The 71,923-nt window shown below is 43.5% G+C and overlaps 5 protein-coding genes and 1 pseudogene across 5 annotated transcripts; 1 reads left to right on the top strand and 5 right to left on the bottom strand.

The window, feature by feature from the left end:
* The first annotated feature begins 32,777 nt into the window (after positions 1-32,777).
* LOC136547508 (tubulin beta-3 chain-like) lies at positions 32,778-38,045 on the top strand. The gene is made up of 3 exons (XM_066539485.1): positions 32,778-33,328; positions 36,760-37,029; positions 37,119-38,045. Exons 1-3 carry the CDS (start codon positions 32,935-32,937, stop codon positions 37,790-37,792), a joined length of 1,338 nt encoding a protein of 445 aa, XP_066395582.1. The 5' UTR covers positions 32,778-32,934; the 3' UTR covers positions 37,793-38,045.
* Positions 38,046-38,181: 136 nt separating this feature from the next.
* On the bottom strand, positions 38,182-39,671 carry LOC136547592 (uncharacterized). Its single transcript, XM_066539575.1, has 2 exons — positions 38,441-39,671; positions 38,182-38,343 (listed from the first exon to the last, which is right to left on the bottom strand). The coding sequence occupies exon 1, from the start codon at positions 39,420-39,422 to the stop codon at positions 38,445-38,447; it is 978 nt and encodes a 325-aa protein (XP_066395672.1). The 5' UTR covers positions 39,423-39,671; the 3' UTR covers positions 38,182-38,343; positions 38,441-38,444.
* A 318-nt stretch (positions 39,672-39,989) lies between these two features.
* Positions 39,990-41,383, bottom strand: LOC136452379 (uncharacterized). The gene is made up of 3 exons (XM_066452996.1): positions 41,101-41,383; positions 40,497-40,893; positions 39,990-40,368 (listed from the first exon to the last, which is right to left on the bottom strand). The coding sequence occupies exons 1-3, from the start codon at positions 41,381-41,383 to the stop codon at positions 39,990-39,992; spliced, it is 1,059 nt and encodes a 352-aa protein (XP_066309093.1).
* LOC136547720 (uncharacterized) lies at positions 41,081-48,477 on the bottom strand (annotated as a pseudogene).
* Positions 48,478-51,160: 2,683 nt separating this feature from the next.
* LOC136452369 (probable methyltransferase At1g29790) lies at positions 51,161-53,085 on the bottom strand. Its single transcript, XM_066452988.1, has 2 exons — positions 53,024-53,085; positions 51,161-52,490 (listed from the first exon to the last, which is right to left on the bottom strand). The coding sequence occupies exons 1-2, from the start codon at positions 53,083-53,085 to the stop codon at positions 51,161-51,163; spliced, it is 1,392 nt and encodes a 463-aa protein (XP_066309085.1).
* Positions 53,086-55,749: 2,664 nt separating this feature from the next.
* LOC136452359 (zinc finger BED domain-containing protein RICESLEEPER 2-like) lies at positions 55,750-57,881 on the bottom strand. The gene is made up of 2 exons (XM_066452978.1): positions 57,670-57,881; positions 55,750-57,400 (listed from the first exon to the last, which is right to left on the bottom strand). Exons 1-2 carry the CDS (start codon positions 57,879-57,881, stop codon positions 55,750-55,752), a joined length of 1,863 nt encoding a protein of 620 aa, XP_066309075.1.
* Between the last annotated feature and the right edge of the window lie 14,042 nt (positions 57,882-71,923).

Genomic DNA, 71,923 nt, shown 5'->3' with positions numbered 1-71,923 from the left:
TGCATGACTATCGCATGTTCGGTTAAAACTCTAATTCTAGTTGATCTATCTGAGCTCATGATTTGGATATTAAAGTGCTATGAGTCCGATGAGCGATCAAATTGGTGATGTCATGTTACGAGAATGAATTGTTATGCCTCTGTTTTTATTGTGAATTTGAGAATTTTCTCCAGTAATTTTAGTTTGGCATGATTATGATTCATCTGCAATTTTGTGGCATCAACTAATAATCGCTTATTGTTGCAACTTCGCAGATGATGCGCACCCGTGGAAGAGCTGGTAGCAGCCATGATGGCAATAATGATAACTTACCACCACCGCCGTCCGCTCAGGAGTTCTTTACCCAGTTCTTGGGGAGCCAAAGGACAATGGAAGAAGCTCTGCGCCTCATCGCGCAAAACACCGCTTGTGGCCACCCACATCAACCAGGGGCCGAGCCAAATCAGCATAGTACATTCAAGGAATTTCTGGATACGAAGCCTTCTATCTTCAAGGTGGCCGAGGAACCACTATAGGTTGACGAGTGGCTCAATACCATTGAGCAGAAATTTCATCTGCTAAGGGTCACCGAGCATCTGAAAGCTGAGTATGCTTCTCATCAGCTGCAAGGACCAGCAGGGATCTAGTGGGCACATTTCTTGTCATCTCTACCTGCTAATGCCCGAGTGACATGGGAGCAGTTCAAGCTGGCTTTTAGGGGACATCATATTTCCCTGGGCCTAATGCGCATGAAAGCGGCTGAATTTATGAGGCGCACTCAAGGAACGAAGACCCTCATAGAATATATGCATGCATTCAACAACCTATCTAGATATGCTTTAGGCTTTGTGGATACTGAGGAGAAAAAGATAGAGAGCTTCAAGCGGGGTCTGGGTACCAAACTAATGAAAACCATGGCCAATTCTAGGTGTGCCACATACAACGAATTTATTAGTGATGCCTTGACTCAAGAAAACCACAATAACATGCATGCGGTTGCTAAGGGTCACAAGAGGGCATATGAGGCAGGTGCCTCCAGATCTTCACAAGCAAGAGCACCTATCATAGCTAGGCCACAATTTCGTCCACCCGCACCCAAGTTTAGGCCTCCACCACCTAAAGCTCAGAATAGCAGACCTCAGAAACCATTCCATAAGGCATTCACTATTGCCTTACCAAAAGAGACTGGCAGTTAGGGGAGCTCCATAGGACCTAGGAATAATTAGCCATGTTTTAACTGTAATCAAATGGGTCATTGGGCCAAGGAATGCCCCCACCCCAAGAAGAATGGCAACCCAAATCAGAACAATCAGAGGCAAGCGAATGCAAGGGCATGTCCAGGATACGTGCATTATATCGCTGTTGAGGAAGTGCCCGCTGGAGAAGTTGTCACGGCTGGTATGTTTCTCGTCAACAAGCATCCCGCTGTTGTTTTATTTGATTTAGGAGCTTCTCATTCATTTATGAGTCAAGCATTTGCTTCTAGATATGATCAAGAAATAATTGAAGTAAGCAAAGGGGCTTATAATATAAGTTCAGCAGAGGGTACTATTACTACCAAAAAGATAGTCAAAAATGTGCTCATCTCTATATAAGGGAGGGAGTATACAATGGATTTGATAATATTGCCTAGGTTATCGATAAGTGTAATCTTAGGCATGAATTGGATGAAGGATCATGGTGTTCTTATTGACACTAGCACCCATACCATTATGTTGAGAGAACCCACGGGAGGGAATGCTTTTCTAGTACCACTCTCCCACAATTTTGAACTCCAACATTTAGCTTGTGCTATCCAAACCACCACACTTTGTGATATCCTAGTGGTTTGTGAGTTTCCGGATGTATTTCTAGAGGAATTACTAGGTCTACCACCTGATAGAGAGGTGGAATTTAAGATTGAGTTAGTACTAGGTACGACACCCATATCAAGAAGGCCCTATAGAATGCCACCCAATGAGTTAGCAGAACTTAAGGTTCAATTACAAGATCTATTGGACAAGGGTCTTATCCAACCTAGCTCATCTCCGTGGGGATGCCCATCATTGTTTATGAAAAAGAAGGACAAGTCACTGAGAATGTGTGTAGATTACAGACCACTCAATGCCGTGACCATCAAGAACAAATATCCATTGCCTCGCATCGACATCTTGTTCGATCAGCTAGAGAAGGCAAAGGTATTCTCCAAAATTGACTTGAGATTAGGCTACCATCAGATAAAGATATGACCAGAGGACATACCTAAAACTGCTTTCTCTACTAGGTATGGCTTATATGAGTATTTGGTTATGTCTTTTGGACTAACAAATGCTCCAACCTACTTCATGTACCTGATGAACTCGGTATTCATGCCCGAGCTCGACAAGTTCTTGGTCGTGTTTATCGACGATATATTGATTTATTCAGAAAATGAGTCAGATCATGAAGAGCATCTAAGGATTGTTTTATCCAGACTGAGGGAGCATAAGCTATATGCGAAATTTAGCAAGTGTCAATTTTGGTTGAGCAAAGTACCTTTCTTAGGTAACATCTTATCAAGGGATGGAATCTCTGTAGACCCATCAAAAGTACAAGATGTCATGGATTGGAAAGCCCTAACTTCGGTTCATGAAGTTCAGAGTTTTCTAGAGTTAGCACGGTATTATCGTCGTTTTATTCCAGATTTCTCAAAGGTAGCTAAGCCTACGACCAGACTACTTCAAAAAGATGAGAAGTACAAATGGACACCAGAATGTGAAGCAGCTTTTCTCACCCTCAGAACTTTGTTGACTACAGCACCTGTGCTAGCACAACCAGACATTGAAAAGCCTTTTGATGTATTTTGTGATGCATCAGGAATAGGTTTGGGATGTGTGCTTATGCAAGAAGGAAGAGTTATTGCATATGCTTCTCGGCAATTGAGAAAGCATAAAGTCAACTACCCTACACATGATTTGGAACTTGCAGCAGTTGTTCATGCATTAAAGATATGGAGACATTATTTGTTGGGCAATGTATGTCATATATATACTGACCACAAAAGTCTCAAGTATATCTTTACCCAACCAGAGCTAAACATGAGACAACGAAGATGGTTAGAATTGATTAAGGACAACAATTTAGAAGTGCATTACCATCCGGGTAAAGCTAATGTAGTAGCAGATGCACTCAGTCGAAAGTCTCATTGCAACACTATAGAAGCATTATTGGAAGATGGATTCAACTTGTTACACCCTGCGGTACTACACAATATCACGATCAGTTGTTCACTTGAGAGCAAAATCGTACAGCTGCAGCAGACAAATGTAGGAATAAGTCACATCAAGAGAAAAATGCAAGAGCAAGAGACCAAGCATTTCAGATTGGACGAAAGAGGTGTGTTATGGTTTGAGGACCGACTTGTGGTACCAAAAGACCGTGAGCTGAGAAATCAAATTTTAGATGAAGCTCACTCGTCCAAATTGTCTATCCATCTGGGTAGTAGTAAGATGTATCAAGATTTGAAAACCCGTTTTTGGTGGACTAAGATGAAGAAAGAGATCGCAGCCTATGTCGCTAGGTGCGATAACTGCAGTAGAGTAAAAGCTGTTCATATAAAATCTGTCGGATTACTTCAGCCATTACCTATCCTAGGTTGAAAATGGGAGGAAATCAACATGGACTTTATCACAGGCCTTCCAATGACACCACAAGGTCACGATTCAATATGGGTTATTGTTGATCGTCGCACCAAGTCAGCACACTTTATACCCGTGAACACACGGTATATAGTTGGGAAATACGCTGAGATATATGTTTCCCAGATCGTGAGACTACATGGAGTACCCAGGACTATAATCTCAGATCGAGGACCACAGTTCATAGCTTGTTTCTAGGAGCACTTACATTAGGCTTTGGGAACTAAATTGATTAGGAGTTCGGCATACCATCTGCAAACTTCAGGACAGACAGAGCGAGTAAACCAAATCCTAGAAGATTTGCTTAGAGCTTGTGTTATATCTTCAAAGGGTTCATGGGAGAAATGGTTACCTTTAGCAGAGTTCTCCTATAACAACAGTTATCAAGCGAGTATCAAGATGGCTCCCTTTGAAGCCTTGTATGGCAGAAAATGTAGAACTCCATTGAATTGGATTGAGCCTGGTGAAAGGAGATACTTTGGTATTGACTTTGTCAATGAAGCTAAAGAGCAAGTATGTGTCATCCAACAGCATATGAAGGCAGCTCAATCGAGGCAAAAGAGTTATGCTGATAAAAGAAGGAGACCACTGAGTTTTGAAGTGGGTGACTATGTATACTTGAAAGTATCACCCATGAAAGGGGTGAAGAGATTTGGGATGAAAAAGAAGCTTTCACCTAGATATGTGGGGCCATACAAGATTTTGGAATGAAAAGGGAATGTTGCTTATAAGTTACAACTTCCACCTGAGATGAGTACAATATTCGATGTCTTCCATGTTTCTCAGTTGAAGAGATGTCTTCGAGTACCTGAAGAAGCTATTGCACCCACCAACGTGCAGCTTCAATCGGATTTGACCTATGAAGAAAAGCCAATTCGAGTATTAGAGGAGTTGGAAAGAGTAACACGGAGTAAGATTATTAAGTTCTATAAGGTGGTATGGAACAATCATAGTGAACAAGATGCTACATGGGAACGAGAGGATTATTTACAAGAAGTTTATCCTGTCTTTTTCCAAGAATGGTAGGTCTTGTAAATCTCGGGACGAGATTTTTATAAGGGGGAGGGGCTGTAACTCCCTAGGTGTTCGCCTTGCATAACTTGACTTGCATAGCATGAGCATGATCATCAAGCATTCATAAACAAGCATTTATAATTGAAACATTGGATTGAAACATATGCAACATTTGCTTGTTATTGCATGTTTCCTAGTACATATGCAAATGATCATGAGTGTATGTATGTATTTAGTTGATATGGATCACAACAACATGTAGCAAAGCATGGGTTAGCAAATAAGGCATTGTTCATGAAGGTCACCTTTCATGAACCAACACTTAAGATTCCCTGTGATTAAACTAAATAGCACTATGAGTGACTAATACATGAAATGATTATATGAACTTGCAATTAGCCTAAACATGTTTAGAGTATCATTATGAATAACTTTGATATGCATGGTTAGGGGTAAATAGGTCATTAAGCCATAGTTTGAAGTTTATCATCATTTGAATGTGACATGTTTGACCAAGTTTGAACTAGGTGTTAGAGACCTTACATGGAGGAGGTCATTAAAGCAAAGTTGTAGTGTTTGGCAAGGGGAACAACTTTTATTTTTGGGTCATTGACTGATTTAGCTTCCAACATGCTTGAATTTAGATCACAAAAATCAGTAGAATAACAAATTCAACACTTAGCAATTTTGCTAAGTCCTATGGAACTGATAGCTTGACGAGCCGACATTTGGGATGATATAACTCAGGTTCAGTTGGGATTGGCACGAGCTCCTTGAACAAGAATTGGAGCTGGTACATGGGTCTACAAAAGTTGTTTAGGTCGGTCGCACGATGGAGCTACGGTTTAGCTGAAAAATCATCGTCAACTCACGCTGTCAGGCGTGGCCATTGCTTAACTGACGAAATTAATCATTGTCTTCGGTGGTCGACAGGAACAGAGTCCGCGCGCCGCGTGGTGGCTGGCAACGGCCGCGCGTCGCCGGCGCCTCGCCGCGTGTGGCCAAGGCGGGCCAAAGAGCGCCTTAACATCACCCGCACCCGCCCGCACTCAGCCACGCTCTCCAGTTGCCTCGCCTCGGTCTCCTTCTTCACCCGCCGTAGCAGCCGTAGCACCGAGCTTTTCCCCGCCTCCGCCGTTGCCATAGCCAGCGCAAGCTCACGCCGAGCCACGCATTCGTCACCACAGCAGCACCACCAGCTCCCCAGCAACCCGCTACGTCCATCTGTGTTCGCTGACTGTGTTCAGTAAGCCACAGCGCCGTGCAAGTGCTCGCCGGAGCCCCGCCGCCAACTCCGTCGTCATGGCCACGCCGCCACAGTCCACCTATCACTACGCTAGTTGGTGCGCTAGGTTCCCCATAGCTCGTAGATACTTGTTCGCGCATTTGGTTGAGCCACCGAGGTCGTCACCGGCGTACCGCCGTCATCCCGCCTCGCCGTGCCGCCATGAACACCACCACCGTGTGTAGTTTCGTCGATAGTCTCGGCCAAGTAGATCAATAGGTCCAGGAAGTCGTAGGGATCACTGGTAAAGATGTCACTGCTGGCAACCTCGCCGTCGACGAGCTCCGGCCGCACCAGCATCGTGCAGCGCCGTGCCCTGTTTTCATTTCACTGACGTGTGGGGTCGTCTGACTCGCGGGTCCCACCGGTCAGCGACTGTAGAGAGAAGGCTAGCTTATTTAAATCCAGATTTCATGTTGTTTTTGTAAATTTTGTATCTAGAGTTTGGGAGATCCAAATTTGTTGGTTCAAATTTTGTTAGGATCTGGGCGAAGTGTAGTATTTAGGAAAAATATGATATTAGCAAGTTTAGTAAAGTTTCTAGGAGTTTTAAAATGAAACTTGAGATGTGTTTTTAAATTCATGTAAACTTGTTTATTTTATATCTAGAGTTCCTGTGATCCAAAAATTCTGAATTTTTTGTGGTAAGCTATTCTTGACATGCATGAGCCCTGGCAAAAATTTGAGGATCAGTGCATGCATAGATTTGTAGTTATAGATTTTTCTTTTATAAATAGGTAATCCTTGTATGAATTTTCATAAATTATTTAGGAATCCAATATTCATGAAATTTGTTGGAGGTTATACTAGTACCAAAAGGATGCTAAGAAAAATAGGAAATCTATTGCTTGACACTTTTCACTAGGGTTTTCTATTTTTGCTATTTTAAGCCTTTCTGCCTTGTCGTTTTTGTATAGAATGTTTTACTGTATAAAATGGCATAAAACTTTTACAGTAGTCTTTTGGTAGCATTAGTAAGGCACTGTAAAGTTTTAAGAATTTATGATGCACATTGGTTATATATTTATTATTTAACCTATGTATCTAAATAAAATAATAAATGCATTTAAAGAAATAGTTTAGGCTTCACCATTATAATTTCTTGAGTGTATTTGGTATGCTTAAACTGTTGGTAGACTTTGTGTTGTCAAACTTTGAATGATTACATGAAGTAGAAGTATTGTTACTTTGTAATGCGAATTGGAAGGATTCCGGACAGATTCTGGAGTTTGATAAGTTGCATGATAAAAATGATGATTACTATAAAAATAGTTAATAACAAAGTTGTAGATAACTTCATCATATGTCTTGTGTTAAAATTTTAGGACCATAGGTCAAACGGTTTAGGAGTTACGGCTGTTTAAAGTTATCTTGTCCGAATTTGCTTGCTCTCTGGAAATTCTGGACAGCACTGATATGATTGTCTGTTTTGGCTAAGATAAGTTGTGAATTAGCTTTTGTGAATTAAATAAGAGTTGTAGGTAATTTTATAAGCTTCCCAGAAAGTCTAGGATCACTCCATTTGGATAATTAGAACTCCAGTTATGAGTAAAACAAGTAGCTGCTGTTTGTGAAATAGTTGATGAATTGTTGAAGTAATTAATTGCATAATCAAGAAGAGATATGCACCTACTCAGTACAACATGATGCACTTGTTAACATATATACATTCACAATATCTTATGCCATATTCATGCATCTAGGATCGGAGGAAGAAATAACGTTGTTGGAATTCGACGAGATAGAGGAAGGGGACCGGTAGGAGAATCCTCAAGTCGCAGCCCCCGAAGGCGTGGAGCAGAATCCTAAAGAGCTTCCAGAGTGTCCTGACCACCGCCCCACTTCCTTTCTGCGAGGCAAGCCCTGGAGCATTTTAAGTCTCCCAGTATTTTAAAAATGATTACTTAAGTACTTATGATTGAATGCGAAGCCAAGTAGCTTAACTCAGGCCGGGCCCGTTCTATTGTGTGCTCCTTGCGGGGGGCGATCAGACTGAGCCCAAGGGCAGGCTAGGCCTGAACATCCTGGCATCTGGTGTCCCAGATTGTGCGGCGCGGTACGGACCTGCGAAATGTGGAGCTGAGTTGTACCAAAGGTGACCTAAGACTGCCTTCGCGCGGTATGCCTGGGTTTATGTTAGGAATAAATTCCCAGCTGATTGAAATCGATTTGAATCGCCGTCTCTCCCGGATAGTGAGAAACTTGGCTAGTCCCAACATCATAGTAACTGTGTTATGGAACATGATGGTTCGAATGAATATGGAATTACAATACCTGCTATGGTTACTATTGTATGCTTTTAAATTGATATACCACATGTTTGGCACATGATAGTTGCTAATCTAGAGATGGATAGTTATAATTAACTTGATAAAGGAATCAAAATTGTACAACAAAGTCAATTGCTTTTATGCAAAATGTTGTCAAGCTATCTCCACTTATACAGCCTTGCATAATCCTTAGAGTCATTTTATTTCTGGTTTATGATGGGTAAGTCTAGCTGAGTACCTTCTCGTACTCAGGGTTTTATTTCCCATTGTTGCAGATGGCACTGTGTATCATGGTTATTGCAAGAGTTGCTTCTATCCTGCCATGGATGAGGAATAAGCCTTGGGCAGGCTTCTTTATTAATTCCTATCTTTGCTTTTGTGGACCGTGATCCTACTTGGCACTGTATCAACTATGTTGAAAACTTTATTTTTGAACTTAATTGCTTTCGCTTTATCTATCAAACTCAGTTTGTAATAACATTTATTCGTACTCTGATGATGAAAATGTATCTGTAAACTTTATTTAATATGTGGCATGTATGTTGAATCATGTACGATCTTGGTTGTTGTAATCGTTTATTGAGACCCGTCGTGGTACTCGACGGACTACCGGGTTTATATGGGTTCAAGTATGATAGTGCGACCATTTGCGGGCTGCCATTGTACTTGTACTCTTATAAATTGGTCAGTTCTGCGACACCTGCCACCTCCTGCCATGTCAGTGGGGCCCGCATAGAGGAAAAGGAAGACCCAGCATCCTTGAAAGACCTCCTTTGCCTCTGGTTTTCTTCTTTTTTCTCTCATCTGTAATCTCTGCTCTCCCTTGGCCTATAAAAGAGAAAGCAGGGCACTCCACTAAGAGGACCGATTCAACACATCACGCATCACATCACACATAGCCGAGCAGCAACCAAGCTCTCAACACCCATTCGACCTTTCCATCATAGACTTGGGACCTGTCCCTCTCTCGCTCGTTTGTAACCCCTACTATTAACTTTTCAGTGCTAATATCACGAGCAGCAGCCACGAACTGGACGTAGGGATATTCTGCCTGAACCAGTATAAATCTTGTGTCTTTTTAGCATACCATCCGGGCCAGACGTGCAATAACACAAATTTACTCGTTGATGTTTACTCGAAACACCAAAACTTCTCAATTGTCCAAGGTGATGCCATAGGCACTCGAAACCTGCAGGTACGAGCATATGACTTGGAATATCCTTTATGCTCATTTCGTATCCTAAGATGTTACCTATCAAATGATCTACCCTAGTTTTGGCTCAGTCCTTTTCTTGTTCATATCCTTTACTCGAGACGATCAAAGACCTAAGTGTAGGGAGCTTGTTGATGGTTACTAACTCTATTCCATACCATCAACTATGATTAATATGGGAATATATACGATATCCACCATAGTCGTAAGGTTTGTTTCTATCAAATTCCATAAATTTTGACGACTATGTGAGTTTAGAGACAAATGTACAAAAGTTAGGCTAAAATGGGCAGATTGTGGGTTCGGGCGACTAGGCCCAAGGTCAGCGTGGCCCATCCAAGCTTTCCTCTTATAGATAACACACTTAGGGGTGCAGCTCACATGTTGATCCAACATCGGTTTACTTCAGGGGACATGATGGCGCCAAATAGGGGTGCGTTCAGAACCACGCACATCATACTGTACTATAGTGAGTAGTGACGGTGCAGTACCCCAACTCACTATACTCACCAGTCACCACAGTGTAGTACAGTGTGGTGACGAAGAGCAGAGCATCCTAGTCCAAAAGAGCCAGGGCACCGCATCGACATCCACCCTGTTCATTCTAGCTTATTCGGTTCTACTTTTTAGCTATGTAACAGTATTTTTCTCTCACAGCATTTCAGCATAAGCGAGATCTCGGAAGGGAGATGTGATGGGCCGGGCCGGGGGCCATTAAAGGAGTGTTTGGTTTTTTAGTCCAGATTTTAGTCCCTGTCCCATCGAATGTTTGGACACATGCATGGAGTATTAAATATAGATTAAAAAAATAACTAATTAAATAGATTGCGACTAATTTGCGAGACAAATTTTTTAAGCCTATTTAGTCCATGATTTGATAACTCTGTGCTATGCATGGAGTATTAAATATAGATTAAAAAAATAACTAATTAAATAGATTGCGACTAATTTGCGAGACAAATTTTTTAAGCCTATTTAGTCCATGATTTGATAACTCTGTGCTACAGTAAATATGTGGCTTAATTAGGCTTAATAGATTCATCTCGTAAATTAGTCTACTCCTGTGTAATTAGTTTTTTAATTAGCTTATATTTAGTCCTCCTATTTAACATCCAAACGTTCGATGTGACAACAACTAAACTTTAGTCCTTGAAACCAAACACCCACTGAATATTTTGGTGCGGTACTTTTATTGCAGCGGACACCGTCCTTGAATGATTACCGTTTGAGGCGCTCGCCCCGGCCGGCCCACCCCATCACCTGACGTGATCCATCAGAAAAATATTGACCTGGCCCAACTTAACGAGTGCATTGAGACATTGAGATCATCGAGTTACTCGATCTAATGATCTTAAAATTTTTGAGAAATAATTGTGCGAACTGGTGGCTTGGCTTTACTTCGTTTTGTAAGGACGCATAACTGCGGTATAGTACAGGACTACAGGGACTAGTATGTAGCATTGAATTCGAAAATGATAGGACAGTTATATGTGCACACGTACATACACAGTACGTGTACAAAACTGGGGCGAGCTGTACGGATGTAGTAACTGAAAATTAAATATGTGCGTCACTTCTCTGTGTAAAGCTTGCGGCTGTTCGTTTGAGAACCACGTCGAGAAGAAAGCCTAGAGATGGAGTTAATTAAACGAGAACTTGCCTTTCCTGAAACGACCAAGAGCATCTCCGCTAGATTGATAATGTTTAGTCCCTTTTCTCTGTAACCAGCTATAAAGGTAATTTGGTAAAAAAAAAACTAGCTCCCACTCAGATCCCCTTTCTCAATCTCTATTCTTAAATTGTTTTCTCGGTCCCTCAAAATATCCCATCCATCCCTCAAAGAAAGGAGAAGAAGCATGATGTTTTCTCAATCCCCTTTCTTTGCTCTTTTCTCACTGACATCCAGGGCCCATGGCAAGCACGCTTTGCAGCGCCGGGAAGCCTCCACATTCGTGCTGCGCACCAGCTAGGCCTCTGCCACTGACACCGCGTCGTGGTGCGCGTCAGTCGAGACGACGCCAGCCGGGCCTCCGCCCCCGCATCCCGGCGTTCGAGAGGTTGCTGCTTCCAGACCTCTGAGTCACGTGGGAGAAGACAGGAGAGAGAGAGCAGAATGGAAGAAGATGACACGTGGATCCCACGTAAACATAAGGGATCGTTTTTTTTCAATCTTATCCCGTATACAGTCTATTTCGGTTTTATCAATCTCCTATGACAGGGGAAAAGCGCTACGGTACAGATGCTCCAACATAACATTGCTGTAACTCAAAAGCAGTGCTCATCAGTACTATATCTACATACTCCATGAACAGGATATATACGATCGATCGATCACGTAAGGGATGAACAACAGGGAGTGAGAAGACTAGTCAGCGAATCATGGCTCGATACGTTCACAGCAGGGCTGTGCAGCAATTAACACTTGGTCTGCTTGATACGCCCGCCCTCTGGTTCGTACGTACAGTACCTAGTACTACAAGTGCAACGAGCTGCAAAATTAAATCCGCCCGATCCATGGTTTGGTTTTTGAGCGGGTAAGTTTGACTGATGCTGATTTACTATGAGAGAAGAATACTGTTTGTTGATTGAAAAGTCCTGACCAACAACGAACGAACAGGCTGATCAATTAATGACTGTTGGCCTCGTTCGCTGGTCTAAATCTTGGCTAAAAAATACTGTTCTGACTAAATTGTTGTAAAAAAAAAATACTGTTTCACCTAAAAAAACAAGCCAAACAAGTTAAATATAGGGTAAGCCGACCCGTTGTCTCTGCAATCTGCATGGTGCAATGCATGCACTACCATATCGATATCGATGTAACGAAGTACGTGCAGTACAGTACTCCGTAGCTAGGCCTAGGCACACACACGATCCATCCAATAATAATAATTAACACGTGACTGGGTTGTAATCCCGGTTGACAAACCTCCTTTAATCCTGGTTGCCTAATTAGAATTAAGAATTTAGGACTAAAGGTCCTCTCTTTAGTCTTGGTTGTAGGAAATAAGACTAAAAGTGAACCTATAGTCCCAGTTGCTATTACCAACTGAGACTAAATGGCCCCCTAGACATTGCACCAGGGCTGACACATTTAGTCCTGGTTAATGTTTCCAACCGGTACTAAAGGTACCTTTATTTTTTCTATTTCATTTTTTTATTTTATGGTTTCTTTTCAATTCAATTCTTTTTTTATTTCGATTAGCTTTTCGTATATGAATTCTATGCTGCTAATATACGTCCATATATACGTACGTAAAAGGTTTCGTTCAAGTATTATACATAAATAACATACTAAAATGTATGAAACTATATATATATATATATATATACAAATATGCATGCATAAAACATGTACATATATAATAAAGTCATAAATGCACTCATGTCCTTGGGATTTTGTGGGGGTATGGCCCCCAAGACATGGGCCGCACCGTCAGAGGTAGTCCGGTCCACAAGATCAAGGCGTGCACGGCGCTGCACGGCGTGCACCGCAAGACATTGTATAGTACCAAATATGATACTTTACTTATAACTCTACCCCTCCAAAGTATATAAGGAGAGGTAGGGGTCCTCTTCTCGATATCATGTATTCAATACAATACACCAAAGACACATGACGTAGGGTATTACGTCGATCAGATGGCCCGAACCTGTCTAAATCGTTGTCTCTACGCCTTGTGTCACCATTCGGTTCCTGATCACGCGCACCCCCACCGATAAATCTACCATCACGGGATACCCCTCGGTGGACTGCCGACGATATTCTATCGACAGTTGGCGCGACAGATAGGGGTGTGCGCTTGATCCATAGCGAGTCAGATGGACCTCAAATCAACAGCGCATTCTCGTCATCAATCTCATGGAGATTCATGCCGGTCCACGACGATGATAGTACGGCCATCTATCCTAAACCCGGTCATAAACTTCTCTACACACCTATGACCGGTGAAATGAAATGTCCTAGGTTATACCTTTGCCTTGCGCATTCCATTCCATCTCCTCCAATGTCGATGCAACACATGCACCAACACGATGAACAATGATATGATCCACTTCATATCATCACATGATTATATTGGTTCATCAATCTTGACTTTACTTGCCCTTCATCGTTGCCATCGTCCATCGGTGCCAAGTCTTGCTCAAGCTTCACCGCCACGCGGTCCATCACTCCAAAGCCTTTGACTTGCCCTTCACGCTTGCAACCGGTCCATCAAGCCAAGTCTTGTCTTGATCTTCTCCACCTTGATCACATGACTCAATGCCATGTCTCATGTGCAATGAGCTCCTTCATCTTCACATGTGTGAGCTTTGCAACATCTCCAAGCTATTTTCACCTTCATGGCATATGTTGCTCACACACATGTACCTGTGGACTAATCACCTATGTATCTCACATAAACACAATTAGTCCACCTAGGTTGTCACTCAATTACCAAAACCAAACAAGGACCTTTCAAGTGACTGAATCCCAAAGAATCTCCTTTTCTCGCTCAGAGACAAAATTGATCAGAGGATTATCCTTCCTCTTTTTCCATTCACGGATGCTGATCTAGACCCTATCCCTAACAAGAACCCCACAGTGGTTTATGAACTTCTTTACATTATTTTTTGGCAGGTGCGGTTCGCCGATATTAGGATCTACTTCTGTGATTATGTAGTGACCCTCCAACAGTTTTGTCGGGCCTCGTACACTTTTCGTCAACGTCGTCGATCCAGAGGGCTACATACGATGAAACACAAAGATTTAGTAATACATATATATACGAATTAATGGAATTATGTTTAATTTCATATATATAAGAGATGCAAGATTATTTACAAATATACATCACCAGCATTTTCTTGCACAAGAGGTTCTTGCTCATCTTCAAAATTCAGTAAGTATTGAGAGTTGTTATCGAACTCCGGGTCGACCTCGTCCTAGTTGTTGGGGCCATATTGAGTGCCGGCATTGATAATGTTCATCATGGCCTCATTCTAGTCATAGTCGCCTTGCAGCTCGGCCATCTTAATTACCACAACTATATATAAATGACAACCATACACTAGTCATGCATATGCTAATTAATGGATAGAGCTAGGGGCTTAAACTTAAATAATTATAGAATTTAGGGTTATTATTTACGCCGAGCTCTGGTTAGGGTTTGCATGCGCGGAACTCGATTAGGATATATATAAGAGTTTAGAGTGGAGCTCGGCCGGGTTAGGGTTAGGAGCGAGTTCAGGATATTAGGTTATATATATCCTGATCTATATTGGTGTATATAAATATATCAAAATTCATGTCACACTAATTATGAAGAATCAAATATATAGAACTATAGATTTTAGGGTTATTATTTACGCCTTCGTTAGGGTTTAGAGCGGAGCTCGACCGGGTTAGGGTTTGGAGCGGAGCTCAAGATATTAGGATATATATCAACATTAATGTCAATATATCAAAATTTAGATATATATACCAAAAAATTCATAGCACTAATAAAAACAATCTTTTCAATTGTGACAAAGATTCTAATATATTTCTACAACTATATATTGTAGTACACTACTACATTTTTTCTACAATTCATCCACTCAACATTTTTTCTATATATATATATATTATATTTAAGTAAACTACTACATTTTTCTATTTTATCTATAAATAAAATCTATCTAATTTGTCTATATTTTTTCTATGCGCACACACACTCATACACACACACTGTTGCTGACATATAACACGGCGAGCACAAGCACGACGCTGAGGACGAGCATGAGCATGAGCACGGTGAGGAGATCGAGGATGACAAGCGTGGAGGACAATGAGCGCGTGGAGCCAGCCAGGACGAGGCGCGTGTGTGCATAGAGCCAACCACTAGGGACGTAGGAGGAGCTCGATGATGAGGATGAGCGCGCGGTGATGGGGACGACGATGAGGGCCCTGACAAAGGGGACGACGATGAGCGCTCTGGCGAAGGGGACGAGTGCATGACAAGGCGTGCGTGCGCGTGGAGTAGGGGACAAAGCTGGCGATGATGAGGATGAGGATCGATGATGGCGATGAGGATGTGGTAGATCCAAATCAGATCTGGGTGAGGACAAGGACGATGGCGATGGATCTGGGTCTAGGCGCCGTGCATGGATAGGAGAAGTGCAAGCCAAGCCGCCAGCGGAGACGGTGAGAGATGGGAGAGGAGCCTGGAGGCGGCTGGTGTAACACCCCTGGTGTTAGGCTTGCATGATTGCACTTGCATTCCATGAACATGAGCATCATTCATCCATTCATGAGCTTATTTTGCATGAAACATGTGAAACATGACCAGGAAACAAATGTAACATTTCAATTGTTTTTTATCGTTTCAGTGCATTCTATGCTTGATTCTTGTGTGACCAATGTGTGGTATGGCTAAATATATTTTCAAACATCTTAGCTATGCTTAGAAAGTCATTAGGAACAATGTTCATGTTGGTCATTTTGCCTAATTAAGGTTCCAAATCATGGTTTGACTTGTTTTGACCCTAGAACTTTTTGGTTTGACTGGTTAAAAAATATAACTTAGAGTCTATGCATGTCTGAGCAACCTATAGCAAAGTTGTAACAAATTTTATAAGGATCAAAAGTTGTTTTATGACCAACTCATAAAAATGTGCACAACATGCTCTAATTGGTCCCACAAGTCAGACTTGTGGTGCTGACTCAACACTTAGAATATTTCTAAGTCAAAAGTCAGATTCCAGTTTCATGTACTCAACTTTGGCTCGATATAACTTGTGATCCAGTGAGATTTAGGTCTTGGTCCTGTAACATGATTTGTAGCTGGTACTTAGAGCTATAACTTTCATTTCTACTATTTTCGCTAAGGACCAACGGATTAGGAGTTAGAGCCTCACCAAATGGCGCTGTCAGTCAGTTCATTGTTCGCTGAACCGTAGCTACAGTACCCGACCGTTTCAGAACCTCACCGCCACGTGGAGGGACACTCGTCGCCGGCCTTCTGCTCGAGCTGGCCACGCGCCGTGGGCTTCCTGACGCTGCTGGCTGAGTCTTGAGCACCTCGTGCGCCTGCCAGACCAACTCGCCCGCCCATTTTCATTTCCTTCGCTGCAGCGCTCTCTCGCAGCAACAGCGCGCCGGCTCCTCCATCGACGCCGAGCAAGCGCCGTCGCCCAGCGCGCTCACCACCACGAAATCGCCACCTCCAGTTAGCGCTCAGCTCCGCCTTCACCTCCCCTAGCTATTCCATCTCGCCGTCGAGCCGGAGAACCCAAGGTAGTGGCCCCATTTGAGTTTCCGCCGCCGCCACAACTCGTCGGAGTTGGAGCTCACCGTGGCTAGCACAGCATAGCTCCTCTCTTCCTTCCCTAGCTCCCGCCTTGTCTTCTCCGTCGCGCACTGTTACTCGGGTGATGATGCCACCGTCCCCGCCGGCCCAGTCTGGCCGGAACGCGGCCGCGCACCGCCATGCGCCATGGCCGAGCCGCCGAGCTCCATGGCTGGGGTGCTTAGGGGTCAGTAGGGAGCGAGGTTAGAGTACCAATAGACGTGATTCATCATGTAGGGCACGCCGGTGCCGTCGGTTTCGTCGGGGAGATCACCGTCGGCGAGCTCGACCATCGCCGCGCTGTCGTGTGCCGTCTCCCCTGTTCTGTGTCAATGACACGTGGGTCCCGCGCGTCAGTCGCCGAGCCGAAGGCGGGAGCCAGGCTTGGGCTGCGCTGTGTCGTGGGCCGTCGGATCCCTTCGGGCCGGCCCAGTATTGCTTAAATGATTTGTTTTCATTTATTCTTTATTATTTGAAATCTAAAATGGTTTGAAAAATGTTTGGGTGCTCAAATTTGCTCCAAATTTGTTGAAACAAATTTTTCTAGGTTCCTTATCATCAGATCTACTTGGGAAAATTATTGCATGTCATTTTTGGGATACTTTTCTGTAGGATTTTATTTAATCATGTATATTGCTGATAACTTAAAAAATGTGTAGAAAAATCTATAGGCTTCAGAAAAATATGATCTCCAAGTTTGTTAATCTTCTTATGTAATGTACTTTCTAGGAAAAATATGTTTCATGCATGTGCTGTGGAAAACTTTGGAGGTGTAGTTCAAGTACCTTTAATGGCTGATTTTTGTTATTTTTGCTAGAGAGCAAACTTTGTATAAAACATGCATGTGATAATTTTTGTACAGTCATTGTATGCCATGAAGAACCTAGGAAAAATATTAATTCTGTTGTTTGACACTTTTCACAGTTCAAAGTATTTTTATGTACAAAATCATGCCATAGTTTGTGATTTTGTGTAGGCTAATCCACTCATTCAAATATCATGAAAATCTGATGGTAGGCTACTTAGAGTAGTACCATGCTACTGTAATTTTCTCAGATTTTTATAAGCACCAGAAATATAGATTGCTGTTGTAGCCCTAATTTAAAAGGAAATAAAATAATCATCTTTAATACAAGATTAGTTAATAATAATATCTTTGGTGTATCTTTGAGGCATTTCATAAGATATGTTGACTTAACATATTAGTAGTAGAAGAGAATGCAGTAGATGACATGTGCTTGTAGTATAGTTTCTTGGATGATGTTGACTACCTTGCATTTAAACATATCCATTGCATTCATCTCCTTCGATGCACCGTTTGCATAATCACTTACGCGCATTGCATCATACAGGATCGCAAACCGAGAACCCAGTCGTCATACCCGAGGAGCCCGAGGAGCAGCTCGAGGTGCAACAGCAGGAAGTGCCAGAAGCCGACGAGGAGGACGTTGAGGAACTTCCGGAGTGCCCCGATCATCGTCCGAGCTCCTTCGAGAGAGGCAAGCCCCGGAGCATTTTTCTCCCAGTTTGCAATTATTTAATTAAATGCTTTACTTTAATTGATGTATTACGTTCAGGAGTTGTTTGCAACCGTTGCTGCATTATACCTTGTTTACCTTTGTTATACTATATCCTTGTTACCCTGGTATCCGCAGTCGAGTCAATGCTTAGCTGGCTTAGACCGGTAGAAGTCAGGTGATTTCCTGTCACCTGCGAGCTATAGGTGGTTACCTGGATCTGCTTGGATGACTATGAAGTCATGGTATAACTAAGTGTTAAATGAAGTTGAGACCGGATGGAGACTTACAGAGTTTTGGACTGTAGTGTTTCCGTCTGTGTCGATTAAGGACCGACCGTTGTTGGGCCTCGAGTCATGTTGAACGCATGCCTTACATTTAGCTGGCCGGATAAAGTACCTTCCGACCGCGAAGCTAGGAGATTTTTCGGGCCGAGTAGATTGCCCGCAGCGCACTGTGCCGGAGCAGGTGTGGTAGGACACGGGGGCGAGATGATAAGACCAAAGTACAGTCGGTCGGCCCCCGGGTACATGTGGTTCCTGGCAAACTCGAGATACCTAGAAAGTTGACTCGGTGATCAATATCTCACTTTAGCGGGTGAGTGAGGTTTGTGTAAGGAATAAATCACCAGCTGGTTAGGAATCGATTCGAATCGCCATCGCTCCTGGACAGTGAGCACTTGACTTGAGTTACTTCATCGTAGTAAATGTTTATGGAACACTTGGACAGTTATAATGAATATGACAGTATGGAAGTTGTTTAATGATCATTGGTTATCATTATCTGCTTAATCACATGTTTACTCTAGTATAGGTGCAAATCTAGTTGACAGGTTAATAATAATTAACTTGGCAATAATGCTTTTAGAAAGGTTCTGGAAATGCTAAAAATGCTTCTTTTTACAAAGGAGTCAGCTACCCTACTATAAAGCCCTTCATAATCCTTGGTGTCATTTATTTTTGGTTATGTCGGGTAAGTCTAGCTGAGTACCTTCTCGTACTCAGGGTTTTATTCCCACTTGTTGTAGATGGGCAGATGTATTACGACTACTGTATCAACTGCCTATATCCTGCGATGGATGATGCTTAGGACCATGGGCATGGTCATTCCTTACGTCTCGTCCGATGCTTTTGTTGGAGATGATCATTCGCTGGCACTATATTTAAACTCCGCGTGAGTGTGTGTGTGGTTTGAACAAATGACTTCTGCTACTTTTTATTCGAACTGGTTTTGTAATAACTATGTTGAAACTCTGATGTATGTGAGATTGTGAACTTTTATGTAATTTGTGATGGTGACCGCTAAACTTATTACGATCTTGGCTGGAGTGGAAGTTGGTTTGAAATCCTTTGTGATTTGATGGACTACCGGGTTATACGGGCTTAAGTTTGCTAAATCGTCTGCTCTGGCGGATGATTTTCTTACTTAATTTCGTATAATTGGTCGGTTCTGTTACAGCTGGAGCCGATGAGGAGCGACGACGGCATGGTGGCTCTCGGGCGAAGGATGAAGATGATAGAGGAGGAGAAGAAGACGAGGCGATATATATTTAGGGGACCTTTAGTCTCAGGTGAAGCCATGACCCAGCACGAAAGGACCTTTAGTCCCAGGTGATGGTAAGAACCAGGACTAAAGGTCTGACCTTTAGTTCCGGGTTTAGCCATGACCTAGGACTAAAGTTATTTTTAGCCATGACCTAGGAATTTTTTAGCCATGACCCAGGACTAAAGGTGGGCTGCAGTTGGCTTTCTACCAGTTCCAGAAGTTTTCCTTTTTTATATATTTCTTTTATATAAATATGCAGAGAGTTATTAATTGCCTAGTAAATAAAAGATTATCCAAAAAATTATAAAAAATTTCCTGGACTTGGTTTTGCATTATTATACACAACAAAAATATGTAACCTAAACTCTTTTGTTTTACCATATAAATATTTAACATAGTGTAAATAATAATTATAATTTGCACCATGCAAAAATATACTACTTGATTAAAATCATTAAAATTATTGCTTTTCGATAGGAAATTAGTTTTCACATCTTATTAACGTTGATCATTTGGTTTTTCATCACACATTCTCCATGGGAAATCCACCGTCAAGCAGAAAATTCATTTAAACCATAGAAAATATGAAAACACGACAAAAAATCTGAAGTCACAATTATTACATAATAGGTCTAATACATCACCATATCAAGCGGGAACAGCAATGAATTTCTTCTTGGCGTATGTCCTTTAGTTATGATCGCGCCGTAACCATGAAGTGTCCTCATTATTTATCAGGATGTTTGGGTCACTGTTTACTATGAAGGGCAGAATTCCATCATTCTTTTTATAATATTTTGACATGTCAGACCTGTCCCCAATTCCCATGATGTTTCTTTTCCCTAAAAGAACTATGTGGCGCTTTGGCTCATTATCCGAGCCGTTGTCGTTGGTTTTCCCTTTCTTTGGTTTGGTAGACATGTCCTTCATATAGAAAACTTGATTCACGTCCTTGTCTAAGACGAATGGTTCATCTCTATACCCAAGATTATTGGGGTCCACTGTTGTCATTCCGTACTGATGGTCCACTGTTACCCCACCTTCGGTCACCTTCACCCATTGTCACCAAAACAAAGGGACCTTAAAATAAGGTCCATAGTCTAATTCTCATATCCCCTCTATGCGGCCATAATATGTTTCCTGATTCCTATTTAGGTCTGTGGCATCTATATGGACACCATTATTTTGGTTAGTGCTCCTTTTATCTTGGGCTATTGTGTAATATGTATTGCCATTTATCTCATACCCTTTGAATGTTAGGATATGCCAAGATGGTTCCCTAGACAACAAGTACAGTTAGTCATCCAGACTCTCGTCACCCTGACATCATTTTCGCAACCAATCATTGAAAGATTCCATGTGCCGATGCGTAATCTAGGCTTTAGTCCTCCCCGAGAATTTGGATCGTACAATGTTCTTATGTACCTCGATATATGGATCCACCAAGGAGGAGTTTTGCAAAACTATGTAGTGTGCTTTACGGAAATAATCGTCCTCCTTGCCAATATATGCTTTCTTCCCTAGTGTTTCCTTTACACCTAGTCTCCCCTCATGCCGTGATTCAGGAACACTAATCGGGTCGAGGTTAGGAATAAAATCAACACAGAACTCAATGACCTCCTCTATTCCATAGCCCTTGACGATGCTTCCTTCTGGCCGAGCACAGTTGTGAACATATTTCTTCAGGACTCCCATGAACCTCTCAAAGGGCAACATGTTGTGTAGGAACACAGGACCGATAATACTAATCTTTTTTATCAAGTGAACTAGAAGGTGCGTCATAATATTAAAGAAGGATGGTGGGAACACCAACTCAAAGCTGACAAGACATTAGACCATGTTATTCTGTAGCTTTGTTAGATGCGCTCGATTGATTGCCTTATGAGAAATTGCGTTGAGGAATGCACATAGTTTCACGGTGGCTAATCGTATATTTGGAGGTAGAATCCCTTTCAATGCATCCGGAAGCAATTGCGTCATAAGCACATGGTAGTCAGGAGACTTTAAGTTTAGGAATTTCTTCTCTGCCACATTTATTATCCCCTTTACATTCGAGGAGAAGCCAGATGGGACCTTGATGCTGTTTAGGCATTCAAACATGCTTTTCTTCTCTTCTTTGCTAAGAGTGTAGCTGGCAGGACTTAAGTACGGGCATCCATCATTTACCTTCTCTGGATGTAGGTTCTCTTGTTCTTTCATACACTGTAGGTCATGTCTTGCTTTCAGTGTGTCCTTAGACTTCCCATACACACCCATGAAGCCTAGTAGGTTCACATAAAGATTCTTCATCAGGTGCATCACGTCGATCGTGCTGTGGACCTCTATGACTTGCTAGTAGGGTAGCTCCCAAAATATAGACTTCTTCTTCCACATGGGTACGTGTCCGTTAGCATCATTCAGGATAGGTTGGCTGCCAGGTCCCTTCCCAAAGACTATTTGTACATCCTTGACCATATTGAATACATCCTCACCACTATGATTGTCAGGCTTTGTTTGGTGCTCTGTCTTACCTTTAAAATGCTAGTCTCTCTTTCTTAGGGTGTGATTTAATGGAAGAAATCACCGATGGCCCATGTACATGACCTTTCAACATTTTTTCAAAAGTATACCTTTCATGTCATGAAAACAGTGTGTGCATGCATTATATACCTTGTTTGACTGTCCTAAAAGATTAGTAAGAGCATGCCAATCATTGATTGTTACGAACAACAATGCACGTAGATCATAGTGTTCCTGTTTGTACTCATCCCACACACGTTCGCTTGTGCTGCTCCACAAAAGTAGAAGTTCCTCAACTAATGGCCTCAGGTACACATCAATGTCGTTTCTAGGTTGCTTCAGGCCTTGGATGAGCACTGGCATCATAATGAACTTCTACTTTATGCACAACCATGGAGGAAGGTTGTAGATACATAGAGTAACAGGCCAAGTGTTATGATTGCTGCTCTGCTCCCCGAAAGGATTCATGCCATCTATACTTAAAGCAAACCTTAAGTTTCTTGCATCATCTGCAAACTTTGAGAATTCTTTGTTGATTGCTCTCCACTAGGACCCATCACGGGTGTCTCAACATATCATCTACCTTACGGTCTTCTTTGTGCCATCATAGCAATTCTACATGCTCTTTGTTTCTGAACAAACATTTCAAGCATGGTATTATAGGAGCATACCACATCACCTTGGCAGGGATTCTCTTCCTAGGACGTTCACCGACGCCCTCAACATCACTAGGGTCATCTCGCCTAATCTTATATCGTGATGCACGGCATACAGGGCATGCATCCAAATTCTCGTACTCCTTGCCGCGGTAGAGGATGCAGTCATTAGGACATGCATGTATCTTCTAGATTTCTAATCCCAGAGGGCAGACGATCTGTTTTGCTGCGTATATAGTGGCGGGCAATTCATTTGCCTTTTGAAGCATCTACTTTGAGATAGTCAGTAACTCCCCAAATTCATTATCGGATACACCATTCTTTGCCTTCTATTGTAGCAATTCTAGTGTAGTACCCAACTTTTTTGCCCCTCTTCGGCAGTTGGGTATAGCAATTTCTTGTGATCCTCTAGCATGCACTTGAACTTGATCTTCTTCTTCTCACTTTTGAATTCTCTTTGTGCATCACGGATGGCCTGACCAAGATCATCATCGGGCTCATCTTCTGCCGCTACCTCTTCTTCAGTAGCTAACTCTTCTTCAGTTTCCCCCATTGCAGTATCATCAAAGGCACCGTATTCATCAAAACCACGAATAATCATGTTGTCATCATCCCCTTCTTCTTCTTCATGTTCTTCTATTATAACACCTCTTTCTCCGTGCTTAGTCCAACAAATATAGTTTGCCAAGAAACCCGACGTAAACAGGTGTTCATGAATTTTCCTTGAGCAAAAATAATCATTCTCATTCTTACATAGAACACATGGGCATCACATGAAACCATTCCGCGTGTTTGCCTTAGCCACATTTAAGAAATCATGCACGCCCCTCATGAACTCTAGGGAGCGGTGGTCAGCATTGTACATCCATTGTCGGTTCATCTGCATTACGTACATGACGTACACCATATCAAAAACTTATAATAACCCATATTATACAACATGCATGGTTAGTTAATTAAAAGATACAAAATATCCATCAATCAACATGATTAATTAATATCCTATACCACATAGCTGTTTCACGTACTCTCGAACATTAATTTATTAAAGCCTTCATACAATGTAGATAATCCCAAATAGCACTAAACAAACTAAACCTACAATGCACTTTAGCATAATAAGGATTTCGCGACCAATTCCAACTAAAATAGACAGATCATTATTCTACCAGTTCACTGCCTTATCATACATAGGTGCACTCTCATCAGCCACGTCAGTCTCCTTTGCAAGAGATTTTTGGACGTGCTCAACATACTCTTCCTTCCAGTACCAACCGTCATATGATCCAGTGCCATCCCACTAAAATTACAACAATAAATCGAGAACTTTAATCAAAATCATCATGAAAAATGGCTACAAACCATAGCAAAATATGACAAAAAAGACATGTGTAGAAGATGCGCCCTTGGTTGGGACCCTTCTTCTTCACCCTATATTCCCTCACAATCTTCTATCCACACTTGCCGCACGCAATGAGAGGGAGGCCTGGCCTCAGTCGCTTAGGGACCCCATGCGAGACCGAGGGTCCGGAAGCAGTCGCCATCTATGACTCTCTATACTCATTTTCATCAACTACTATAAGTTTCTCATTTTGTGAACCATGAAATTAAATGAGCTATATACTAAAAAATATTTTATTTCTCAATTTACTAAACCATGCATGAAATAAGGCAATGAAAAGTGCATACTAGTTTTGATGAGCTACTATAGGATCCTTCTTCTACATATGTAAACTATCAAGTGATTTTGAGCTCAAATATCATATAAATAAAAAATATCCACCATTATTTCCAATCTAGAAAACAAAAAAATCTCAATTTCTAGACCATGAAATGAGGCAATGAAAGGTGCATACTAGTTTTGATGAACTACTATAAACTTCCTTCATCTTCATATTCAAACTATCAAGTGATTTCGAGCTCAAATGGTATATAAATAAAAAATCTACCATCATTCTCAATCTAAAAAACCACAGATTTCTCTATTTCTAGACTAAGAAATGAGTCAGGCTAGTGATGAAACATGGGAGGATGAAGTTGGTAACCTTTAGAACCAAAGAATGAATGGAGAAATGAAGTATTCATCAATCCTGCAAGTATGAACTCCTTCCACGAGCGAGAACAAAGAGCAGGCAGAGAGCTTAAATGGCTCAGGCTGAGGAAGGAAGAAGGAGAAAGTATATAGCTCGGGACATATAGTCCCGGTTTGTGGTATAAATCCGGGCTACAGGTAGCGTTCCCGATTGGAGCCATCAACCGGTATTAAAGGTTTAGTCATGGCTGGTAGCTTCAACCAGGACTGGAGGGTAACCTTTAGTCCCGGTTTGAACCATAAATCAGGACTAAAGGTCTCCTCCGACTTTCCTCCTGCAAAAGCTACACCTCTAACCATGGGACAGGGGACTGTAGTTCTGATTAGTTAATCCAACCGAGACTAATCCTATTTTTAGTTTCGGACCAAAAATAACTAGGACTAAAGATTAGAACCGAAAATCTGTTGTCTACCTAGTGGATATGATATGAGTGATTGAGTGACTCGTATGCGACAAACACCTGTCAGTCCTGTCTACGTACAGCACGTAGGAGCACTGCATAAGGAGCCGGCCTGATGCTATGCACACAACGCGATCAGTGCCCGATGTCAGCTATTGGAAGCATGCATCCGACCGCGAGACATCTGTTAATTAGCATGCATGCATTCAGGCACGTACTGTGTTTATGATGCAATTCAGTAGGGGAGAATTATCTATTTGGTACCGAAACAAATTAGTGTTTTATATTTGACATTTAAAAATTTGAACTTTCTTATCTGACACCTAGTTAAAATTTGCTTTCGTAAATGATACTACCGTCCATTTAGGACAGTAACGGTATCAAGTAGCTAGCAAAATGACATGAATACCCTTGTTTGCAGCAGAAACCCATGGTGCTAAATATGGAAAGAATAAATAAACATGTTGTCAAATAAAGAAATCATAAAAGGTTATTTGAATTGGTGACATTATAATTTGGGGCTCTTGCATTTGTACCCCTATTTTGCATCGAAATTGTGATTTTGCCCATGTTTTTTTAACTTTGTGAATTCACCCCTATCATTTTAAAACGAAGCACCACATTGTCCCTATTCCGTCATCCTCCCCTAACGGTGTTAACTTTTATACTATTGGCCAAAAATGCCCATGTGATGTTGCCCCTGTTTGTTATGAGTATTTGTGATTTTTGTCCTTGGTTTGTTAGTGTTATTTGTGATTTTACCCTTCGTCCAAAATATTTTGACATCAAGTATTTGACTATTATTCAAAAGATTTTGACAAATTTCAAATGTCAACGTATGTAATTCATAATTTTCACACAATTTTTTAACCTGCATGAACCGGCCATAGCCCACATCAATCCTAACTTTTTCAAACTTGTCATTCATCAAAATGTTATCAGAAAAAAGGAAAGCAGGTCCACGATGGTAGCCGTGCTGTAGATCCAATAGCCTGCCGCCCGCCCGCCCGCATCGAAGCTGCCCTGCTTCGAGCCGCTGCCACGGGACCGAGCAGCTCTGCTCCTCGCCACGCCGGCCGGAGCTACGTCGCGTAGCCTGCCCGAGCAGCGTCGCACCGCCCCGAGCCACTCTGCTCCGTGCCACCCCGAGTAGCGTCTGCTCTGCCCCGCGTCGGCCAGAGCTGCTCTGCTCCACGCCGCTCCAAGCTGCGCCGGTTCCTGCCTGGAGGCCCAGACATGACCGCGCCCCCCCGAGCCGTTGCCGCAACGCGGGCCCCACGCGCTGCTCCGAGCGCCATGTGCCGCCTCGAGCCCGGCGAGCCCAGGACGAGATCCACGATGGCCCCACACGCGTGCGCCCCCGCGCCCCAGAGCAGCCGCCGCACCGTACACGCAATCAGAGGCCGGGAGGCGCCGCCGCGCCTCACCGCGCGCCCTAGGCCACACCGCGCGCACCGTCGAGGAGCCTCGCTAGGCGGCTGCGGCGGCTCAGGCCACGCCCCCCCTCCCTAGGCCGCGGCTCGTCGAGCAGAGGTTAGGGCGGCCTCCCGCGCGGTGGCCTGCTCGTGCTCCAGCCATGGAGCCAGGGCAACCTCGCACAGTGGCACAACAGAGCCGGGGAAGAAAGTCGCGGGATCTGGGATTCCGGGGGCTCGGCCAAATTTCAGTCTTCTGTATCTAACAGAAGGGTACATTGGACATAGGGAGAAAAAACTGACACGGTCAAACCAGTCAATTAACAGATGACCAATGAAAATGGACGGCAGTGCCATTTAAGAAATGAAATTTTAACTTGATGTCAGATAGAAAAGTTCAAATTTTCGAATGTCAAATACAAAACGCTGATTTATTTCGGTGCTAAATATAATTCTCCCATTAGTTTCACGACGGACGGACGCATCAAGTAATGGTCGGATGTCCCCTACAGCCCAGAACATCCTAGTGCAGGAGCCTTAGGAGCAGTGAGCGAGCAGTGCACGGCCGGCCCGACCGTGCCCTATGATGGCCGGCCGGCCTGCCGGCTGCCGTCCACGGACCACGGAGAGGGAGAAGCAGGCAGCACTAAATATGCAGCAGTGATCCGTCGGCGGCTCCAGGCAGCTCAGGGCAACCTGATAAGTAGCCAGCCAGGACCAGTCTCTGATCGACTGCCAATTGCACAGTGTATGGCCATCAGCCTGTTCGGGAGACCGTAAACGATCGTGGATTATTTACTGCTAGCTAGTTTGGCATGAGAGAAAAATACTGTTTCTGACTGGAAATTTACAATCGTTTACGAGCAAGCGAATAGACTAACAGGGTGGTGACTCGTTTACGATCGTTCATGGTATGTATGAACGTTGTAGTGGTGGTGACAGACTGACAGGGTGTTTGTATGTCACTCCTTCCTGACTTTCACAAGTTTTATTTATTTGTTTACCTCACTCTCTCAGGCCCAGACGCCCAGCACTCTTACGTTGAGCACAGTAGCGATGCAGTTCGGTGGTGTGGTGTCGAGACTGCTGGCAAACGGGCCTCGCTGTGTTCTTTCTTCTTCTATCACTTCTGGTTCTGGGCCCGTCCACACGTCCCGCAACGGCAGCGTCATCTTCCAGGCCTACCATGAAATTTGGATGGACAGCTACAGATGACTGGCCCAGTGGTCCAAAAGGAAGTGGGCCGGCCCAAAGCATGCGCCGAACCCTGAATGAACGAGCAAAAAAAAGATGTAGCCCAGCCTCTTTGCCATATTGCGTAGTCCGCGGAAGCCCTTTTTTTTGTTTCTGTTTATGGAGAAGGGGAAAAAAATGAGAATGTCCTATTTACCTTGCTCAACTATCCTGGCCTCAGTTTCTAAAACCGTATTTTTCCTATCTTATTATGTGGTTTGATGGTGGTTTTGCTGATGTGGCGCCATGTAGAGGTCGGCAAATCGGACTATAAATATTTTTCAAAAAATCTAAAAATTCATAAAAATAAGTTTTAAAAATTATCTAAAATTTTTACATGGAAAAAATTAATGCAATTAAAAATTCTAAAATCTAGTTTAATCTCAGAAAATTTGTTTAAAGTCACGCTTTATCTTATAGTGCCTGGCTTGAAATTTTTTAAATTTTTATGGACTTGTTTTGGTGCTTATTTGCTAATAGAAGCTCTCGCTATCTATTATATTAGTCGATGTGATCATCCAAACTACGCAGAAGTGCAGTTGAGCGTCATCGGGACCATATGTGTGGCAGGGTGCATGCGACTATGCAGGCTAACACGGCTACTTTAAAAAATTATCCACCGCAGGAGACCAACGCCCACCCTACTGAACATACGTAGCCCTGACGACTCTCCACTAGCGCTTCTACTGAGTTGGACGATCAATATCGATTAATCATAGTAGATAACAAGAGCTTCTACTAGCAAATAAGCACCAAAATAAGGCTATCAAGATTCAAACAATTTCAAGCTAGTCACTATAAAATAGAGCATGGTTTTAGAAAAAAAAATCTAAAACTAGTTTCATAATTTTTTGAGCTAAAATAAATTTTGCATGAATTTTCTAAGATTAAACCAGATTTTACTATTTTTAATTATATTAAATTTTCATGTAAAAATACTTGGATATTTTTTGCAAATTTATTTTTATAATTTTTTGGATACTTTTTAAAAAGACATTTGTAGTCCAATTATCTCCTTAAACATTCAACTTACTCCGATTTATCCATTCTCATATGGACTCACATCAGTCAGACCACCATGAAAACCACTTAGGTTGGAAAAACAAACGGTTTTAAAAGTTGAAAATAAAAAAAAAACAGTTTTATAGTTCAAGGAGAAAAATAAAAGTACCGCGATAAATTGAGGAGGTAAATTGATTTTTTTTTCAAAAAAAAATGATAAAGAAATGGATACCGGGCCAAAGGGCCCCCTTCTTTTCAGCCGTATGGGTCCACGGGTGCCCCTCACAAAAAAAAACCCTCTTTTTATACAGCTCAACGGCTCCATCCATTAGTCAGGCATCCTATTCATCTAGTCTTCGCTCTTGATTGGAGAGGGTGAAGATTGGTGTGGACTGTGGAGTTTAGCACTCTCCTTATTTATTCGCAAATCATAAAACATACATGCTATACGATATACTCCCTACCTTGGAGTTGGTTGGTCCAAATCAGACAGAGCATGTGGCTGTGCATGTGGACTCGCTGGGTTCGATCGTATCAGCAGAATTATTGGTAGGTGGTACTCCCATTTGATCATCACTAGTATAATGATTGACGGCGATATATATATATATATATATATATATATATACAAGAATATAATATCTCCCTGGCAGCATTACTAATGCTAATGCTACCCAAATGAAAATAAAAAGGATAAATAATTTCAGCGTGACAGTGCTAGCTAGGTAGCGATGGAATGCGACCATCGGCAAGCGACATCCAGCTTACCAATTGGCCTGTCGCGTGTACACCAGCTGTCTTCGTATGTTCGTTAGCCCACGCAGGTCAGGCCAAATTAACTTCGCATAACAAATAAACTAGGCATGTCGTAAAATGTAGGGATATATATGTGTGTGTGCAACGATCTCTTTTGCTGTACATTACATGTGATGTGACTGCACGCTAGCTAGAAGGATCATGATCATTACTGCCATTTGCGCATTTCCAAGGGGGCTTAGTAAACAAAACAAAAGGAAAATTTCTAGTGCGTACAAACCCCACGTTGCCCATGCTTATACGCAGGGAAAAAAAACTTTAGCAATAACAAATCTACGTAGTATGTTCCAAATTAAATCCGAAGATTAGGCTGGAAAATGTGAGCAAAGAGGCCTGACCATCCAGCTCTGGAAAGCATGCTCGTCTTGGCTCGTGCTTGCCACTATTGTACCATGTATATTGGTGGAGAGGTCTTACCAGCAGGCAGCAGCATTGGTAACAATGGCCAAACAAGTAACCTTTTGGATGTCCATATATAATAATTTAGGAAAGTTTGGTTGACCAAATCCGGCAAGCAAAAATCAAACTAGCTCAACAAAGTACTCTCGTGTCCTTTCCTTTACCGGTGGATATCTCTTGCATTTGGCAATTATCATTTCCATGGACCTGTGATTGGGCGATTAGCTTACGCATTAGGAGGCATTGTCCCATTTTTTTAGAATGTTGTTTTCTTAAAAAAAATAGATCTCAGAAAATTATTTATTCCGAGACGGAGAGAGTATCTTCTAAATGTTCTCTCCATTTTTTAGGGGCTCTTGCATTTTTAACCCTATTTTGTATCAAAATTATGATTTTACCCCTGTTTTTTTACTTTGTTAATTTACTCATGTGATTTCAAAACGAAGCACCAATTTTGTCCCTACTCCTGGGCATCTGACGGACATCCAAAGCAGTGGTAGATGGACAATTCATTTCAAATTAAGAATGGTAAAAAAACAAAGTTGGAAAAACAGGAGCAAAATCACAATTGAAGTACTGGACAAGGGCAAGAACACAATTTTCCCTTCATTTTTATTAGGCATATTATAGGATTTCGAAATATCAAATTTTCTAGATTTTGACTAAAAAATTACTCAAATCATATGCATGTTTAGTGTATAGAAATATGTGGACATTTTAGTATTTCAAAGACCTTTTAATATGACATTGATTTGTAGAAATTAATAATGTTATATTGTAAGAAATTTTGATGGCAAAGTACACTCTAGTGACCTTTTAGAATCCTTATATCCATAATAAAAAAGGGAAAATTGTGTTCTTGAACGGAGGTAGTACTCCACTACGTGCACCCCTCAAGCTAGCATATTGGCCGGAGATGGAACTCTACGGCGATTGTTAACACTTACCACCGAATTCTCAGTGTTCTACTACCATCTAGAGATGTTGTGTCCATTGCCACCACTTGCTGCAAATGAAAGATCAAATATGTCTCATGTATCACCATTTATATTGGAAAATGCCACAACAATGCTTAAGAAAACTATAGTTGTCATATTGTTTTTGTTTTGGAAAAAGTATACCCCCACTGCCATTAAAAAATGTAGATTATTTTAGTTTCATCGTAAGTTAAAATGTTTCTCACTTTGATCAAATTTATAGAAATGTATATTAAACATCTACGGTGCCAAATAAATGCACTATATATCAAGACATATTGGTGCATTTTTCCATAAATGTGATACAAGTAGAGAAGTTTGATTTGTGCTAAAACTAAAATTTATAACCTACTCCTACGTTTTAAAATGGAGGGTGTGTCACCAGGTAGGAATTGTCCTGTCATCTTGAATTGGAAGCGTTTCTGTTTTACTCCAGTTGTAATTGTAACCGTCTGTTGTTTTTCCATGTGTGTTTATTGCAAAAGTGGAAAGTGTTTGCTTGCCAATTAAAAGTGGCTTTTATTTTGTGTTGAAAGTAGTTATTATCAAGTTTTTTTTTGTGACTAGTTATTATCAACTTGGAAACGTTAATTTGCATTCAAATGCACATTCCTTTTATTTATCTGGCTGGAAATGAATATCTATAAATGGAAAGTGACCCTTGCGAGAAGTGTGAAAGTGAAAAAGTTGGGGGTCATTAGGACTTGCAAATTTACCTTTTTCCATAATTTTTTTTGAAGTATTTTCCTATGGAAAGTGACCCTTGCTAGGAGTGTGGACGTGAAAAGGTTGGAGGGCCATTATGACTCTTGCTAATTTACTTTTTTCATCACTAAATTAGTTTTTAAGCATTTTCCTTCGGTTGTCTTGAGAAAGTTTTAAATTAAATTTGAAACATATATCTTCCTTTCTTTCCTTTTCTGTGACCTACTGCGAGTTTGTGATTCTAATTTTGAGGTGAACTATAGCACTGCAAAAGTTGTATTCTTCTTCATTTGAGGCACAAACCAAAAGTTGGTTGCACATACTATACAATGTTTGAAAAGGTGATTATTATTATTTTATATTTGTAAATCAGTGTGCTACATGAGAATCGCATCAGTCTCCAATTATTCGGTGACCCACACAAGAAGCAGAAAAAAAAAATTAAGCCGAGGCACGAGGAGGACAGCCCAACGTTGGCGTACCCCACCTGCAGGTCTCTGTTGGCCCCACCTGCAGACATCATGTCTACGCTCCAATCTTGTACTGGCCCATGGCTCCACGATTATGAATTGAAGCACAGTTTCCACTTGCGGTTCCATCGCCGAATGGCATGGAACGGAATGGAAACCGCAGCAGCAGCGAGGCTGTAGATACACCTGGTCCATGGGGTGGGGGGGGGGGGGGGGGGGGGGGGGGGGGGCTACAGATACCGACAGGTGGGACCCAGACGACGTTCCAATCCCTCCAAACCGGGGTGTCCAGCTGGCCAATATAACTGACCTCCCCCCACGACGCCCTCCCTCCGTCCCACCAGCTTCGGCTTCTCCCACGGCCTCGCTCGATCGCTGATCGCTCCCACGCCCTCGCCTCCCCTCCACAAACCACCGCCATCCATCCAACACCGCAGCGCGGCGCATCGCGCGAGAGAGAGGGGGATCGGCAGGTCGGGCAAGATGAGGGAGATCCTGCACATCCAGGGCGGCCAGTGCGGCAACCAGATCGGCGCCAAGTTCTGGGAGGTGATCTGCGGGGAGCACGGCGTCGACTCCACGGGCCGCTCCTCGGGGACCTCCCCGCAGCAGCTCGAGCGGATCAACGTCTACTACAACGAGGCGGGGGGCGGCCGCTACGTGCCCCGCGCCGTGCTCATGGACCTGGAGCCCGGCACCATGGAGTCCATCCGCGCAGGCCCCTTCGGCGGCATCTTCCGCCCCGACAACTTCGTCTACGGCCAGTCCGGCGCCGGGAACAACTGGGCCAAGGGACACTACACCGAGGGCGCCGAGCTCATCGACGCCGTCCTCGACGTCGTGCGCAAGGAGGCCGAGAACTGCGACTGCCTCCAGGGTATGATGCACTTATACTGACCTACTTACGCATCAATTGCACGCTAGGCTGGCTAGGTGTTCCTTTCGTCGATCTCGTCTTTCCTCCGTGGATCGGTCGTGCTCTGTTTCGTGCGTCAACTCTGCTCCTCGTGGCATTGCCTGCTTCTGAAATCTGTCTCATAAATCAGATCAGGCATTTGAGCGTGGTACTACTGAAAACACAAATGCAGCGAACACCGATTTTGGTCCAAATCTGGCACACTAGTGTTATTATTTGTCACGTAAATTGTAAATCTGCAATCATCCTGCGTTTCTGCCTCTAAGACCGTCTCCAACGGTGTGACCCAAACGCAAAATGCACCCTGCACAGTGTTTTGGGTAGCCAAAACCATCATCCAACGGAAGACCGAAACCAGATACTCATTCTGGGTACTCGGCGAGTCAGAAGGCAATTCTGCGTCTTCGAAGAGAGACGACGCAAACATGTAGTGGTGGGCCCGTCGGAGCCGCAGTGGCGCAGCGCCCTGACCCGCGCTGCGGCCCACCTCCCCGCTGCCGCGCGCGGCAAGCTTGCCCCGGCGCGACGAGCCCTGTCCCGGCGCGCGGACCGCCTCCACCTCGGCCACGCCATCCTCCTCACCTCCGCGCGTTGCCCTGCTCCGGTGCGGCGAGGAGGAGGCGGGGGTGCGCGGATCTGGGCCCCGCCACCGCTCACCCTGGCCGGCGAGGCGAGCTGGCCCCAGAGCGGCCGCCCAGCCCTGGCGCGTCGAGCCCGCCCCGGCGTGGCGTCCTGCCTCCCCGCCACCGCGAGCCTCCCCGACGCGACAATCTCCTCCACCTCCTCCACCTCGGCGCGACAGGCCGCCTCCCATTTGGGGCTTGCTACTCGGGGCCTCTGTTGGAGAGGTCAAGTTATGGGTACTTACCTCTTTCACTGTGTGTTACGTAAACTGTGAAATGGGTCTCACGTTTGGGCTCACGCTGTTGGAATCAGTCTAACAGACATCGAGGGATGCACGCGATTGCTGGGTGGATCAATGCTTGATCCATGTGTTTCGTGAGGACAGGAATAGCACGATATTAAAACGAGTCTGTCTACTCGGCTTTCGGGTGTTTCATCCGGTTCCAACACATGATTTTTTTTTCGACCGTACATGAAGATCCAACGCCTACAACTCTTCTTCTACCTCCAGCGCCACTCCAGCTCCGGCCCCTGCTGCCTGGCGAGCGCTCCGCCACCGGTGCTCACCCAGTCGCCGGTGCGCGGCCTACCTCTCCTCCGGTTACTCCTTGGCACAAATCACAAATCACAAGAAACAAATTTTTTCTATAAAAGGACAAGGACAAAATTTGGGGGAGAGGCTCGCCGGAACCCTAGCCATCGCCGCTGTCGTCTTTGGCTCCGGTCGACACAGATCTAGGAGGAGGAGGAAGAAGAGGAGGAGGAGGAAGAGGAGGGAGCATGGCGCGACCTGGGGGAGGCGGTAGAGGGAGCAGCGGACGGCCTGCGGGAGGCGGCGGCGGAGGGAGCAGCAGCCGACGGGGAAGCAACGGCCAGGCGGGGTTCCTTCGAGGCGACGGCGGCGGCGAGCGTGTGCTTGTGCGGGTGCGAGCGATGGCCTGGGTGCGGTGCGAGCGATGTAGCTGGGTGGGTGGGCGAGATGCGAGCGACGTCAGATCCAACGGCTAGAAATTCGTGTGTCACCGGACTCTAAAACACTCGGTCATCCGTTAGCATTTCTGTATTAAAACACCCTACAGGAGAAATTAGTTGCATTATAATTAAACGGAACTAATATGCCAGTTTATCATCATGTACAGGCAGGCCTTGATAGGTAGCAGATCGTCCAGTACAGTTAGTGTTAATTTGGTGAATTTGAATTCTTCATTCAAGGAAATAGATTCAGGGTAACTATTTGAATATCGATTTATTCACTGCATCCAAAGAATACCTGATCTAGTAGCAGTATAAATTGAAAGACCAAGATCATTTTCGCTGCTAAAAAAGTATCGTTTTCCTTTTCTGATCATTCTTATCGCAGTAGTATTGTTCAATAGATACTCCCGTTGTCCCACAAGTTGCCCCCATTGTCCGATTCCCATTGAGATGTTTCAGCACTTATCTGCATTCATCTTGGATGCTTATGTTCAGTTGAATGAAATTGCTGAAACTTTGTGATAAGGAAGCCAGATATGTTTAATTGTTTGCTAGACACACTCACAGACTTAATAATTGAAGATTTGAAGTAGGAACTTGATGCTCCACAACATTCATAATATTAGATGAGCTCTGTCATTCTTTGAGATCTTAATTGACCCCAGTTGACAGTTACATTTGTGTGTCGGTGTAGCTATTTTTTAACCAAAAGTAATCATGAGGTTATTACTTCATACACACACTGCAGCTCTGAAAAGAAGGTAGATTAGACCTGTCTCACCTGTTGCCCAGTTTTTCTCTGCAATCTGTACTGCAACTTTGCTAGTGGCAACGGGGCCGTGTGTTTTGAACTAAAATATTTATCAGTGGGTACATAGAAACATGATCACGGCCAAGCAGAACTTATTGCCATGCATTTGTTGTCCTACCAAGCTATGACTAGTGCAGCACAGATTTAGCTGACCAAGTGCCCCGTTTGTGAATGTTAGTTTCATTGCTAGTTGAACATGTGTAAGTTTTACTGAACATAAAAAAATCACTAATTGCTGCTTGTAAAATTTACACTTTTGTTTTCTAGACTAGAGATATGGGTTTCAGTACTTTCAGGTGCTAATGACCTGGTTTGTCGGTTAGAAACCAGTTTTCAGTACTGAAGCATGTTACATCACATGTCAACGTCTTCTTAGGCTGGTGAAAGTTCTTGAGATTATTGAAATAATACACTACTAATGGTATTATCATGCTCTGATTAATGACAATGCTGTTCGACCTACCAAATAAAAAAAAACATCTAGATCTGCTGCTACTGTAACAGTGTCGGTGGTGGTTGCAACGAATGAGACACTGAGACAGGCTGTACCTAGTGGGCTGGTTGTTGGGAGGATTACTCTCATGTGTTGCTTACTTGCTTAGTGTATATACTTGCATTATTGCATTTGGACTTATGAGGTGAAATGGATTTTAGCGCATCTAATCAAAGCAGCATTAGAAAAAACATAAAAGCCCTGTTCGCTTGGCTGATAAGCCATGACTGAAAGTACTGTTGGCTAATTTATTGTAAGAGAAAAATATTGTTCGTTGGCTGAAAAAGTACAGCTTATAAGCCAAACGAACAGGGCGAAAGTTAGTTATACAATACATAACTTGACACTGTGTATGATTACTGAGATCAAGATTCCTGTGGTTCATGCCTTTTCGACGGGCTTTGTACATGACCGAACTAACTTTGCACAGGTCACGGCATCTCCAGAACTGAAACTGTCTGCCACTGACATTGCTCGCATATTTGACAGGGTTCCAAGTATGCCACTCCCTGGGTGGCGGCACTGGTTCTGGCATGGGCACGCTGCTCATCTCCAAGATCCGGGAGGAGTACCCGGACCGCATGATGCTCACCTTCTCCGTGTTCCCGTCGCCCAAGGTGTCCGACACCGTCGTGGAGCCCTACAACGCGACACTGTCCGTGCACCAGCTCGTGGAGAACGCCGACGAGTGCATGGTCCTGGACAACGAGGCGCTCTATGATATTTGCTTCCGCACCCTCAAGCTCACCAACCCTTCATGTAAGCATTATCTCGTTCGCTTTCATGCATGCTGCCAAAATGCCAACTCGAGTACAATTGCCAACGGATGAATCCAAATGAATGTGCAGTTGGTGACCTGAACCATCTGATCTCGGCGACCATGAGTGGCGTGACGTGCTGCCTGCGGTTCCCGGGCCAGCTGAACTCGGACCTCCGCAAGCTGGCAGTGAACCTGATCCCGTTCCCGCGGCTGCACTTCTTCATGGTGGGGTTCGCGCCACTGACGTCACGCGGGTCGCAGCAGTACCGCGCGCTGACGGTGCCGGAGCTGACGCAGCAGATGTGGGACGCCAAGAACATGATGTGCGCGGCGGACCCGCGGCACGGACGGTACCTGACGGCGTCCGCCATGTTCCGGGGCAAGATGAGCACCAAGGAGGTGGACGAGCAGATGATCAACGTGCAGAACAAGAACTCCTCCTACTTCGTGGAGTGGATCCCCAACAACGTCAAGTCCAGCGTGTGCGACATCCCGCCCGTTGGGCTGTCCATGGCCTCCACCTTCGTGGGCAACTCCACCTCCATCCAGGAGATGTTCCGCCGCGTGAGCGAGCAGTTCACGGCCATGTTCCGGCGCAAGGCCTTCTTGCACTGGTACACCAGCGAGGGCATGGACGAGATGGAGTTCACCGAGGCCGAGAGCAACATGAACGACCTCGTCGCCGAGTACCAGCAGTACCAGGACGCCACCGCCGAGGAGTACGACGAGGAAGAGCAAGACGGCGAGGAGGAGCACGCCTGATCGGACGCCAGCTGATCGATGAAAAGGGCTTCAGAGACTTCGCTCCTATGGCACACCAATCGAGACTATACATTCCTACAATCCTACTGCCTTAAGTATGTATATTCATGTACTACTGCCGTATTTCCGTTACTGCTGCTAGCTTGTGTGTGTATCTACGGTCGTGTGTGTTAGTGTTTTGTGAACTTGTGATATATTGTCACCGTTGTCCAGGTTTTGTGCGTATGTTTATTCATATGATGGGATTGCTCTCTGTTCTTGGACGTATATGTTAGGAATATTCATTTCCTTGGAAGGTTGTTTTGCGTTTCCTCGTCTGTACTCTACGGGACAGCTAAACTTTTATACTTAAAACATATGGATCGCACGATAAAATAATAATACTGAAATTAAATAACGACATTAAAGTGATATTTAATCCAAAAAAGCAAAGTTCGTGAAATTAACACAGTCATGGAGATCGCGGTATCGCAGGCTCACAAACTCTACTGTGTATAGACTTTTCCAGTTGAACATCTCCGCGTAGAGTCTGATAAACCATTTAAAAATACCTAGGAACAGCAACAAATATGACGTTAGTGAAATAATATTTGTACAATATAATTGAATGAAAAAAATGCATTGTATGCATTAGTAATGTTCTATTACCTCGCTATGACTTTAGAACCTCCTTAAATATAATATTCTTCGTGAAAGTTTCATTTACTATTGGGGTCTTCTTATCCTTACCTTTTTCATTTGACACATTCTTTTTTTTCTCAGTATTCTTTTTAGCATTTTTCTTCTCCATCTTTTTGGCCTCCTCCTCCTGTGCATCCGCATTAGGCGAGAGGGCAAGGATCTTAATATTCGCTCTTGACGTGGCTCTAGGCATTGCAAAGTACAACTGACCGTGAGAGAACACCGGTGCGGGCAGGTACACACCCACGTTCGGGATAGTTTGGCCCTGTGACTTGTTGACCGTCATGGCGAAGCTCGGCCTGATAGGAAACTGCTTCCTCTTAAATTTGAACGGGAACATCTCGTCATCAGACGGGTATAGCGGTATTCGAGGAAGGAATGTCCACTTCCCACTATGCTGCCCCACCATGGTTTTCGCATCGATTGTATTTCTTCGGAACCCCCGCACCACCAGCCTTGTACCGTTACATAGCCCATTGGCAGGGTCAATATTCCTAAGCAATATGACAGGACACCCGAGCTTGAGCTTCAAGACATGTGGAGGCAGCCCGTTGGGGGTCAGACCGTTAAGGAACTCCGATGGATAGTAGTTATGTGGATCATCTACCGCGGAGTCAAAACTGTGATACACCGTCTCGCCGCCCTGGAACATATCAATCATTTTTATATTGATCATGTCCACCCAATCGTTACGTGTAGATAAAATCGCTCTGGTGGTGATGTAGTCTTTGTCCGCCATGTTTGCATTTAGATCTAGAAAAATGGTGTCGATCAATGTATGAAGATATTTCTCGGCATCGCCAGAGTACGGGACACAGATCTTGTCTGGAATACGTACATCACCATCTCCATTAACCTCTTCCATTCCACCGCCAATGCGCAACAGATAATCTGCAAACCACGGGTCACTCTGAGCCCTCATGTTGCGGATGAGCTTTAGATGGCACATGGACTCCCAAAGATACGACCTTCGTAGAGAAGCAACGACTATTTGAGCCTTGGATCCTTTTCGCACAACAGGCAGGACCTGTCTAAAATCCCCCCAAAGACAATAGTCTTCCCACCAAATAGTAGGTCTGATCGGCCCATTATATCCCTTAGGCTGTTGTCTAGCACATTTTGCCTCTTTGTCATAGATGCCTCGTCGCAAATTATGAGAGCTGCTTGCTGTAGCAACTTGGCAGTACCACTCTGTTTCGTGAAGCTACAACAACCGTCCTCTTCAACAGTGAGGGGTAACTTGAAACGCGAGTGGGCCGTCCTCCCGCCTGGCATTATGGACGCTGCAACTCTAGATGTAGCTGTAGCCACGACAAGCTTGTCGTGGCCCACGTAGATTTGCGAAAAGTGCCATATACAAAAAGGACTTTCCCGTCCCGCCAGGTCCATCCACAAAGAACAGCCCGCCTTGTTTGCTGCAGACAGCGGTCATTATCTCATCGTAGGCAGACCTTTGCTCGGCGTTGAGCGAGTCGCACAATAGCATATCTTCGGGATTCAGCTCGACGCTAGCTTCCTAAAAAATCTCACGAGGAATATGGCTGGCATTGTCGTATGTGTGATCAATATCTGAAAGAGGAAATGACCTTATGTCCTTCCCCATAGACTGCAACATGTTTCTAATGTCTATCAAAACCATCTGTTGCACCAGATTTGGGGATGGATTATTACGCCTATAGTCCTCTGACATTGCATCGTAGTGTTTTTTCCACAACCCCATCACATCATTCAGCTCACAGAATACCAATATTGTTGCAAATAGCCTTCGTAGAGAGGAAGACATCTGGAAGAAAGTAGCTTCAGTTAGACATTCATCCAGTGTATTGTCTTCTTCGATTAGACCCCTCCTTTTCGCAACTTCATGGAACGAAGGTAGTAGCACGCCATCAACAGTCCTGAGGTGTTCGTATGAGGTAGCACCAGCAACATTGTTTAAGAGAAGACAAAGAAAGTAGCGTTCTCCCTCAGCGGGATGAGCCAAGATGAGTCTACAACTTGGAAAATAGAGTTTTTTCTTTTTTGCCAGAATTTACCATCAGACTGCCAGATAAAATGCTCCGGAAAGTCCCGATACAAGATTCCGCGGGCTTCCTCATGCAACTTGTTTGCTTCGAAGTATGCTGTCAGCATTGACTCTTCTACACCTGGCTTATTAACGATCCTTTCGACCTTGTCCCGTTTATGAAATGCCACCATGTGCATGCCGGGTAGATGAAGCTGCAGTTGCTGTACTGGTGGATGGTTCTTGCTCAAGTCAAAGCCATATATTCTCCACAGTGCTTTTGGAGGCATCACCCACCGAGCGTCTCTATACTGCTTGATCTCATCAATGTTCCCTTTCTCGTCTGCTTTGTCAGCCTCCCTCATCACCACCGACGCCCTGTCATGTCCCTTGTATATGTACTTAAACATATACTTTACTGATTTAATGCTCCCATAGGCCTCAACATTTATATGGCAGTTGAAGGTACGAAGCAGGCAAGAGTTGTAAGGGACGACTCATTGATTGTCCAGGTAATGGCCTTGGACTTTTTTTGTACGGCCGTCATTGCGTCGTCGATAGATGGGGTACGAATCCTTTCCCTATGACGTTGACTCACAGAATGGGCGCGGGTAACAGTTCTTACATGCACCGTGGCCCACCGTGCACGGACAGTATGGATTAAGCATCCCGCAGGGACCATGCATCATATCCTTCATGACCATCTTGTAGAGCTCAGGGTACTTCTTCTTGTTTGGTAGCTCTGCAGTGATAATCATGTCATATTGCTCAGGACATGTGAGCTTGTACTTCCGTTCCATTATTAGGAAGAAGTGTGCATGCGGCAAGCCCCTCTTCTGGAACTCCACTACATACACGTAGGCCTTCACCTTCCCAAGTATGTCTTTCTCCATCAACATTTTCCTCATCGCCTCTAACTTTGCTCTGAAGACTCATGTGATGAGATCTGGATGGTCCTGTGGTGTCTGGCCTAGATAAAGTTCATTCTTGATCTCGTCCCAGTTAGGGTTGCATGTCATTGTGAGGAAGATATCAGGTTTACCGTACTTTCACACCAAAGCCATTGCATCCATGTATCGATGCCTCATATCACGGGGTCCTCCGATGAATGACGAAGACATGACAGTATGCCTTTCGACATTCTCAGCAGATCCTTCACCTGAATGCATGTTGTCCACCAGGCCTTGGTATAGGTCAGCCCTCAAAGTATCCTGATTGTTCCTCATATAGTCTAAACGTGAGCTCTCAATCTTGATGTAGGTGTCGACGGCAAATTGCTGGAAAAGACGACCGCCAAAGAGTATTGGATTAAATATCCCTAGCCGCATCTGAAACTTTAGCAGTAGTAGCCGCGCACGGAGGCACATGTATTCCCAACAGGTTCTACAGGGAGACATTATTCGAATTAGTATCATGAGTATAGACAAGAGTTTATATTGCATTATTGAAAAGAGTTCAAGTTACCTCCATCATCATCATCATTGCCAGCATACTCAACACGCTTTTTGCGGATTGCTCGAGCTTTCTCAACTTGAGCCATAGTCACACCCACTTTTGGAACACAATTGTGCCATCGGAGCTCACCCCTTGGAAAGAATATCGGGTATGATAGTGGGTCGTAGCACGCATTATATGAGCGGATGTCATGTATAGACCAATCCTTCCCATGTAGGAGAACACTATGCTCAAATTGGCTTAGATGCTCACTCCCCTCAACCTAGACGGCGGCCATCTCTGATGTCAATGGCACATTATATGTTCCCTGGTCGAGCCGCTGGTCAAGGCTCAACTCGACACGGTAATCCTTGAGGTTTTCAACATGTCCCATATTCCTTAGTTGCTGAGAGTAGGGATTCCCATTAAAGATCCTAACCAATTGTTCTATAACTTCTTTGTCTTTTTAGGCGCATTGCTCACGGCACTTGCTCATCCGATGCTCGAGGGACGGATCGTCGTCATAAAAATAAAGCTCGAGGTGTCTCTTTTCGACACCATCCTCTTTACCAAATGATCGTATGTTATGGTAAATCTAGCCATGGGCACAGAATATGTAGACACCGTAGATTCGCATGTTAGTGGTCACACGATTTAGGTGGCAGTACAGAGAAGTGAAAGAGAAGTGGCCATTGAAATATCTGATGTTTGCACGAAAGTGCCTAGCATCAGCGTCCGAGCTTGACCACAACCTCATGAGCTCTGGTGGTGTCTCAGGAGTTGAAAGATGAATCTTTTCACCCCGACAACAGAATCTAGGCAGTTCACCCTCGAATTTCTGTGCATTGCAGTGCTCGTAGTTCGGCACCGATGATAGCATGTGCAACTCTGACGGGACATTAGCATAAACCTGGTCGTATGGACCCAGGGCATCAGGCTCACTGTTCTCTTGCTCATCCGTGTCGACATCGTGCTCGACGTTAGTTCCCTCCTCGTCGTCTTCTGACAAAATGTCGATGTGTTACACGTTGAAAGAAAGTTTGTGAAAGAATGTTTTGACATTTATGCGGGGTACCTTGTCCGGCGAAAAAGTACGCCTCATCATCTTCCTCGTCCTCCTCAAATATGACATCCTCATCATAGTCTGTGCAACGCGGGCACATATATGACGAACGAAATATAATGGCATACAAAAAATAAAAAAGGAATAAATTTAATAAAGAAAATACCATCCTCGACCATAGAGTTTGGTGTATGAGCTTGTGCACCGTTTGGAGGCATTGGAGAGGTACCGTCGACTACAGACGGTTGTGTCTGTGTACCTGTGTAGCTATGAAGTCGTGGAACTGGAGATTCCTAGGTGACACCATCTGTAGTAAGAAATGATGGTATGAGTTTTTGGAATAGAAGAGTAAAGGTGAAAGTGCCAACAATATATATAATATACATTATTACCGTTGTAAACCACACTCGGTTGAGTCGGGTCGTTCACATCATTGCACTTTCCATCCGCACACCCTCTAGCCCTTCTTCCAATGTTTGGTTCAAAAACCCGATTGCGACGGGATATAAGGGAATTTCTCTCCAGTGGTCACTTGATGCCTATGTACGGTCTGTGGACTCAATTCAAGGTCTGGACTTCTAGATTTGGAACTACAGCCAGCGCGACGTCAACAGGCATGCCCCTCAATTCGGGTATTTTCATATTGTGTGAAGGCACTTTAGACGATTGAGGTGAAGAAGGGAAAATAAGCTGACGATTAAAGTGAGGGCTCTTCATGGCTATTGAGTCCGGATGTAAATTGTTGTCTCGGTGTTCTCTTACCATCCTATTGTTGTTTTTCTTGATCTCTTTTTGTTTCACCTCCTTCTCCTGTGGAGTCATTTGTAGTTTTCTTGCTACATTTTTTTGTGCATACAAGTCATGCCGTCTCTTTTTTAATAGCGTCTTTTGTCCAGAAGACATTGCATACCTTCGTGCTCTTTCTAGCTCACGCTTACACTCTTTTGGACGTGACAATATTATCGATGAAACTGGATGCATTTACAGCACCTATATATAATAAAAAAGTATGGTCTCAAATAAAATACAGAAGGACACATATTGCAAGAACATTAATTCCTTATTAAATTGTCATGAACCACAATTGGGTTGCCCACTACATTTTTTCTTCTCGAATAGATAACATTAATGAAAAAAACAATGTACCTGGGTTTAGTTCAGGTGATGCATCAGTCAAGTCAATCATGCCACTTTGATCTATACATCTATCGGAGTATGCATCTACATATATATAATAACATGATATTAACCTTGGCCTCGGCATCATACAAACACAAGAAAAAATAATTAGTATTAGGAAAAAAACCAAAATGGTACATGTGTTATCTTTATCAATCTGCATGGGATTGTATGAGTTGTTTCGATGCAGCCAGTCACTATCTTCATAGCCATAAGTGCTTTCCGTGGTTGATTCAACTCCAACTGGTACAACATATACATTTAGAACATATACATTACTATATATTAAATAAACTAAAAAATAGCAATACTGAATTCAGAAAAGCAAAATTAGGTTTGCCTGCTTTTTTCCTGATGATATCGTTCACGAAGCTTTCTATTTTTTTCATTTCTTTCTTCCTGAGTCATTGTCGTCAATTGTGCCTTTTCCCTTTTCCTTTTTAGCTTGATGGCATCCATGTTTTCCTTGTTTGATTCAACCCCAACACCTGTTTAGATAATAATTAATGATAATGTATCTATATGGGAACAAATGTTTGTTCTATGTTTGGTTGTTAAAATTTGTTTGCAGTGGACCTCTCGGCCCAGCAGCTAGTGTAGTTTCTGCCTTTATCTGCTGATACTTTTCCCTAAGTTTTTTTTTTTATTTTTTTCATCCCTTTCTTCTTGAGTCATTGATGCATGTCATGTTTTTTTCTCATTCCCTTTTACGCTGCGCACGTTCATCAACTTGCACTTATGAATTTGATGTTGTCTGGTCACCTGTTTGAAAAATAAGTTGATAGATATTTACTTAATTACAACAAATAATACAAGTGAAAGTGTCTATGGACATGAGTATAAACAATTACCTCCATTGATGGTGTTTGTCAAGTCTTCAAATGGTGTACAACCTTCATTATTTTGCATATGTTCCATTGTGATGAAGCTGGACACAAAATTAATCCCTAGTTTCAATCAGAAATTAATCTCTGAAAATGGTCAAAGTTAGCAGGCATAATACATGTACACAAATGTAATTAGATCAGATCCTCGGTTTAATAAACTACTGCCAGTTGTGTCAGTTGTAACCAAGTGGTGATCAACAGGACAAAAGCTATCTGTGTATCTAAGTTGAGAAACACTAAAACATTAATCTGTCACAAAGTGCCTTTATTGCACAGCATATTTGAACAAAGGAAAAGAGATCATGGCATTTGATGTTTTCAAGTGTATTTCACCATACTATTTATTTTAGCCAATTATTAGTACTACATCAGTCTAAGGGGAGAAACACTAAAACATTAATCTGTCACAAAGTGTGTTTGCTGTCAAACAGGCAAACTGGCAAATCAACAAAGGAATTGGCCAATACAAAAAACCTTATAATGAGCAGTTTGTAGATTTATTGTCCGACATGCAACAGAGTAGCTTCAGTTCTCAGCTTCAGTTTACAGGATGCCTGTTACTTGTAGTGAGGTGTGGTTGCCTGCAGGAGATCAAGTATCCAGGAACGCAACTAGGAAAGTATAGATGTCTCAACCGAAAGTAGTATGGTGAAACTGAAAGTAGCAGTTTTCAATATTATTAGTAGGGTCAAACCAAAAGTAGCCAATTATTAGTAGGGTCAAACCGAAAGTAGCAGTTTTCAATATTCAGCATGTTCGCTTGTTGGTTTCAGTCAGGGCTTATCAGCCAGCCAACAGTGTTTTTCTCTCACAACAAACCAGCACCAGCCGGGCTTATCAGCCCAGAAACCAACCAGCGGATAGGCTGATTGATGTCTCAAGTATAGATGCAAGCCTATGGTTTAGCATATGGTACATATAATGCTCATTTCATAGTATCTTTCAGATTCAGTTCACAGTAACAAATGGATGCACGAAAATGGAAGCTTAACAGAAATGTCAAACAGATCATTAGAACGACTTGATTGAACCTACAGCTTGTGAATCTTTTAGCATGACCTACAGGAACAGGAACATGACTTTCGTCTCTGTAGAAACTGAATGAACCTGCGTGGAAATCAAACTGTAGTACAAATCAGGTCATTGTGACTGCCCTGCTATTGCACAACTACTGTCGGGCTAGAACCGCGAAACCATGCAAATTCTCAAATTGTTATTTATACTAATCCAGTATTGTCTCATCGCGCAGTTTTTTTTCAGCACATCAAAATCAGCAACTATAAACTTCTAGAAGAATGTTGAGAGATTTGAAGCAAGAAACCAAAGAAAAAACAGAAACAGGGAACAATCTTTATTTCTTGCATGTAAATGTCTATTTTAAAACCATACATTCTAGCTAATATGTGACTGGTATTGTTGAATTAGTCTATAAAACCTATGTAGAGAAACGATGCATAGCCAAAACCTTAACTACTGAAATCGTTCCATAGTTGTCAAACATCACAGCATGCAAGCATTCAATGTATAAACAAGAGTGCTCAGAATAACTACTTGGCATCTACCATCTAGCAAACCAAGTATTTAAGAGGAGGCACTGGATGGTGTTTTTTGGTTGAACAAAATGAAAGCGATATCAACCTGCATGAATCGAAGGACAAGACATCTAGGACCCTTGCACTGCTTCCTGTGCAGCTGCTCCAGCGGCAGGACCTTCACAACAATGTACTCCGACCTTCTGGTACCAATCCTCTTGCTGCTGCACCACCACTGCTGCTATCCTGGACAAACAGGTCGCTAATCAGCTACAAATACTTAAGGAATTCAATGTTTGGGCCAAGAAGAATTCAATGTCGATCTTAGCTATTAAGTAACTACCAGGAGAATTCAATGTTTGGGCCAAGAAGTATCACTTCTTTATCTTCTGGGTTACCTTGAATATGTATTTCGTGACTTTTATAACCTGCTAAACCCTATCGTGAAGCACTTCATGGTCTGAATGGCATCATCTTTGGTTGCAGGCACAGTAGCTGGCAGAAAAATATTTAGTATGCATCTGAGCCTAAGTCTAGTGCTATACCACTATGTTTTACACGTTCCAATAGGTCTATCTAGTTGTCATTGCTGTCATTCCTCATAAGATAATTGTGATGTATGACCTGTCAGTAGCATGTTTATTTGATAAACTCCTGAAGCCTCCAAAATCCAAAATCTAAACTCTTCGTGGCTGTATGGTGTTAACTCTTGGATGAGCTCCTGCTACAAAAATCTAAATCATACTTGATCAAAACAAAAATTGGCAAATACTTAACTTGGATGGCAATTGTCAACTGCAGAAACAGTTGGCCACCAGCCGTCAGCTACGATCGACATTGGATTAAACACACTTAATCTATTATTGTTTCAGATAATAGGTCGTGCCTAGAGGACGATCATTTGATCAGCTTTTAATGGCATCAGCAAACTGCTGGACCTTCTTAGCATCTCGCTCAAGTGTAAGAAGTATTAAAAGGGATGAGAACTTGCGAGTTCGGAAGTCGGAACATATTTGCACTGATGTAGGAAGCATAAAGAAAACAACATTCAAGCAGCAACCACATAAGTAAAATCTGTTAGATACTACCAATGATCTCTGCTTCGAATTTCTGTGGTGATTTATTTCTCAGGGATTGACATATCGATATTTATTTGTAAGGTTCTATCTAGATTTAGACACAAGAAGACATTGGATTATTAGTAGCTATTCCTAATAACGTCTGTCATTGAGACTTTTTAAGTTACAGAAAACAATTTCTTCATTTATCCTCGACTGTTAAACACCAGGAACTCTCTAATCGTATCAGCCCCAACCGAACCTCACATTAGAACAACCCCGGGCGAGGAGCCGGCTCCATCAACCCAGTAGCGTGACTGCGTGAGATCCGACCGACGAGGCGGCTGAGATCCAGCGCGACTCGACTGATCTAACCGGGATGGGTGCGAGCGGAGACATGGATCCGCGGCACGGAGAGGCCTTGTGGTAGGGTCGTGAGCAACGCACCTTGTGGTCGGATTCGGAGGCGGAGGCGAGTGTGAGCAGGGCAGCGATGGTGATGGCGAGGCCGAGCTGGAGATGGCGGCCGCGGCTCCGGCTCGGGCGGAGCGGATCTCGCGCTCACTCGCATCCTCCGCTCTCCCCGCGACGTCTGGGCGCCCGAGGATGGCCGGCAGCGGCGGTGACTTCGAGGAGGTAGCGGCCGTCCTCGTTGTGCAGGGAGAGGTTGGCAGGGATGAGGGAGGTGAACGCGTCGTCGTCGCCTGACTCCGCGGCGCGGAAAATCTCCTTCTCCAGCGAGCGCGAGGTGTAGCGCGAGTGCGATAGGCGGCGATGCCTTCCTTTCTCGCGGCAATTCATTCCTTTATCATGGCAATTCCTTCCTTTGTCACAGTCACAGGGCCTGCGGCGATGGCAGCTGTCTCACGCTGATCGCGTGCATGGATGGAGTGACGGGCGGATAAATCGCTCCTTTCGCTCGCCCGTTGGACAGCGTGTGGGAGGTGGGATGGATCGTATAGGATGACAGACGGACGACTCAGGTAATTGTTGCACCAAAACGATCTCTATTTTTTAGTTGTAAGAGAGATTGTATTTGTCTCTACTACTCTACGGACTTCTTTGGACGCCACAGTGCTCAATGCGCGCGGTAAGTTCTTCATTTTTTAGATAAAAGGAACAGAAGGAGCTAGCTGAGGCTCGTGTGTAGCTGTGTATCCTATTTTGACAATGCTCGGTGAAGGACTGAAGGGATATTCAGAGGATGACAAGAGCCTTATATTTTTCGCCAGGTAGACAGTAATATGTAGATTATATGTTTCAAAGATCAATCCAAGTTGCCCTTCTAAGACGTGTTCAGCTGGTATTAAAGCTGGCTGATAAGCCGGCTGAAGCTGTTTTTGCTATGAGAGAAAAATACTGCAGATTCTAGCTTAAGTTCAAGCGAACAGGCCGTTATCACGTACACACAACATACCGTTTGACGTTTTTAGGAATGAGACTTACATTGACAGGGAAAATAAACTTGGCCAAATCGTGAACACCCAACGTCCCGACCAAGTCTGAAAACCAACTTAGGCCTTGTTTGGATGCATGTGTATTCATTTCAATCAACATGTGTTAGAGTGGAATGGAATAGAACTTAGTTTAATTTCACTCCAATCTACTTCAATACATGTGGATTGAGATGAATACATGCGCATCCAAACAAGGCCTTAGCTACTTTCAAACATGACTAGACCTATTTTAGCATATTTCATCCTAGAAATTTTTAGAAAAAAGGTAAACCTTAACAAGGGACCTCCAAAATTTGTGAAATTCTGCACAAAGCTTGCTTACCACATGGTTAAGGTATTCCCGGCGGACTTGCCAATAACATTTGGGATTACCAAGAATTTTGAAATTACTCTCTCAAATTGGGGTTTTGTTAGAAAACTTGAGAGCACGCTTTCAAGAAGCTCATGGAGAATCCTCAGTTGGGCAAGTATAGATATGTTCTCTTTATGTCATATCACCTAGATCGATCATAAGACCGCCCGGCTCAAGGAAACCATGTAATTCACCAAAATAGTTTTTAGAGTGAGAAACTAGGTGATAAGTGTTGGGCTTCAAGACATGATATGGCTATGTTCTAAGGACCCAAAAACACTCCAAAATCATATCAAAATATCAACTAAAGCAGCAGATCAAAATCCGCCAAAAAGAGGGTCCGAGAAATGAAAAAGGAAATGTTGAATTCAAGAGGGGTAGAGATAGAAACATGGAATTGAAACTACAAAGTTCAATTCACCCTTGAGGAATTCACCTATACATCTCAAGTTTAGCCTTCCAGTATCCTCCCACTTTAAATCGAAATTAAACCGCGGAGCTATTGTAGCCCGCTGTTTCATCAGCTCGGTGTTATAAAGTACAGTCCATTGCCCTGTTAGTTTGTCCATGCCATACCTTAATTCCCAACCTCAATTCCCACTTGTCCTCCGACACTGAAAACTATGTAAATCTGGTTACTTCCCGGTGCGTATCTTTTTTTATATAAAATAGAATAGTTCCAATGGCATTCATCGACGACAATAATTAGGGCTCATTTGACAGGCCTTCTAGAGCAACTCCGTTGCTGACAAACGGTCGTCCAAGAAACCGTTCCAACGAAGAAGTACAGAGGAGCCAGAGTCGTTTTTTACTAAAGACCCGTAACCACAAAAACATGGCTTCTTTCGGCTCCTCACAAACTAGGTACAACTTATAACAAAACAGCCACCGGAGCCTTTTTGCCAACCAAAACGACACAAGAAAAAGCTACTATAGAGTTGGAGCCATTTTAGGAGGAGCTGGAGCCCTGCCAAACTGCCCTTAGATTCTACCAAATGAAAGGCCAGATAATTGTGAGTTCTAATATCTATCGTTTATCCTACTAGTTAAATGTCCGTGCGTTGCAACGAGAACACATAATACCAAGATAACATATGTATGAGCGTGTGTTATACTGTTATCTAAAATAGATACCGTAATCATAATGTTCCAATAAATATTACATAAGTCTTCACGAAAGATAGATAGTTAAAATATAACTCTAAATTTGAATGCAAAACTAAAACATCAACTTCAATTGGTCGCATCACTTCATGTCTACGATACACGAAATATAAGCTCGCACTTCTTTAGGAATCAAGTGCTACGGAAAGATAATCATAACAAGTTTGTGTTTCACAATACATGTTTTAGAATATATTCTACAATTAAGAATCTAATCTCACAATAGTTCAACTAAGAGAATGTGCTTTGCACGAATACCAAGCTACAGTTGGTCACCAATCAATGATGATCCAGAAGATTTAGTTATGAATGTTTTAGTTGTAGAGATTCTAATTCCACCTCAAAAATTTTCAATTAGGCGCCGTAATTCGCTAAATTTCTTTTTGGTCTTAGACAATTATTAACCAATAGGAAGCTGACACGTAATGTATTGCATTTTCAGCAATTGGGCAAAAAGTCATAGTACACCATAAGCAAGAATGAACAAGACATAATTCATAGGATTATTACAACCACAATTTCCCTTTAAAAAAACAAACGCACACAAATGTTCTCATGCTCATGTCATGGGCTTCTCCAACAGCGCCGACACATACCACTTCTCCTTCTCCTTTCCCCTGCTGGTGTTCCACTGCAACTTCCTGAACCTGACGCGATGAATCATCAGCGCGAACGTCGCGTTCAGCTGCGCGGCGACGCAGACGAAGTGGTCCAACCAGAACAAGCCCCCTGGCCTGAGCACCCTGTACACGTCGAACAGCGCGAACTCCAGCATCACGCCGGGGGCCACCCACCCGCCGCCGCCGAGGTCATTCCCGACGTGCACGATGTCCATGGTACCGTCGAATAGGGGCAGCCGGTGTGCAGTGGTGACGTGCAGCAGCACCAGGCCGCGCGACGCGACGAAGCTGCTGAACGGCGCGCCAGAGTTGATGGCCACGGTGAGCACGGTGACCCGCGCGCGCTCCAGCATCCGCTCCACGAGCGTACCGGAGGGGGAGCCGCCGCCAAGGTACAGGCCGATGCGTACCGTGCCGTTGGGCCGCGCACGGAGCACGGCGTCGATGGAGTAGGACAGCGCGCTGTCGTCGTGCGCCCATCTGTTGGCCTTATTCTTATTCCCCCGCCCGCGACGTAGGTCAAAGCATCCGTCGTCGCAGCCGCTGATGCCGCCGCCGCGGGTGACGGCCGCGAGGCACGAGTAGTTCTTGCACACGTATGCGTTCCAGACGACAATGGTGTCCGGCGGCATGGTCCAGAGGCTCCAGGGCAGTGGCAGCGGCTGCGGGTACCCCTTGGGCGACCGTGGGTGGCACCGGCGGTGCGGCATCGGCTCGCAGCCGCTGAGCATGAGCCTGTGCGCGAGCGGCTCGTCGGACGGGCAATCCCCGCCGGACATGTAGTCCATGTAGCGTTCCAGGTCGTCCTGGACGCGGACGCACGCGTGGCCTAGCACCAGGAACACCTCCCCCGTCGCAGCCCCGGCCACCTTGCAATGCGGGCCTATGGCCAGCCTGAGCTTGTCGGCGGGCTCGCGCTTCCACCCGCGGTTAGGCGTCGCATGGAGGTCCCGGCCGCCGTGGTCCTGCATGGCTTGGAGGAGCTCGTTGGCGGTGCGGACGCGGGGGTGGAGGTCCGCGAGGTCAGCGTGGCCGGTGGCGAGCGCGGCCTGCGTGGCGTTGAGGTCCGCTTGGAGCGCCGCAGAGCCGTCCCAGAGGTGGACGATGGTGGCGGCGGGCCTGTAGCCGCTGCTGCTGTAGCGGTGGAGGAGGGACGGCCCGACGCCCGAGGAGACGACGGCGACAGAGACGACGTTGGTGAGCAGGAACATGAGCAGCGTGGCCGTCGTGGTGCCGCTGTAGCAGTTATGGGGATTGATTTTTGCCTTCCTGATTTGTTGCGACTGTTATGGGGATTGAGCTGATCGCATGGAGCGAGTGCGCGTCGCCTTCCTGATCTGATCGTATGGAGCGGCTTTGGTGTCGCACATGTGGACGAAATAGTTATGAACGTTTTAGTTATAGAGATTGTGTCTCGTGAGGATTGACATGAGACTCTTTGGGGTCTCTAATTAGTAACCTAAATGTTAGGAATATTCCCCTTATTGTAAGGTTGCTTTGTGTTTCCTATGTTGCACTCTCGTGTTAGTACATTTCTAAGGTGTCTTTGAGGTTTAGTTTTGGGTGCCCAAGTGCTGAATGTGCGGTGTCCATCTTCTTCTTCTTCTTCTTCTTCTTAAAAAAAACAGCGGTGTCCATCTTCTTCATAGTTCATTAGCTTTTGTGTAAAAAGTAGTGTATGCTAGAGCTTCTCATCGGACTTCTATGAGTGGTGAATCTCAGCCCTTGGGCCTTGGCCTAATATCTAAAGCCCATATAAATCAAAGGGATTGAGGGTCCAGGACAGATAGATGCAGCCCAACCTTGGGCTTAGCCTGTCTCCAGGTCTGCACCAGTTCGTCGTAGTTATCTTTGCTGAGGCCATCTATCCCACTATGAACTGTTTCACTATCACAAGAACTGCTTTCATTTTCCCAGTGACACGTAGTTTATCTGACCATGACATGCACGCCCATTTGTTAAAGTTTCCGCACTCAAGCTAGTGCAGATGTGATGTCCAGGAGAGATCGGCGGAGCTGAAGGTGTCACCGTATGCCCTACACTGCACTTCCAATGGCCAAGACTTGCAGGGCCTTGCATTGCTGCCATTTGCTGAGCTGCAGTGTTGCTTCTTTGTCCCTGTCACGGCACAAACAAAAAGACTGGGTCTTAGTGCTCCAGGCACTAGTGTTTTCCTTTGTTTTTTAGGCCTTGTTTAGTTCCACCCTAAAATCCAAAAAGTTGCTACAGTACCTGTCACATCGAATGTTTGCGGCCCGTGCATGGAGCATTAAATGTAGACGAAAAGAAAAATTAATTGCACAGTTTGGTGGGAAATTGCGAGACGAACGTTTTAAGCCTAATTAGTCAATGTTTGGACACTATTTGCCAAATAAAAACGAAGGTGCTACAGTAGTCCCAAAATCCAAATTTCGCGAACTAAACAAGGCCTTAGCAGGTCACTGGGTTTATTTAGGCGCCAATACAACTTCTTCGATCAGTAAGACGTCACCAAAAACAATTCATGGTGTGTTTAGCCGTGAAGCCTTCTTTTGCTGATTTCTTTTGTGTGGTGGCCTTATATATCTTTGGACCGAACGGTATCTTCTGGAACCGGATATAAAATTTTCACGTTGTGCAGACCTTTTCTTCCCTTCCCGGTGCTGAAACTGAAAGTGAAATCCTAGTTGCTGATGATCAGGACCTGCAGACTGCAGTTATCTAGTGCAATCCCCCCACTACTAATCTACATACGGTAGCAGTAACCAATCATTGCCGTTTTTAATCTGCACTCAAGATCAACGGCACAAATTGCTAATCTTCCCCTTCCCATGGTTAAATAACTATCGTTTCTAATCTGTTTTCATTAAGCTACTCCGTACCTTTCAGGGAGATGATACCTGGTCTGTACTTCATCAAGTTTAATTAAGGCATTCCCCTTCATTTCGCAAAAAAAAGAAAAAAGAGAGAATAAAAAGAGGAGGGGGGGGGGCGGAAGCTACACACGCGGCACAAATCAAGCTGCGAAGTTGCAATTGACCCAAAAGTCGCTCCCGATTCCGGAACAAACACCTCCCCGGCAATATATGGATCCATCACCGCTTTCGCGAGGTTCCTCTGAAACGTGGACGGCTTCAGAAGCAGCCGTTGAAACTTGAAACGCGAGGGCCACGTATTGCTGCGTTATTTTCCGGCCGCGGCCGGCGTCCAAGTTGGTGGAGGAACTCGCATCCGCTTTTCCAGGCGTGATCTGGTCACCGACTCACCGTCGGCAAATGTTCCTCAACACAAGACCTCAACGTACCCCAACTGGCCAACCGTACCGTGATGTATTCCAGAGACTCTTGCAGGCAGCGGTGGGCGACCAACCGCTCACATTCGCAGGACGGGTCACAAGTTTCTGCTGAGATTTTCGTTCGGAAACAGCTAGAACCTTTTTGCTGTGAATTTCAGTGACAGGAACAAGAACAGACCAGAGGGATCAGGAATAAGATCGAGAGCAAAGGAAGATGGCATAAAGTGCGCCGAATATTCACACGTCTAGTGGAATAAATACTCCGAATGATTGTATTGTATCGCCTCGCTGCTATACAACTCTGCTACTGCGTTGAGAAAATTTGACAGGTTTTTGCGGGTTTTGAGATATTTGCGGTACTTTTTATGAGCGGGATATTTGTGGAAAGCATTTTATGCGCTCAAAAGGGGGAAAACGAAGGGAGCAAATAAGTGTACTTGATGTTTTTTCCTTTTATTTTAGATGTGACAAAAAGCAACAGAGAAAAGAGGCAGATTTGGTACACTGACTCGAGTTTTACCTTTTGCTGCCCTCCAAAGTTGTCCCTCGGTCAACCTCAAGATAAACGCTCCCTGTACGTGTCTTGTGCCTCGCAGCTCGCGGCTCGTTTTTTATAATGATGCGCTGCTGTGCTGTGCTGTGCCACTGCAGACTATAGTTTTCCAAATGTGCCGGCACGGCACTGGTTCGTGCCCAGCACGGTACGCCTCGGCACAGCACGCTAGGCACGGCTGATGAACCGTACTGTGTCGTGTCATGCCACAGTGCCCGACTAAGCCCAGGCACAGCACTATCATTCCTGGAGCATGCCGTGCCGACTCCAGGATCAGCGTGTCCATGCCGGCCCAGGCACTAAATTGGCAAAACCCCTCAATGAACTCAGCACAGCAAATCAAAGAGATTTAAAATAACTAAGTTCATAAAAGATCAAAAACAGATCAGAACACAGCACAACAAAGAACACAAACTTTTGAAACTAAAACTAATTTAAGTAGGAGCCGTGCAATGACTGCCTCATTAAAAATCTGTTTAGGTAAAACCCACCCTTTTGAGAAACCCTAAACAGGAAAAGAGTACAGCCAGCTCCTAGATTAATTGTTCATTACATCCATCACCATAAGTCCAAGTCTCAGTTATTACAGAACCATTACATAAATGGGAAGTGAACTAGTCGACATCAAGATAAAGGCCAGCAAAGGCCTCTTCTAGCTCCTTGTCCTCCACCATGTGCTGCAGTCTTGTCTCAGCATTCTTTTAATCCTTGATGCAGGTAAGCGCCTCTACAGTTTTAGGGTTCAGCCTCCGCCGCCGCTCCTCGATGATCCTGCCAGTTAAGCTAAAAGTAGACTCTGAAAAAATGGTTGACACAGGCACTGTCAAAATGTCTTTAGCAAGAACAGAAAGTACTGAATAAGTAAGCTTGTGCTCATGCCACCACTGCATGATGTCAAACTCATCATCCAACTGGCTTACTGTGTCACAGTCCAGATAGGATGTAAGTTCACTAGAGTTAGAACTAGCAGTTGCTGCCTGCAGCAAGAAAGTGGCAGAAACACTTCTAGAATGATCAAGACTAGAAGGGAGGGAAGAACAACCAGCTTCAACATTTAACTCATCATCATCATAAATTTCAGCCCAAGCTGTTCTTTTCTTACTAGACAGGGATGGAGGAATAACCCTTTTCAGCCTATTAGAGCCATACATTACATCATACCTGTTATACATTTTAAACAGAAGAGCTCTGGTGTCCAGTAACTTATTAGTGTAGTCAATATTAAAAAGAGAATGTAACTTCCTAAGCACTTTGGTAAATCCCTTAATTTTAGCTCTTGGATCCAATATGAATGCAATAGAATAAAGATCAGGTATGTTCTTCCAGTACTTATTGTATTTGTCAATCATAGGTTGGATAACAGATCTTAGATGTTCATCATGTTGATACATATGCAGGTGTATAGCAATCTTAACAAGATGATGAATCATAAGTGGAGAAGTAGGATAGTAAACACTAGACAAATCAACAGTTGAGTCATAGATCAGTTTAAGAAATTCCAAGATTTTATTTGCCATAGCCCAGTGATCATCGGTCAAAAAGAAACCACTACCTAAACCTCTAGGGTAATTAGCCTCAATGAAAGTGCTGAAAATACTCTTGTGAGACAGCAAGTGCTTAAGCATTAGGTAGGTAGAGTTCCATCTAACATCCATGTCTAATCTAAACTTCCTAGGTCTAACACCACTAGCAATGCAATAACTCTTGTATGCAATAATTCTTTGATTAGAGAAGTTCATAAAAGATATTGTTGTTCTATAATCCTCAATGAGAGGATTCACAGCAGCCAGTGCTTCTTTCACAATTAGGTTAATAATATGATAAGCACATCGTTGATGCAAAAACAGATCAGAACCCAAATATTCTTTAAGTATAGGTTTCAGTTTATCTATAGCATTTTTATTTGCACATGCATTATCCAAAGTTACAGAAAAAATCTTGTTAAGTATACCATACTCAGTAAGGACAGATGCAACACGCTCAGCAATGTTCTTAGTATTATGGGACACATCAATCAATCTTAAACTAAGTACCCTTTTCTCTAATTGCCAATCAGCATTAATGAAATGAGCCACAACAGATAAATAATCTTCTTTAGCCTTTCCAGACCATATATCAGAGGTAATAACGACAGAAGAAACAGCATTATCCTTTAAACAGACCATCAGTTTATCACATTTCTCATTATAGTATTTAAACAGATCTCTACCGGTGGTTTGCTTAGAGATAAGTGAAAAATTAGGGTTATGAACAGTTTTAATATAATCTTTAAATGCCTCAGTTTCACCAATCATAAGAGGTAGGTCCAATCTAGCAAGCATACGAACAAGTTCAACACGAGCTACCTCAGCACTGTACTCCCAACGACGAACAGAACCATCAGAATTAAAAGCAATATGAGTCTGAGTCATGCTCCGGGTCTTCTTAAGTTTCTTAGGACACTTAGCAAGATGTCGAGTAAGATGTCCAGTGCCATGAGCAGAATAAGCAGAGTAGCACTTATGGCAATGAAGGCAAGTGGCAGCAAACCTGATCTTTCTACCTTTCTCAGTTTTGTAATGCTTCTCAAAGTCCTCCCAGACAGCAGACGTGGAAGGACGATTAGAACCGATAGGGCTAACCTCGCTCTGGCCACCGTCGGCATCAGCCACGTCGACTGGGGGTCAGAGTCGTCGACGAGAAGGGGATCAGCAGCAGAATGGCCGAAGAGCACGGCAGTGTCCTCGCGGACATCATCGTCCTCATCATCTCCGGCCATCCCGCACATACGCAGCTCGTCGTTCTGGGAGTGGTCAAACTCTCCGTCATCGTGTCGCCCGGAGCCTAGGGCCATCTCTGCCGTCTCTAGTTCCTCGACGGCTGCCACAATCAACAGATAAAAGCAGGGTTAGGTTGGGGATTAGGGTTAGAGTTAGGGTTTACCCTTACCTCTACGGCCGGAGCCCTGTAAATGACGACGATAAGATGGACCGATTGCACACCCCCGGTACCTCAATTGAGACCGGAGCCCCGGAGGTGGCGGCAGCCAGCGATGTGGACGACGGACAGATGACGGAGATGCAGCGAGGATGCCAAGAACAAGGCCCAATCGACGTTCAGGGATGAAGAATAAAGGAACAGATGGAGATTGAGGGCGGGAACCACCGGATCTGAGGGAGAAGAGGGAGATTGAGGGCGAAGAGGGAGAAGAGGGAACCACCGACCATCGGAACTGACCCCTTACCCGCGCGGAAGACTCCATGGTGACGGCGTCGAGGAGCCCAGGTTACGAGTGCGGCGAAGAGCGGCGAAGCCCAGGTTATGAGTGACCGATGTCCTCCTGCTTGTCCGACATCTCGTCGTCGCCGGCCTCTGGTCCCTCAACGCCAACGCCTACCAAAACCAAGAACAACAAGAACACCTAGGGTTAATAGAAGATCATGAAGAAATCAAGAAGAAGAACAAAAACGAACAGATCTAGGGTTACGGCTCACCTCTCTTGATGGAGCACCAGAGACAACGGCGACGACGATGTCGCGGAGACCCGACACCCTGGTACCTCAACGCATCAGAGCGGAGCCCCAATGATGCCGGACTCCGGCGAGGTCGATGAGAGCGACGTGACAGAGACAAAGACGAACGGTGGTGGATCTCGACGAGAAAGCTACATCGATGATCAGGGGGAAGGAAGAGTGGTGTAGAAGTGCCGTGTGCCCATGCCAGCAGGCAGCAACCGCTGCCTTAACCAGCCACCGGACGGCGGGAAGAAGAGAGGAGAGCGGCTAGGGTTTCAGTCAATGAGAGAGCTTGATGCAGCTGGAATGGGGACAGGGGACGGACCGATGGAATGAGCTAGGGTATGGAAAGGCTCCGAGCCAGGAGCGGCGGCTGGCTTATAAAGCCGTCCCACCCCCGTGTCGGCCGTTGAAGCGGGCCGTGCCCGTGCCGTGCCATCGTGCTGGCATCGCGGCCCAGGCACGGGCACGGTAGCTGCCGGGCCGGGCCGTTTTCGTACTGAGCCAAATAGTACCGTGCTCGTGTCGACCCAGCGGGCTTGGCCCGTTTGGGAAACTATAGTGCAGACTGACAACGTGACAATGATATGCAAGCATTGCAGCATGCGAAGTACACTCCGGGGTTAAACCATAACAGTACTCCCTCCTTCCGCAAACAAATGTAATTCTCGCTTTTCGTGAAATCAAACAGTTCAAACTTTGACTAAATTTATATAAAAAATACTAACATTTATGATATAAAATAAGTATAATTAGATAAGCTATAGAATATATTTTCATAATAAATTTATTTAGAGACATAAATATTAATACTATTTATTATTAACTTAGTCCAACTTGAATCAACTTGAGGACATTCTCAGAACATTCCCATGTGATTCTATCTTTTTCTGCAACGATTATGAAGAGGCCCAGCAGGTTCCAGCTTGGTCATTCTTAAGTTTAATTTGCCACGCCCACGATAACGCTCGTTTTTATTCCCTTTAATAAAAAAAAATACTTCACCCATCGGTTGGCACCATTTCATATGCAAAACTGTAGGTTTTGATAATCACCGAAGAACATTTTACCATTTTCTTCGAGCATAACCTTCGGAAAATGGAATCCACACCGTGTTCGGTATCTGGGGCGCTATCACTCGATAACTGACGTGGTACTGTCTCCATCTGTCTATATATATATATAATCGTGAATTATAAGCTAGATTAGTATTTTTCTCTTATATTAAACTAGCCAGCGGTAAATAATCTACGATCGTTTACGACGAAACGAACAGGCTGTGTATCTGGTCAAGAGTCCCCCAGACAGATTCACTTTCAGACATTTTTTTTGCGAGCATTTCATACATTAATTTTAACTTTAGGCGTTTAAAATTGGACATATAAAATGAAGACTTGTTTAGTGGAGACCCTCCTTGACAGCTCCATAGTTACAAGGTTTTGGCTCCGTTTGGCATGACTTCTCCACCAGTTTTAGGAGTCGTTTGGAGCCGTTTTCTGCTAAATAGGGTAGAGTGAAATGACTTCACTAGTGAAGCCCCTAAAAACATACTCTCACAGTAATTTGGGGATGGGACAGAGCAAAAAAAAAAAAGTGGTTTCTCGTGGCTCCTCTTTCAGGACCCTAAAAACATGTTTTCATAGGGAAGCCGTTTTGCCAAATGATTTACCAAAACGGTTTCAGCTCCACCAGTAGAGTTGTTTGTAGAGCTAAAGCTAAAAACAATTACTTCACTAGTAAAGTGAAGCCCTGACAATCGGACCCTTTGTATTTGAATTCTAAGCATCCAAGATTAGACGTTCGGGAGCTCTAGTCAAAACCGAACTGACCGGTAGCAAAGCAAACATACTCTATCTAAGGGACTAGAACCACACAGTGTTGTTTGGACCAGACATGTACTCTCCGTCCTAAATTATTTGTCGCTTTTAGTTTTTTTTTTGTCACAAATTTAACTTAATTTATAGAAAATACATGCAATATTTATATCTCCAAATAAATTTATTAAAAAGCTAGCGTCCTATTCACTTGACTTGTAAACCATACTTTTTCAGCCAACAAACATTATTTTTTTTTCACAATAAATCAGCCAACAGTACTTTTAGTCATGGCTTATCAGCTAAGCGAACAGAGCATAGATTCAAAGATGTTTCCAATTATTCCAATCATGTACCATAAATATTAATATTTTTAATATATATTTTTTTAAAGTTATCTCTCGGAAAACGAAAATGATAAATATTTCGAGACGAAGTATTCTATTAGTAGAACTGTAGAAGTCTGATTTGGAACGCTTCGAACCGGGATGCATCTGGCTGATAGATAATGTCTGACAAGGCTTCATCCAGATAGACCCGTGACGAGTGCCATGTCAGTCACGTAATAAAAATGAAAAAAAGGCCTCTTGACTTTGGGGTCGGACATCATTTCATTCACGCCTGGTGTTGACTGACCGATGAATAGCACGCCGACTTGGGCATGCTTAGTTCCAAAATTTTTTGCGCAGTATCCATCGCATCGAATCTTGCGGTACATGTATGGAGTACTAAATGTAGACGAAAAAAAACTAATTGCACAGTTGGGTGAGAAATCACGAGACGAAACTTTCAAACCTAATTAGTACATAATTAGACACTAATTGCTAAATACAAACGAAACTGCTACAGTAGTCAAAACCAAAAAAATTTGGATCTAAGGTCATGTTTAGATTGCAAAAAATTTGAACCCGATGAATAGTAGCACTTTCATTTTATTTGGTAAATATTGTCCAATCGTGGACCAACTAAGCTCAAAAGATTCATCTCGTGATTTTCCAACTAAACTGTGCAATTAGTTATTTTTTTTACCTACATTTAATACTCCATACAAGCGGCTAAAAATTGATATGATGAAAAGAGAGTGAAAAAACTTGAAATTTGGAGATGATCTATACAAGGTCTAAACGCGCCCTTTGTTGAGAAACTTTGACATTTCCTGGCGTCGTATGTTGACCGACTCACGCACGATGGAGTGGGCTACTGGGCTGAGCGCGTGGCTCAGAATTCTATCTTGTTTCCGTGGAAACTGCCGGGTCACCTTCACCTGCACGCTGCACGGACGTTGCACGGCATGGCCCTGTACCAAGGCCTCGTTTAGTTCGTGGCAAAGTCGGCGTTTATACAATGTTCGATGTGACGGCGAACACTGTAGTACTTTTATTTGTATTTGTGAATTATTGTCCAAACATTGACTAATTAGGCTCAAAAGATTCGTCTCGTAAAGTTCAACCAAACTATACAATTAATTTTTTATTACATCTACATTTAGTACTCCGTGCATATACCGCAAATTTGATGTGATGGAGAATCTTCTTTTTACATAGTATTAAAGTTGGGAGTTTTAGAGTAGCTAAAACATGGCCCAAGCCCGAGTCGCGAGGGCTCAAGTCTCGCTGCCTGTTATGTCACGAGACCCGCGTGACGGAGACGGCCTGGACCTGGACCTGGAAAGCGAAAAATGAGGATTAGAGAAGCGACAACCTTCCATCTAGTACGACCACTGTGTTTCATCGTGTGTCACGTTGCCGGCCAGGGATTTCTCTGCCTCGTCGATATCAGATAGGAGTACACAGATGAGTGCGTGCCAGGCTTTGTTTGCGTCCTGTTCTACTGGTGATTACCATAGGAACAAACGAAAAATAATACATCATTACTTCGTGGTGACAGAATTTTAACACCTTTTATTTTGTGATGAGAAACAGAAACCGTTGGAGCTTGGATTGGATGATTGGATCAGTTGACGAATCACCCAGAGGCCAGAGGTTGCTTGCAGTTGCCGCATAATTGTCTCGCTACGCGACCAGCAGCTGCCACCCGGTCCAGAGAAGATCCCGTGATTTGTCAACGTACTCCACCAAATCCTGATTCTCTGTCAAAATCCACATTATTTTAGGGCATATTTGGTTCGTCTAGTAGCTACTAAATTTAGTAGCTTTTAGTCACTTTAGTAACTTTTTAACCAAACGCTATGACTAAAAGCTACTAAAAGGAATTTAGTCATCTCTAGTAACTCTGGAGTTACTAAAAATGACTAACTCGTTTAGTAGCTACTAAAGTTTAGTAGCTCCAACAAACACCCCCTTAGAGGATCGCGAAGCATATTAGTACTTGCATGCATGTCAACCTGCCATCGTGTCTCTCAGAAAAGAGCAGCACAACTGCCCAAGATCTTGTTCGGCTTTCACGCGCAAGCATCTTTCACGCGCAAGCATATGATGGCCCGGCTTAAAAAACTGCGTTGACCTTTTCTTTATAAATTTCAGTAGTTCCTTTTTTCGTGGAGTTCCATTACACAACATGCATGGCCGAAATGTAAAAATAAGGTCAGTCTCACTGTCTCGGTGGACAGTTCGTGACGTTATTTGCAAGATTGCTATGGCATATAGAATGAAATAGAATTTGAATAAAACACTCACTTTTAATGTAAAGTTTCATCCTATAATTTAGTAGGCATTTAATTTCATGACTTATAGAGAGTTGATAATCGTGTCAATGGAGTTTTATTTTTCTTTTTTTAAATACACCGCCATGTCATCAAAATACATATGTGACAACATCTTTAATGCAAATGAAACTTACATGAAACTCTCGTTGATACGAGAACACACCCAGTAAATGCAATTGCATCTGTGCTATGGTTGTATGTTATTTTCCAATTGTTCGTACTAGGTTCCACCCGAATTTTTTTTTAAAAAGCTATGGTATATAGGATTATGCATGTACGGCGCTCTTGTATTGGCTTATCTTTTTACTGCATTTCCAATGTTTAAACGTGTGTCATGGCGTTGTTGTACTATGTTACTTTTTTTAAACTCCTATTAATGCTTTTGAAAGGCTGGCCGACATATTTAAAAATTGATGAAGTTACTGTGTGCGCATTAATGGGAGTATACAGTGACAAACTAATCCGAACCCGTGTAGGTCTTTAGGTTAGGATGATAGAGCTGTACTTATTTTATTTGCAGAGCGCTGGAGCTGCAGCTGGCTGTTCCCATCAGCTATTGCTAAGGCTGTGTTTAGTCAGGTGAAATTTGATAATTTGGCTACTGTAGCATTTTCGTTTTTATTTGGCAATTAGTATTCAATCATGGACTAATTAGGCTCAAAATATTCGTCTCGCGATTTCCAACCAAACTGTGCAATTAGTTTTTTTTTCGTCTACATTTAATGCTCCATGTACGTATCGCAAGATTCGATATGATGGCTACTGTAATATTTTTTGGGAAAACTTTTTGGAACTAAATAAGGCCTAATATTTTGCTCTCATTTGGTGCAGTAGCTTACCTTAATGGTCTGCAAGACGGCGATGAATGCGCCCTGTGCGCTCAAGCTCCAGAAACGGTTGGTCATCTTATCCTGGGCTGCGTTGTCGCGAGCATGGGTGGAGCTATATTCAAAGTGCTGGGTGCCGCCGCACCCACGGAAAATTAAAAACACGATAGAAAGAAACAAATTTTTATCATATTTGCACCCATATATCATATATCATTGCACCACCAAGTTAAGTTACACCCTCTTATATTTACTCTAGCTCCGCCCCCAGTCCCGAGGGAACTTTGGATATCCATGTTGATGCCGATCGGCCTGGCGTCGCTTGTACCTGAACGCGACGAGCCGATCGCCAAGTGGTGGCTGCGCCAGCGCGAGCGTATCGACTCCGCTGCTCGTCCGATGTTCGATTCCATCTTTCTGCTTATCGCCTGGAGTTTATGGAAAGAGAGGAACAACGTGACCTTCGGGAGAGCACCGGCCAGGATCACCAGGGATCTGAGCCAAGCAGTTGCAAACGAGGCAGAAGATTGGGTTGCGGCTGGTTTCTCGACGCTCGCTGTGCCATCAGCACTTTGGTCGCCTCTTTCAGGCAGTATGTAATCACAACATTCATGTATCCAGTAGCTAGGTGCCTGGTGTCCGGTATTGGCTTCTCGCCACTATCGCAGCGAACTCTGTAACATTTGGTTACCCCTTCTTAATGAAAAACGGGTTGAACACCCGATCTAGAACAAAAAGAAAAACGTGCTAAGAGTGTTTTTGAAAAGAAAATTTGGTGCAGCAGCAACCGCTGCAGCGCTGCGCATAAGTGCAACCGAACAAGTGCGAAATCTTCATTTCAATAAATTTATGTCTGTACATTGGAATAAAATAGCCGTCCAATAGCTGTTACATTTCTCTACAGCATAGTGCTAACTCATGAATACATTTGGAATCACGATAAAGCCATCATTGTTATATCTCATAACTATGATAGAACAATATGTTCCATAGTAGCATTGCAATATGCATAGAGCAAATAATTAGCTTCAGATGTAGCTTGTAGAAAGGTAAGAGCTGAAAATAGCATTAGAAATGAGAGTAGAACCGCATATATGAAAAAAAATTAAGCATGTCAATATATTGCACAACTACTTGTGCTATAATACACCTATATTATACATAGAAACGAGAAACTATATTTGTTCTGCATAGAGCATAAACAGCGTTGCTAAACTTTCATCTTTACCATATGTGGAGAGATAGGACTTAGTAATTCCTTAACCAAACTATATAAAAGGTTTAGCTCGGATATTATCTTAATTGTATATTTGGTAGGGGAAATTTTGAGCAGACCTTTTTAATTGATGCCATAAATTAGCTAATTGAAGAAATGAGCCAATATGTTAGGATCTCTAGCGTTACCAAGTAGCAACAATAAGTCACAATATTAGAAACTACATTAGAACGTGAACCTGATAACATTACATAACAAAGGAAGATGACGAAAGGGTAATAGAAAGGTTCAAATCAGGAAGAGATTTCTAATTCTCCGATGTACTCTTTTATTCAGTCTTTTAGGAAGAAGTTTGAACTGATGCCATGAATTACCTGCCTAAAGAAATAACTCAAAATATGCATGGATCTCTGGTGTTACCATGTAGTATCAATCAATCCTTAGCACAATTGTGCTTTGGTCAACTTTTTCCTATTCTGGAGCACACAATTCTATTATATAGCTCACAACCTCACTTTCTGCATGAATCTCAGGAGCTTGCAAGGTAACAAGGGTGATACAATGGTTAGTGTGGCAGAACCGCTCAAAATAACACGTTTTCGGAGGTGCTCGTCTTCCACTAGACACTAAGCACCCCGAAAGTTAGCTACATCGGACAGTTCCATAAGCACACCCACGGGAGAACTCGAATCAATCCACGTTTGACCTACAGAATCCAATAATGAGTACGAGCTTACAATACTGAGTCCATTTCATACAATAAGAGTTCTTGAAAATTATTTATTATAATACCAGGGTTCAGAGTGCGATAATTAAACAGCGGAATGAAAATAAACATCTAGCGGAAACGATACAAGGATCCGTCTGTGCCCACCAGAAGAATCCTCCACACAAGAGTTACTCCTCAAGCTACACCTGCAACAGGGTAAAATAAACCCTGAGTACACAATGTACTCGCAAGATTTACCCGACTAATAGGAATAGTTTCCCGACTCCAAGGGGTATGACAGGCGATAAGGGTTTGCTGTTTTCTTTTTGTTTGCATAAAGCATTACTAGAAGTACATCCTTAAGATTAAGTTTAATTAGCAGTCCGGATTACTTCATTAGCTAACCATTCTAGGTAAGCATATGTTCTACTTTCAAGCAAGGGTTGAGCAATCAGAACCAATTTACCATCTTTCATCTTCCAGTTCTTACTACGGTGCTAGACCATAGCCAAGTCGTACCGTCTCATAGAAACGACTATTTATGAACCAATGTATCCCAGCTGGGTACCCCAAAACACACGCCCCATTTGTACCCCAGGCTCAAACAAGACTAACACATTCCACTCCTGTCGCGGGGTCCAGGTCCCCGTCCAAACTTGGACTCCAAGCCCCCCACACTTGAGACCTAGTCTCAATATGGTGCTTAGACCTCCACATTTCCCCGCCTTCAATCAGTCGGTTGAAGGGTCGAGATGGCGGACTAGAGGGGGGGTGAATAGTCTTTTCTAAAATTAATGGCGTCGGCTAACCGAAACAAGTGTGGAATTATAATTATCGGTCTAGCCAAGACTACACCCCTCTATCTATGTTCTCTAGCACCTTCCAAAGATACTAATTAAGCAACAAAGGTGCCGGGCTAGCTAGAGCTTACCTAACCAATTCTAGGAGCAAGGTCACATAAACCTATGCCACTAGTGCTTTAAGCAACAAGAGAGCTCTTACACATGCTAGTAAGCAAAAGCACAAAGCCAACTAAGCTCGCTAGCAATGCTCAATAACAAAGCAACCAATGCCGAATTAGAGAGCGCAATTACTTAGCTACACAAACTAAGCACTGTGACTAACAAGGTTACACAAACCAAATTAGCCACACAAGGGAGCTACTTCTATGCTACACAAGCAAGAAGATAATTAGCAAGCTACACAAGCTAACTAATTACTAAAGCAACAACACAAGCTCAATGTATATGAAAGTAATTGCAAGCTTGTGTAGCGGGGATGCAAACCAACGGGAAGAACAAGGTTGACACGATGATTTTTCTCCCAAGGTTCACATGTTTGCCAATACGCTAGTCCCCGTTGTGTCGACCGCTCACTTGGTGGTTCGGTGGCTAATTGGCATCACCCGCCAAGCCCGCACGCCGAGCGCCACAAGAACCTACCCCAGAAGTGAGGGTAGCTCAATGACACGCTTTACTAAAGTTGCTCTTCGCGGCTCCCGCGGGGCGAGCACAAGGCCCCTCACAAAGCACTTCTCCGAAGCGCCGCACAAGCTTCATGCGGGCTTCGACGGAGACCACCACCAAGCCATCTAGGAGGTGGCAACCTCCAAGAGTAACAAGCACCACCGGCTTGCAACTCGATCACCTAGTGCCACTCGATGCAACCTCACGATGCAATCGCACTAGAATCGCTCACTCACACAATCGAATGATCACTATCAAGTATGTGTGAGATGGAGGGCTCCTAAGCACTCTCAAGCATGGACACAAAGTCCCCCAAGGTGCTCAACGCCAGCCATGGCCGAAGGCCACTTCTATTTATAGCCCCATGGGCTAAACTAGCCGTTACCCCTTCACTGGGTGTTTTTTGGGCCGACCGGACGCAGCACTGGACGCTGCACCGGACGCACCGACCGTGCATACTAGACGTGTCCGGTTGCTATACCGGATGTGTCCGGTAGCTGCCAGACCAACACGTGTCCGACCGTTGCCTCCAACGGCTCTCTGACACGACGACCGAACGCTCAGCTCGGAATGACCGGACGCTCAACCGCTGTGTCCGGTCGAGTCCAGGGCCGACCGGACGCGACAGTTAGAAACCGATCGGATGCTGAGCCTCAGCGTCCGGTCGAGTACAGCAAGCACCCACGGATGACCAGACGCGCCCGGTCACACCGGACCGGACGCTGCCAGCGTTTGATCGACTATACTGCCGAACACCGCCTTTTCTGCTTCACACCGGACGCGTCCGGTGTGGCGACCGGACACGTCCGATCACTGAGTACATCGCCGAATACTGGACGTGTCCGGTCACCATACCGGACGCGTTCGGTCACTCTGTAACCAGCGCGACTCACTCGTTTTCATCACCAACTTCTTCTCCTTTGCAAATGTGCCAACACCACCAAGTACACACCATCATGTATATGTGTGTTAGCATTTTCACAATCATTTTTCAAAGGATTAGCCACTCAACTTGCCACGCCACTCGATCCTAGCGATGATGCAAAGTTAGATCACTCGAGTGGCACTAGATGACTGATATGCAAACAAGTTTGCCCCTCTTGATGGTACGGCCATCTATCCTAAACCCGGTCATAAACTTCTCTACACACCTATGACCGGTGAAATGAAATGCCCTAGGTTATACCTTTGCCTTGCGCATTCCATTCCATCTCCTCCAATGTTGATGCAACACATGCACCAACACGATAAACAATGATATGATTCACTTCATATCATCACGTGATCATATTGGTTCATCGATCTTGACTTCACTTGCTCTTCACCGTTACCATCGTCCATCGGCGCCAAGTCTTGCTCAAGCTTCACCGCCACGCGGTCCATCACTCCAAAGCCTCCGACTTGCCCTTCACGCTTGCAACCGATCCATCAAGCCAAGTTTGTCTTGATCTTCTCCATCTTGATCACATGACTCAATGTCATGTCTCATGTGCATTTAAGCTCCTTCATCATCACATGTGTGAGCTTTGCAACATCTCCAAGCCATTTTCACCTTCATGGCATATGTTGCTCACACACATGTACGTGTGGACTAATCACCTATGTATCTCACATAAACACAATTAGTCCACCTAAGTTGTCACTCAATTACTAAAACCAAACAAGGACCTTTCAATCTCCCCCTTTTTGGTAATTGATGATAACTCTACAAAGATATGGAAATTAAACTCTTTTGGATTCATATTGCTTGCCCAAATAATTTTACCATGTGAAAATGATTTTGGACAAGTACCACAAACCCAAAATGGTAGTATTTGCTCCCCCTACATATGTGCTAGAGTGTTTGATTTGAAGGTCGTACATATGCATAGATTAAAAATGTGGGAGAGTAAATACTACAAAATGATGCTAAGGTGTATAGAATAAACCTTTGAAGCGTGTACCAATCGGAGTTGCACCTTTAAGTTCATCCTTAGCACCATGGTTAGCTAGACATCACTTGAAAATAAAAGCACTAGATACCTTGTGAGATCAACATTAAAAACAAGGTACTAGCATTACTTGAAAAGCATACCAAGTGTCTAGCTATCATCCTATGCATGCTAGTTATCAAATCATCATTCAAGTTCTATAACTAGCATACACCACACAAGCATGCATATTGAATTTAAAAGCTTATGCAATGCAAGCAAGCACATGAATATGCACATATCAAATGCAATTAATCAAGGTTCATGAGCTTGCTCCCCCTACTTGTGTGCTTCTCTTGTCCAAGAAATTTTGATCCATCTTTTTTCTCCAATGTTGCTCCCTCTTTGTCCATATTCATGTCCAACCTCTTAAGCTTTCATATCTTATCTCTCCCCTTACACAATTTATCTCTCCCCCCTATAGAGGCTTTCATATCTTTATACAATCTCTCCCTCTTTGTCATCAATTTCCATAAAATGTGTGCTTCTCATTGATGCAAATGTATGTATTTGGGGTAGATGGTTGAGGCTTGAATCTTGCATTTTTTATGGACATCTCTTGTTTGTTGGAATGATACCACTTGTAGATACCACTTGTAACTTGTACCCCTTGTATCTTGTGTAGGGATTCTTGAGATACCACACATAGGATCTTTGATCTTGATACCAATTTATGTGACACCTCCCCTTATGTGATAGCATGGGTCATCCATTTGATACACTTAAGCTCTTGTAGGTGAGGGATGCATTCTTCATTTGATGATCACTTAAAGTTGAGGATCACTTGTGGAACCATCGTCTTTCATGGTTGATATCATATATAGATGTAATACCACTTGTATGAAGTGAATACCATTTGAAAGAATCTTCTAGTATGGAACCACTTGTTTGATTTATCAATAAAGACCATTTCTTGAACATTTGCTATCTTTAAGAGTACCACTTATAGGATATCACTTGTGAGTTGATCTAGACATCATTTGTTGATTCTTGACAAAATACTTGAGTCTAGATACTATTTGAAACAAACAAACTAGATATCAATTTGCATTGTTGTCTTGTGCTTATACTTTTATCACTATCATGAGCTTCTATGATTTGACTTGAACTAAATTGATTTGCCTAAGCTTCCAAATCCGATTTGAACCAATGACAAGCTTCTTCACACCTCTTGTAAGGGTTATGTTGCCAATGTTGTACTTGTCACTTGTTAGCAATCCAAATTGATTCAAGTACTTAGGTTCACTAGCTCATGAACAAATTCATGTACTAACCACTAGATCAAGTAATCATTCAAACAATAGTGGTAGGCTATGAATTTAAACATTTCATTTGTTATGCATGATTCTATGAAGCATGTACTATATGCACTAACCGCATACTAGTAAGGGATGAAATGATCATGCACATTACAATGATATCTTTGCTATGTTGAAGTAGAGGATAGTCACATAGATTCCAATTCATTACTCCAATAGCAATGTGAAGTCCAATTATAAGCTTGGTGAAGACCAATAGATACCATGTTGAATTTCATTCTTCACCCATATGAAATGAATACCACTTATGATCAAGTGCACTTTCTTGTTGTGGTTGGCTTGCTTTATCTTTTGCTCAATGCTTGCATGAGAGCATCAACATGAGAATACCACTTGAAATATCATGACTAACTCTCTTTTGGGTGTTGCTTGCTTTTCTTGATCAACCCTTTTGATTGCTTCAACTAAGCATCTCAAATGTTCCTCGGATCACCACTTCTATGTTAGCCTTCCAAGTACCACACTTGGTTTACCTACACATAGACGGCAAGCCCCTACACTAGGGAGAAGTGACCTCTCTCCAAGAATCATTCTTGATACTCACTTGAAATGACTTGATTGATTGATCCAAGTGATGGACTTAACTTGGTGAGTAACCTTGATTTCTTCTTTAAGTCCTTTTTCTTTCTTCTTGTTTAAGTCCTTTTCTTCTTATCAAATGATTTCCAATAGTCACTAGAACTTAAACTTCAACTTCATCTTGAGTTTGATCTTGATCTTTCAATTTGAGTACCGAATGTGTGCAAAGTACACTCCATAATCAAATAGCCTTGTACTCATATCTTGTCTTGCTTATAGATCATCTCAAAACCAAACTTAGGTACCTCAAACACTTGTAAACATGTTTCCAACTTGAGGACCTTTCAATCAAAGTGACTCTAGATCAATCCAACATTTGTCACTTTTCTGACAGATTTTGTACCCTTTCAAAGAAATAAGCATATCTCCCAAAGTACAAATCCAAATACCACAAATTTAGTGGAGATGTTATTTACTAAGTTATCTAGCAGCTATAAAAATTTGAGCTTTATTTGATTTCTAGATGTCTACCATATATCAATTCTTCCACCACTGCTATATGCTAAAAACTGCTGCACTATAGATGACAAGAACCACTCCAAAACCGAAGCATTTCTTATCCAATTTTTATGAAATTTCTACAGCATCTTATACCATAAGTCTAGAGCATGTATACCAATTTTTATGCCAATCCAATAAGTTTTGATCACTCAAACATGGCTAATATCTCAGCTAGCTCAGATTTTGCAATATAGGATAGATTTCAACAATTGAGTTATACTTCATCAAATGTGAATCAAACTTGAAACTAACTTGTTTGAATACTTCCATAAGACACATATCCATTCAAATCACTTGCTAAATGTCATCTTATGA

This window comes from Miscanthus floridulus, chromosome 1 (assembly GCF_019320115.1).
Source record: "Miscanthus floridulus cultivar M001 chromosome 1, ASM1932011v1, whole genome shotgun sequence".
Lineage (NCBI taxonomy): Eukaryota > Viridiplantae > Streptophyta > Magnoliopsida > Poales > Poaceae > Miscanthus > Miscanthus floridulus.
Note: the sequence above shows the minus strand (reverse complement) of the source record. Positions and strands in the feature narration are given on the sequence as shown.

Bases quoted from the DNA above. Each gene is read 5' to 3' on its own strand.
- LOC136547508 (XM_066539485.1), top strand. From the start codon at position 32,935: ATGAGGGAGATCCTGCACATCCAGGGCGGCCAGTGCGGCAACCAGATC. The intron at 33,329-36,759 runs GTATGATGCACT...CATATTTGACAG, and splicing joins GAACTGCGACTGCCTCCAGG to GGTTCCAAGTATGCCACTCC. The intron at 37,030-37,118 runs GTAAGCATTATC...ATGAATGTGCAG, and splicing joins CAAGCTCACCAACCCTTCAT to TTGGTGACCTGAACCATCTG.
- LOC136547592 (XM_066539575.1), bottom strand. From the start codon at position 39,422: ATGTGCCATCTAAAGCTCATCCGCAACATGAGGGCTCAGAGTGACCCG.
- LOC136452379 (XM_066452996.1), bottom strand. From the start codon at position 41,383: ATGAGGAAAATGTTGATGGAGAAAGACATACTTGGGAAGGTGAAGGCC. The intron at 40,894-41,100 runs GTAAGAACTGTT...GCATTAAATCAG, and splicing joins CACGGTGGGCCACGGTGCAT to TAAAGTATATGTTTAAGTAC. The intron at 40,369-40,496 runs GCAAAAAAGAAA...CGAACACCTCAG, and splicing joins CAGTCTGATGGTAAATTCTG to GACTGTTGATGGCGTGCTAC.
- LOC136452369 (XM_066452988.1), bottom strand. From the start codon at position 53,085: ATGGCCTCAGCAAAGATAACTACGACGAACTGGTGCAGACCTGGAGAC. The intron at 52,491-53,023 runs GTTGGGCTGCAT...GCAACAAATCAG, and splicing joins GGAGACAGGCTAAGCCCAAG to GAAGGCAAAAATCAATCCCC.
- LOC136452359 (XM_066452978.1), bottom strand. From the start codon at position 57,881: ATGGCCCTAGGCTCCGGGCGACACGATGACGGAGAGTTTGACCACTCC. The intron at 57,401-57,669 runs GTTAGCCCTATC...TTGGGAGTACAG, and splicing joins CCGACGGTGGCCAGAGCGAG to TGCTGAGGTAGCTCGTGTTG.